At 34.6% G+C, this 51670-nt stretch overlaps 2 protein-coding genes and 1 long non-coding RNA gene across 4 annotated transcripts; 1 reads left to right on the forward strand and 2 right to left on the reverse strand.

Moving 5' to 3' along the window:
* Positions 1-24607: 24607 nt before the first annotated feature.
* Positions 24608-38740, reverse strand: LOC140859087 (uncharacterized). The gene is made up of 2 exons (XR_012142534.1): positions 36653-38740; positions 24608-27247 (listed from the first exon to the last, which is right to left on the reverse strand). It is a non-coding gene; the product is annotated as an uncharacterized lncRNA (long non-coding RNA).
* On the forward strand, positions 26018-27588 carry LOC105048057 (transcription repressor MYB5). The gene is given in 7 exon segments (XM_010927245.3): positions 26018-26080; positions 26082-26388; positions 26391-26562; positions 26778-26914; positions 26917-27063; positions 27066-27362; positions 27365-27588. Coding segments are annotated over 7 exon segments (1200 nt in total). The 3' UTR covers positions 27442-27588.
* A 156-nt stretch (positions 38741-38896) lies between the features above and the next one.
* On the reverse strand, positions 38897-47037 carry LOC105048056 (NADP-dependent malic enzyme). Of its 2 annotated transcripts, none has more exons than XM_010927244.4 (20): positions 46833-47037; positions 46341-46558; positions 45321-45441; positions 45155-45229; positions 44863-45014; positions 44670-44775; positions 44512-44577; positions 44248-44343; positions 44056-44127; positions 43855-43938; positions 43628-43726; positions 41617-41664; positions 41437-41490; positions 41221-41319; positions 40629-40718; positions 40448-40525; positions 40253-40327; positions 40066-40156; positions 39249-39377; positions 38897-39168 (listed from the first exon to the last, which is right to left on the reverse strand). In XM_010927244.4, the coding sequence occupies exons 1-20, from the start codon at positions 46860-46862 to the stop codon at positions 39080-39082; spliced, it is 1872 nt and encodes a 623-aa protein (XP_010925546.1). In that variant the 5' UTR covers positions 46863-47037; the 3' UTR covers positions 38897-39079. The 2 variants fall into 2 exon arrangements, with proteins under 2 accessions (XP_010925546.1, XP_010925545.1); XM_010927243.4 differs by having other exon boundaries at positions 46341-46597.
* Between the last annotated feature and the right edge of the window lie 4633 nt (positions 47038-51670).

Here is a 51670-nt window from a genome sequence, read left to right on the forward strand (position 1 = left end):
CTACAAACTTATGGATATTCTCAAAAAAGACTAGATCAGGAGGCCGGGAATGCTTAAGACAGACACATGCGAAATATGAAAACATGAGAATCATTTTTTCGAATATATTAGAAAATGATTCTAATGCTGGTCATATGCAAAATATCAATGCATGACAATCATATAGGCAGTGTATAAGCAGTTTGAGCTGGTCATTTCAACAGTTTCTAAACAAAAGAAGCACAACGCAGTAAAGATCTTCACACCTTGAGCCAGGCATATTTCCTATATCCTAATTAGTAATTTAAGATCTTCTATCACCCTAAAATATGTGAAGTGAGAAGATGAAACAAATTAGGCACAATCAGATCTCATACATATAGTTTTAAATCAAACCAAACTATAGGAAAAATATTGTTTCTTTTAAAGGAAAATCACTGTTGCAATGCAGAAAGAACCCCTGTTTCTACTCAATGATAACAAGTGAAACCCATTCTAACATAAACATAAGCTTAGATGGTGACAGTTAATTTTGATCCCAAAATCTAAAGCAAATAAGTTATGCTTCTTTAGGTGTGGTATTAGGACTATCAAGGACTGAAAGACTTTAAAGATGTTCTCACACTAATTTCACAATCAAATGGCCAGCTATATGTGTCATGACTTTTTCTCAATATTTTTAATGATTTGTGTTGGGGATTTGGTATTAATTATGGCGGCAAAAAGAAAGAAAAAAATAAAACCGACACAATCAAATACTTGGATTAGATCAAGGTCTACCTTCACGGGACATGCAAAGCTTCACTATAAAAGAAAATAATTACAAAAAGAGATCACACACTCAATTCTCATAAACCTTTCTCTTACAACAAGAAGCTCTCACCTCTCACCCCATACAAAAATTCTCACAAAAAATCCAAAGAGACTCAGATCTACCGAATCAGGATCCTCTGAAACTCCTGAACGCTTCTTGACGCTCTGGCCGCTACCTCTCTGCCTTTGGTTGCTGCCGCATCTCCAAGCCTTCGCCGTGTCATGGTTTTACCTTCTTGAGTTTTTCTTCAATGGGTCAAATTTGAGGCATCAAAATCCCAACAATCTCCACCTCGACTCGATATTCAGTCTTCACCTAACTCTGAGAGCTTTTGAATGACCTTGTCCCCATATTTTAGGGCAAACATCTGCTACTCATAGATGGACAAATATAGGAGTTGAGCCAGGCTGCTCGATCTCATCTCTATCATGTGCTATAATCTGTCTGACCTGAGACCTACTCGAGGTAGCCTCCTACGACAATAGAAACTTTACCTTGTGATATCGTCTGTCATCCTTTCGAGTCTCCCATCTCGTGCTCGATCCACCTGCTCCTAGAACTCCACCTCACATTGGACTCTCACTAGCTCCTGAAGGTCCATCTTGCACTGAGCTTCCTGCCAAGAGGTAGTATCCTCCATACTTTTTTTTCTTCATTACAATCCTACTGCTACGCATGACCTTCAGAATTCTATCATCAGCTCTCCACCTATAGCCACTTGAATCCAGTCTGCTCTGTGAAATCAGATTATTCCTGAAGTTGGGTATATATTAGACCTCACCCAATTTTTTCACTACTCCATCATGCATCTGTAAGCTGACCATCCTACTACCTTTGACTCATAGCTCAATCCATCCAGCAGGTGAACAGTTCCCTCACTCCTCTTTAAGGTGTTGAACAGCTTCTCCCTGAAACATACATGATGCGAACAAGCAGAATTCAAAATCCACTAGGAAAAAGAAGTAGATACCTCATCAGTTATCAGAAGAACATTAACACTATCTTCTGTATCGCTACTTGCCATTACCACAGTAGCCTTCGTCTGATCTCTGAGCTGTAGGTAATCTCTGACTTGATGTCCCAACTCAATCACACTGGTAGCATCTGATCTAACTCGAATCCTTCGGCTTGGACTTGAACCACCCATGTTGTGATCTTTTTTTGCCACTTCGTCTTCTGCCACCACCATCTCCAGTCACTATCAGGGCCGAGTCGCCACCTAACTCGAGGCTCGATTCTCCTGCTTGAGAATCTCGTTCTGGAGAAGTGCAGAAGTGATCTTCTCCATTTTGATAGTATTCTTTCTCACTAAAAGAGCAGTCATCAAAGACTCAAAAGAAGGAAGAAGTGATGAAAGCAAAACCAACGTCTTGATCTTCTCCTCAATCTTTTTGCCAACACTGAGAAAATCGATGAGGATCTTTTAGAAGTTGCTGAGATACTCCTGCACGCTCTATTCCTCGCTCATCCATAGCTGGTAGAATTGCTTTCAGAGAAAAAGCACATTGGTGAGTGACTTCATTATATACATCTCCTTGAACTTCGTCCACATCTCCGTCGGAGAAGTCTCGTCAAGTATATGGATCACCACATCATCCATCTAGTACCAGCGAATCATGCTCACTGTTTGCATCTGAAGCCGCCTTCAATCCTTCACCTCCATGGTAGTTAGCTTCTCTTCGCATAAGAGAGCATCGATCAACCCTATTAGATGAGCACATCCTTCACCCTCGCTTGCCATAGGGAGAAATTATTTTTTTCATCATATCGGTTGATCTCCATCTTGATTGAGCATGACTTTTCCATCTTCTTCAATCTTGATCAACATTTTCACAACCTGCACTCTGGTACCACCTGGCTGTTACCAATTATTGGAGATCTGGTATCGATTATTGTGGCAGAAAGAAAGAAGAAATAAGATTGACAAAATCAAATACATGGATTAGATCAAGATCTACCTCCACGTGGCATGCAAAGCTTCACTATAAAAGAAAATAATTACAAGAGGAGATCACATACTCAATTCTTATAAACCTCTTTCTTACAACAAGAATCTCTTACCTCTCACCTCTTACAAAAGCTCTTACAAAAAATTCAAGGAGACTCAAACCTGCCGAATCAGAGACCTCTGAAACTCTTGAACGCTTCTTGATGCTCTTGCCGCTGCCTCTCTGCCTTTGGCTGCTGCTGCATCTCCGGACCTTCGCCATATCATGATTTCTCCTTCTTCGATTTTTCTTCAATGGGTCGAATTTGAGACGATAAAATTCTTACAATTTGTCACCAATATGGCAGCCTTATCCCTCCCTTTAGTAGTTCAGTGTTAGTGCATGCTGTAGCAACCCATGTTAACCTTTGAAATTTCATGAAAATTTTAGCATCGAAATAAGAAAAGTGCTTCATGCTATTTCTCAAATTTCAAAAGATTTCCTAGCCCAGTCTTTGGGTCATTAGTTTTCTCAAAATTCAAGAGGCATGCAGTTTCGTGTCTGAAGATCGGGCCAGCTAACGAGGATAGTGATTCTAAATATAATATCCACTAACTGCACATTTAAGGAAGTAAAACCCTCATCTTGTATTACATTGGGGGCCAAAAAAAAAAGGCCTTCATTTGATGCTGGTTTGACTCAAAGTACTCCTGCATCCAATATCATTTGAGATCATTCTACCAATATAACATTGTAAATAAAACAATAAAGAGTATGATACTGCTAGAGTTGCATGTTCTCAAAAAAAAGCACCATTCAACTGTAGAATCTAGTATGTCCAATGTCTTCGCAAATAATTTGCATCAGAAAAGCAACAAGTAAATTAGCAAGAAATAGCATATGCATACATTTTCTGTTGTTCAATCATATAGTGATATAAACAAAGGAATGTATAGGTAATCAGTAACCACTTACTTTTAGCTATATTAGAATAAGAATCTTTTCTCTGCTTGGGGGCATGAACATCATCTGTGAAAAGCTCTTCTAGCTCACTTTTGATTTTGGTAAGCTAACCACTTCAAAGAATGTTTCATTGTTCCAGCTGTTTTCTTCTTTCCTTTGCAAAGTTGAGATTCTTCCCATGTTTTAACTGAAAGCACATCCTCTTTCTCATATGCACCCTTTTCAAAATTAGAACACTGAATTGCATATTTTGATCATATCAAAAGATTAGGAATTCATGTTCCTTCAGAGGGTGATCTTTCACAAAGCTTGGCCATCCAGTTGAGAGGGGTAGTCTTGCTCAATCCAGCATGCCAGCTGCTTCTGTTGGGACCATGAAGGATGGCCCTGTCAATGTTTCCATAAAGTTTGGTGAGATTTTCTGTAAATGGAAAATGGAAGGAAGATATTGAGCACGATTACTAACATCCCAATGAGTTTATAACCAAGTAATGCTTAATTCTTGAGAAACTGGTTTACTTTGTTGAGTGTACAACCATAAAGCAGACTGGATATGCAAACTAGGTCGATGCAGTACAGTGCAAAGACAAGAGATCCATAGATGACAAGTATACAAATGCACCTTACAATTTATATTCTCAGCCTTATAAAGATTTATTAGTTTGCTAAGTTGTATACAGGTGATCAGGTGTACCTTACTCTTTTGCCTTTTTTTTTAAGAATACTAGTCCTACACCCATGCATTGCATGGAAATTAGAATAAAAAAATTATAAATGATAATAAAAAAATAATATATTTATTAAATTACATAAAATAAAGATGAAATACAGTTAAAGATGAAAAAATTAATAACAAATAATAAAATAAACTCATATAATAAAAAAAATAAAGAAAAATCAAAGGATGAAAAAAGAAGATCCATGTATCCAACGTTTGAAAATATCAATATGTTTCTATATTTTGGAAAGTATTTCTTATTGTTTTAAGTCTCCAATAGCAAAGACAAATAGGCATTTTTAGGTTTAGTATCTACCATTTAATTCTCAATAAGCAACTAAGCAAAAAAAAAAAATCCAATGAAGAAAGAAAATAGTGTTTATGCCAGATATCTATTGTAAAGTAAAAATAAAAGATCCAATAAACATCATTGCAAAAGAGTAAGTAATTAACCAATCATCTGGAAAAAACAAAAGCAAAAGAAGGCAGATTCTTTCAACAGAAAGCATCATCATTTTATATTTCTCAAAAAAATAAAAATACTCTAATAACAAAATTCTTCATATTGTACCTTAATTTTTTTCTTGCTTAATGAACTTTTTCTGTTTGATGCAATTAGAGAATAATTTAGCAGCCAAATCTTTATTAAATACTTCACACTGAGCCTCTTGGTAGGAGTAAGTTCCTTAAGAAAGATCACACCACTCTCATTTTTATCTTGTTCAGAAAAAAAGATCTGAAATAATTTTAGAATTTCACATATTAATTAATCATCTCATCATATATAGGAAAGATTTCAGACATAATGACAATAAATCAATTTCATTTCTAATTCAATAAAGTAAGCACTATCAAATCTTATCAAGTCTATTTTTATTTTCAAAACCATCATCAAAACTCTGAGACTATTTCTGTTCAACACAATCTTATTGTAAAAAATAAAATAACTGAATATAAAAATTAATAATAATATAATAATTAAATAGATAAGCATGCAGAAATTATGAATATATAAGCAAGAAAAAGCAATATTGTACCGAGGAAGAATAAGGAGCAGCACTAGAGCGATATAGTTAAAGAAGAAAAAATTAATAACAAATAACAAAATTAAACTCATATAAGAAAAGAAAATGAAGAAAAAGCAAAGGATGAAAAAATGAAATTGATTTTAGTTAAAGGGATAAGTCATCAGGACCTAGTGTGTTCAAATCCTTTATATCAACTCATGCTTTTGATGTCGCATGCACTTTTATCCGTAATGAATATAGGTAATACATCATTCCAAAAATGAAATTATGTTCCAGACATATTATTTTTTTAGTGATTTAATTTTTTTACAATAATTATTTTCATTAACAAAGTCATAATTAAAATTTTCTAATTCCTTTATCTCTAAAATGCTTGATGTAATTTGGTAGGTGCTATTACTCAATTGTTGGAGGCTGGTAAGAGTGAAACCAGAAGTCGACAACATGAGAGGAGTGCTATTCCAATTGTAGCACCCTTCATGTGGCTTTCAAAGAGTTATAGTATAGTATTTTTTTTTATTGAAATTTACCATCTTATAGTGATTTTTTTCTTATCAGTTGCCATTCTATTACTGCCATTTGAGCTAAAAAATGAGAACTATTAATTTGATCTAGACGTGAAATGTTGGTTATGGAATATAATTGGCATTGTCTCCCTTGCTATTTTCTTTGACCAAATGTTAGACTTGTAGTAATGCCACAATGACAAAGCTTATAAAATTTTTTTCAGTATATTATCCATCCACTTCCATATTAAGATGAAAATTTTGGAGTAGGATAATATAAAATATAACCCCTGCCTTAATCTGTGAGAAAAATATATGAATGTTGGTCCATTGCTCGATCCCTATGTCAAAGGAAGGAGGATAACCCTAGAATATAATCCCTGTCTTAAAAGCCTAATGATTTTATGATCTTTATTCTTTTCTGCTGGTATCTAAGGATAATCTAATCAAGTACCTATGCAAGTACATAAATTTTTAGTATTCTTTTGATTACAAAAATTATTCATGAAATATAAGAACAAAGGCAATTTCATACTTGAATAGCGCATCTAATAAAAAGTAGTAACAAAACTTCATATAGGTCAGGATATTAGTAAATCAAGTCATACACTTTATCATTCTTGAAAAGATTTTGGTCTCCACCTTTCTCAGCTGCTAAGGCAAAGTAAAAATATTCCAAAGCTTAGATTTTATTAGACATACCATGAATCCCCACTCCGTGATTTGCAATGCTTGAGGAAAGCAGGCATATATACCAAAGCAACACCAGCCACAATAAACCTGATAGTTCTAGACAGAACACCTACTTGGTACTACTACTTCAAAGATCTCAAAAATATACTTTCTTTATATCATTAAAGTATGGGTGCTCCATAGCTTTTTTTGCAGAGATCCACTTTGAAGGATCATACTGCAACATCTTCTGCAAAAATATGGAAGTAAGTAGTCAAGTAGCAATATTATAAAGTAAATAGAATGGCATACACACACACACACACAACATTTATGCCAAATAGCTATTGTAAAGCAAAAATGAAAGATTCAATGAACATCACCGCAAAAGAGTAAGTAATTTAGCAATCATCTGAAAAAAATAACTATAGACCATTATAAAAATAAAACTCCTAAAAATTATAATATACAAATATATAATCTATTGCAGATGCGAACCTTATAAGAGTAAAGTTTATGTTGCATAGCATTGGTATTATAAATTATAAAAGCCAAAATTAATAGTGTCAATGGTTAACTGAAACAAATCTTTTGAGTTTGTATTCTGAAAAATTTCTTTGAAGACAATATTTCTTATAGATTTGACACTAACGTCTTCATCTTCGATAACCAAAATTTTCAATCCTCTCCTAGTTTTCACCCTTGATATTGTAACATAAAGTTGCCCATGACTGAAAATTGATTTTGAAAGATACAAACCAATATGGAAAAGAGTCTCATGATTGAAAATTAATTTTGAAAGTTACAAACCAATATGGAAAAGAGTCTGCCCTTGATTTTTATTTATAGTCATTACAAAGCATACAGCCAATGGATATTGTCTTCTTTAAAATTTTAAAAGAAAATCTAGAATCAGAAAGAATCAAATTCATTCGAGGTATGAATACCTTTTCACCCATATTGCTATTTAAAATTATTTTTTCCTTCAATTATATATTTTTTAATTGTATAATCACCAATCTAGTTCCATTGCATAATCATTTCCGTTGATCAATATTCCTAAGTAACATAACAGGAACTCTTTTCAGCATCAATTTGTGGTTAGGAATACCTAAACACCTAATGCTATTCAAATATTCAGATGCATGCACATCTTCATTTTCTTCATTTATATCTAATTTAGAACTAGAATCTAAGCTTAAATATATTTTTTCCTCAACAGATATCAAAGATAAAATATATTCATTGATCTATTCTACTACTTCAAGAGTAGGAGAAAGAATAGCTCTCTCTTAAAAAAATTTTGGATCAGTCATATTCTCCAATAAAGAAGGATACGTGCTGTTGACTATATCAGCAAATGATTAATAGAATTTTTTATTAAAATATCATCAAGAAGGGCAATAACAACCTCACCGTCATTTGGCTCTCCTTCTTTTCCATCTCCTACTCTCAATATCTACTCTAAAAAATTTTGAATTTTAGCCAAATCAAAAGTTGAAGATCCATTTGCAAGTCTCATATTTTTTATCAATTTGAGGATTTGACAATAATTCTATAAATAAGAAGAATTAATGACTGAATTTATAATATCTTACCTATTTTCTTTTGGAATTACAGAAAGAATTTGTCTAAAATCATCATCGAATACAACAACTTTTTCATCAAAAGGTTCTTGCAAACTATTTAGATTCGAGAACATCAGAATATCTTTTAAAGACCTATCCAAAGCTTCAAAATAATATTTATGCACCATAGGTGCTTCATCCCAAATAATTAATTTGGTAATAGTTAAAAGTTCAGCGATAGGACTATCTTACTTGATGTTATAAGTGGAGTCTTTATTAATTATCAAAGATATTCCAAATCTTGAATGTGCAGTTTTATCACCTAAAAAAAGTAAAGATGCTATTCCACTGAAAGTCATAGTTAGAACAATCTCTCCTTTTGATCATAAAGCAGCTGCTAAAGTTCGATAAATGAAGATTTTTTTGATTCCTCTATAACCGTAAATGAAGAAAACACCACCTTTATTACTTGACATAGCGGTCATGATTTTTTTATATACTAACCTTTGTTTGTCAGTTAGATTAGAGAAAAGATTGTTATGTGCTTCTGTTAGTTTGGATCTGTCATAACAAAGTTCATCATGAATCAACTTGTTTTGTCCTTCCAAAATATGCATATCATTTGGAAAGGACATAGAAGGATATTGCTTAAGACTTCTTCTATTATGTTGCAAAAGCTTCTCCATTTCAACCAAAGTATAATCTTGAAGCTCATCATTAGTTAATTGTAAATTTGAAAAGGAGTAAATATAAAAAATTAATGAAGAAACTGATAATAGATAAAAAGATGTATAAATATTGATATTTAAAAATAATATATATAGCCTATGAAGATTACCTTCATGTTGAAGCAAGATCCTTTGTTTGTAAAGAATGTCATCAGCTAAAAATTCTCATGTCTCTTTCCAAATATTTTTTGGTCGGGACATAGTATTGGATAATAACAAACATATAAATAAAATCTTAAGATAATTAACTAATTCCCAAATGCTTGCTTCTCATATTCCATCAATAAATTTTTTATCATCATCTAATAATTCTATTGAGAAACATGCATCTCGAAAAGATTTATATAACACCCCATCAAAAATTTAGATGTCTTCATAGCATTTGGCCCCTCTTACTATATTTAATAAAATCCTTATATAATATAGTTCACCACTTCCAGGAGGAACATAAAAGAGTCTTCCAATTGAAAAGCCTTATTGTCTTGGGAACCATTTTTTGGGATCTTATTTCCATACAAACTTATTCAAAAATTCTGCATAGGTCAGCTCTCTAGCTTTCACATATTTCTGATTTACTTCAAACCAAGCTAAGAATATTGATTGATTAATTGAAGGCCTATTCAAAACAAATCCAATATCTTCATGATCATTAAATACAATATACTGCTCATTTGAAAGGTGAAAAGATAACCTGCCAACTAGAAGATCTCTGAAATAAATATCAAATTTAAATATTCTTCAAGCAGCCTTACATGGTGAGATATATCTACAATCTAAATACTTTTTTATCTCATCAACCTTATTTTGCTGATCATCATTTTATTCCTTTGACAAAAACCTGCTGTAACACAATCATGCCTTTTATTGATGTATTTGAAAAGATATTTTATTTATCTTGACTGGTTGCACCATTCTGTATTGATATGAGATGAGTACTTCATGAAAAGCCTTGGATTATATGAAATCATGAATCTGTTGTCAACAAGAACTTCATTTTTCTCAACTATTCTCCCATCATCTCTTCTTCTGTACATAGAAAATTCATCTTCTCCAATAATTATTTATTGAATAATTTTTTTAGGAAAGTGCTGGAATACCTATTATCTTTCAAACATAGAGAATTCAAATTTGATGAACTACAAGGACCATGAATTATAAAATTACTAATAACTTCAAACAACTCAAGATTGATTTCTTTATCAGAAAGTTCAGCAAGAATGATCTTATCAATATCTTTAGCGGTGGAAAATTTGAATTCAGTATGCAAGAAAAGCAATATATGAGTATGGGATAAGTCGCACTTTTGAAATTTAATTATAGCTATCACTGCAGACAAAGTGAAATAAGTATCAAAACATGAAAAAAAAATTCATGTTATGTATTGCATTCTAAATCTATTGCATCTAAGGACATAATTTATCCTATAACTTGAACATGATAGTCTAATATGAAAGGATGAAAAATTTTTAAATTTTGTTTCTCACACCAACTACTTAATCAAATTGTCTAACTGCAATTAGAAATAACAATTATTTATAGAATTTTTTGAAAAATATGTAAAAGATGTAAGAGTCGTTAAAAAAATATCTTAAATGATATATCATTATATTAATAAATGTTATACTGATAAATAAAGATAGAAACAATAATAATTATAAGGAATTCAAAAAAGAACATTAATAAAAAGCATACCAGCTCTTGTTTTACCAAAAAATTCTCGTTGTCTCAAATCTCTAATTAGTTCATCCAGTTTTATTTTAAAAACTCTACAAACAATATTAGGTCTGTCTTTGAGCTTGAGAGCTTTCATTTGAAAAAATCTTATAATTTCTGGTCATTTGGATTGCAAGTAAAAGTTATAAACAAATCAGGATATCCAACCCTTTGACAAATGACCATGGCATCTTGATAATTCTAAATCATGTATCGAACCCCGCCAGTAAAAGAAGATAAAACTATTCTCTTTCCACATGAAGAAGGATTAGTTTCTCCCCTAACAATAGCTTTTGTAAGATACTTATAAATATTAGCTCTTAATTGCTTTTGATGAAGCCATATGTAAGATAGCCTTGTTGATTCTATTATTGAGTAGGCATCCACTATAAACAAAAGAGGACGGATTTCTTCAATAGAAAACATCATCATTTTATATTTCTCAAAATAAAAAAATAAAGATACTCTAATGATAAAATCTTTTACATTGCACCTTAATCTTTTTCTTGCTTAATGATTTTTTTCTGTTTGATGCAATTAGAGGATAATTTAACAGGCAAATCTTTATTAAATACTTCATCACCGAGCCTCTTGGCAGGAGTAAGTTCCTTAAGAGGGGCACACCACTCTCATCCTGTTTAGAAAAATAGGTCTGAAATGATTTTAAAATTTTACATATTAATTAATCATCTCGTCGTATACAGAAAAGATCTCTGATATAATGATAATAAATAAATTTTATTTCTAATTCAATAAAGTAAGCACTATCAAATCTTATCAGGACTATTTTTATTTTTGAAATCATCATCAAAACTCTAAGACTGTTTCTGTTCAATACAATCCTATTGCACCAAATAAATTAAATAAATATAAAAATCAATAATAATATGATGATTAAATAACTAAACATGTAGAAATTATGAATATATAAGCAGAAAAAAGTAATATTTTATCAAAAAAGAATAAGGAGCAGCACCAAAGGACTTAATAAGTTCTTCATCTGAATAGATCTTCATAACAGAATATGTATTGAACTCTCCAGTTAAGTTTTCTTGCTTGATTTAAACTTTGAACAGATATTATTTTTTCAATTAAGGTAAAAATTTCATCAGGACAAATACTAACATCTTTCCCATTTCGATAAATATAATCTATTAATAGTGCTAATTGAATGCAATGAATTATAAAATAGTTAATAAAATTTTTTAAATATCAAAATTAAAAGAAATCAATTATACAATAGTTAATAAAATATGGCTGAAGTATTTTAATTTATCCTAATTTGTTTCTTAGACAATTCATATGCAGAGATTTCTACTAAGTTGGAAGTCTTAAGGTCAAATATCACAAAAGAAGCATTTCTAGATTCATCAGCATGTAGTTGGATCTTGTATTTATATGTATTACAACACATTCATATTGGGACATAGACATATATTTTAAGTATAAAATATTCTTTAAATATTTTAGGTTTAAGAATACCTCGGCACAACATTCCTGACATGATCCGGACATTTCCAGCAAAAGAATCTTCCATCATCAGGCTTTACTCTGACGTTGTGCAATTTGCAAGTAGTGTATTTTCAATTAAGCTAATTCTCTATGCCTTCTATAGTTGCAAGAGTCATAAATTTTTTAGCTTGTATTAATAGTCAAATTACATTTTAGATTCAATACATAAGTAAATTAAAAGAGAATGAAGTAGGCAAAAGCTTATATGCTATTAAACAAAATTTTAACAATCAGTTTTAATTTTTTCAAAATCTAGGATCTCATCTATAGTCATCCGTTCAGTCTGATGCAAGAAGTCATTAATTATGGAATATGAGGTCTGATTTGAGATTTGATTTGGTCTCTGAGAATATGCTTGATCTCCACCAAACATACTATAAAATTAGAAATGAAGTGTATAAAATATGAGTATGAAGCAAATAACAAATTAACATATTATAAAAGTTCAAACTAACTGGTTTCAAACATTGAAAGGACTTGTTGCTATTAAAAAAAATTTTAACCATCAATTTTAATTTTTTCAGAATCTAGGATCTCATCTATAGTCATCCATTCAGTCTGATGCAAGATGTCACACCCCGAACCCAACATCCGAGTCGGATACGTGATGGCCGCACACTCCTTAGAGCAAGCCCTAAAGAATATGCAAGGCCAAAATAAATCATTATAACCTTAACATCCATAACAATTAATTTCAATAATAATTCATAAAATCTTGTATAGGTACAAATTAAATTTCTTCAATCCTCTGATCAGGTACTATGACACTCTATTTATCCATCTGCTCACCCATAAATCTAAGCCATAGCCAATCATGAACATCTTGTATCTCTGAAAAGAAAAGAAAGATGAAAGGATGTGAGCTTTACAGCCCAGTAAGAATTCCCATCTCACACTAATATAGTAATATAATCTGAAAATAAGAATAAATAATAAAATATAAAATCTCATGTTCAATATCCAGAATAATGCAAACATCCATAAATTTTCTGTCTTATTAAAATAGATGCATCATCATATGTTAACAGGTGAAATACTTTTGTTCAACAATTATTTCATGTCTTGTTTTTCATTTCTCTTTTCATAATCACATGATTTTTTTAATATTTTCTTTCTGGCTCTGGACTATCCAAGTCTATACCTCAGTCATCATCCGGATCGAATCCATTTAAAAAGTCTTTCAAGACTGTCCCAAGATGAGCTCCTAGCTGGCTATCCCACGTACGAAAGCCCGTGAGAGGCTGTCTCAGGCATAAGCTCCTGGCGGGCTGTTCCAAGCATGAGCTCCTGGCCGGCTGATCCACCTGTAAGCCAGTGGGGGCTGTCCCAGGCATAAGCTCCTGGCGGGCTGTTCCATATGACAAGGCTAGTCCATACCATATATCTCTTTCTTTTCATTTAATCATTTTGTGTTAATTTCATCAAATCAATTCCGACTTGCATTATGATCAATTCAGATATATATAATCATGCCATCAATCTCTGATACATATATATATTGACATAACATACTCATTCTCAAAATCAAATAATAATATCTCAGGTATAATAAATTCATCGATCTCAAATCCGACGATGCAAAATCAATAATGCAAGACCAACAGTAAAATAGCATATTTATAATGATGATCATGTACAGAAATTCTTACCTTTACCGGTAACTGATCCAAGCACAAAAATCAATATTCTTCTTTAATTTATGAATTTTTTTAACAAAATATTCCACTTGATATCATATGCAGACAATCATCTCTTCATAATCTTGATCAATATAAAAATCACATATAGAAAAATTATCGATAATTAATCATAATACACAAATCGAGGATCTCTCTTAGGATTAATCAAAATTAGGACTTGTCTATGTATCAGGATCCTCCACTGATCCATAAGACTTCTAGAGAGAGAAAATCCATGAAGAGAGAGAAAATTCTAGAGAGAGAAAGTAGAGAGAGAAAGTGGAGAGAGAAACTTTCGTATCCTTCCGATGAGGTACTCATGATCGAGATCATCAAAGGTCCTATCAGGATGACTCAAAATGAATCAAGTATTACAAATTTCAAATAGGATCGGATTGGGATCAGATCTACCGCACGAATTTCGGAGCAATCTCAAATCATCATATTTTTATTTTAAATTTATCCTAGGATCCGTGATGAAATCAAAGAGAGAAAGATACTAGAGAGATAAAATCCATAAAGAGAGAGAAAAAGGTCTAGAGAGAGAATCTAGAGAGAGAAACTAGAGAGAGAAGGTGGAGAGAGGAGAGAGAAAATTTTTCTTTCTTCTTCTTCTTATTTTATTTTATTTTTATTTTTCTCTTTCTCTTTTTTTTCCCTTTTTCTTTTCTTTTTCTTTTTCCTTTTTCTTTTCTTTTCTTCTTCTTCTTCTTCCTTTTTCTTTTCTTTTCTTCCCGCGGCCTCCCTTGGCTGAAACAGGGGAAGACCGTGAGGTCCCCCCTCTCGGTGGCTCGGGCTCCGGTGGCTTGGCCGGAGATCCGGTAGCAGGTGAAGGCGGTGGTGGAGCAAGGGACGGCCAGCGGCAAGGTTCGGCCGGCAAAATCAAGGAAAAACTCAGAAAACAGGGGATTTCTTTTGCGATTGATTTTCGGCAAAGTCGGGGGCCGGCGGTGAGGCCTTGGGCCAGGAGAGAAAGGGAAGAGGGAGAGGAAGAAGGGGAGGGGCTTACCTCGAGCTCTGACAGTGTCTCCATTTTCAATTTTCGGTGAGCACGAATCTAAGAAAATCGATAAAATGAGAAAGAAAGAGGGAGGAAGAAGAGAGGAGGCCGGGCTTTGAGATCCTTTGGAGAGAGGGGAGAAGGGGATTTATAGATGGGATCTAGGGCTCCTAGAGTTTCAATCCCATTTTGATTCAAAGAGGGAAGACGGACTCTATCAGGAGTCCTCTTCCATTCTCTTCTTTTTTTTTTTAATCTGGGTTATTACATTCTCCCCTCCTTAAAATAATTTCATCCTCGAAATTTAAGTTATGTCGTTCGAGATACATATTTCAAAATATACATTCTTCATGTCATTCTTAAGCTTACGATAATGTCATATATATTATTTATTTCTCATGATTTTGTTATAACAAAAATTATTTGAAATTTCAAACTCATCCCTTCTTATTGATTTCTCAACTTTTTCGAAGAACCGTAATATTTTAGACTTGTATTAATATACCACCGTTATTTGTCTAATACATTTCACTCGAAATTCATAATTATCTCAGACTACCCTTGATAGAAAAATAAATAAAGATCAAACATCGATCACTCTTCACAATCATCAATTTCTTTCTTCTCTTGACCTTCCAACAAATTTTATATATAGACTCTCATCTTAAGAAAAACCTCAATCTTCTATATCAGTCCCAGTAATAATATTAAATTTTTTTTAAAAAAAATATGAGATCTATGTCAGGATATTTTAAGTTTGAACTAATATCAAAACTATCAAGCTGTTAATAAACTTGAGATATCTAAAATTTCTTGGCATTATCTACAATGAAGCAATCTACTGACAAGATTATCCGGCTATGATCGGATTAGATCAAAATCTGTAGCATCCTTTCATTATCAATAAAATCATTCCTTATTTGCAACTAATGTATTTCATCTAATATCTTTTGATTTAAAAGATTAATATTTCTAATCAATTTAATCCACCATGCTTTGTTGCACACTCTGATATTAATTTATCAAATTATATAATTATATCAAAGATAAAAATATCCTTATATGTTAGATCAATCCAAGATAGATCTAACCTTCAAATTTCATATAAGACTTAGGGCAAAATTTTAAGTTTCTTTATCTTTACTACCTTTGGGTATAGCATATAAAAATTAAATCTTGATCCACTTCCTATGTTTGAAATCATTGCATAAGTTTCATCACTCTTCAAGAATCCAACATATCTAGAATCAATTGGAGTTAACCTTAGATTTACCTTACAATCATTTAGATAATTTCTAAATCAATCTTCTTTTTTTTTAAAAGAATTAAGTCTAACTTGACAAACTAGAAGAACTCAAGCCAACATCCTTAAGTAGAATTAACTTGATTATTTCTTATAAAGCTCTCTTCATCACAACTCTTAATATTAATAGATAAATCTACACAAAATCTTGTTCCTTGTATAAGTCATTCAAAATTTAACACTAACAAGATGTCTTAGTTCAATTTAAAAATCCAAACTTTGACTTGAATAATTAATACACTTCACCATCTTCAACAATCACAAGAAAAAATTAAAAAAATCTAATCCAAAGATAGTAATATGAATTATTAAAGGTTTCATCATAACCTGTATATCATACTCTGACAAAATAAATTTTTTTCTTTAATTTAACAACAATATCAAAATATTTTTGATCCACTTAGAAAAGTAAACTTTTGACTTGAAATTCAATGTAACTTGAAAGATCAAGGAATCATATTCAAAATATGATATTTTGAGTAACCAAAGATTTCACCAAGATGTGTATCTCATATTCTCATAATAAAATTCAAGTATATTTTTCATCTAAGATTGAGTTTCATATATGACCTCTTATAGGTTCAGTGTTCAAAAATATTTCTCTCTCATATGATGTAATTTCTTCTTAGACCATACCCTAATTAACTTTCTTTGATAAATCTAAAATTTATAATGCTCAGACAATTATCATCGAAATTGAAAAAAGTATCATGATCTTCAATCATATAAGTTTAACATTCCAAAATCATCTAGTATACTCAACATAACTTATCAATACCTCTCACTTCATTCCAAGATCAACTCTTTCATACTTAGGTCAACCTTACTAATTGAAATCTAAGATATAACTCGTCAATTTTATTATAGACATCATATACCACTTATACATAAAGTTTATCATAGTATTTATTGATTCAAATTTCAAATATTGATTCATTTCTTTTATGTCAATCATGTTCCTTATGATCATAACCTAGGTTTAAATATCACTAAAATTATAATTCTGAATAATTATAACCTTAAACTCTGATATTATCTATCATACTCTATTGATTATAATCTCAAAATTTTGATATCACTTATATGACAATCCCTAGTGACCTTAAATTGGGCTCTAGTATTATTCTGTCATATCCTAATCACTTGTATCATTGTCTCCAAATAAACGTAACCTAAGCTCTAAGCTCAGATGCCACTCTGTCACATCCTACTGATCTTACATAAAGTTTTAATATCTCTTCATAATCTCTAGTGATCTTAAACCTAAGCTTAGATATTATTCTATCACATCCTAATCATTTATATCGTAATCTCCAATGATCATAACCTAAGCTCTGATACCATTCTGTCACATCCTAATCATTTATATCATAATCTCCAATGATCATAACCTAAGCTCTGATACCATTCTGTCACATCCTAATCATTTATATCATAATCTCCAATGATCATAATCTAAGCTCTGATACCATCCTGTCACGCTCCGAACCCAACACCCGGGTCGGATACGTGATGGCCGCACACTCCTTAAAGCAAGCCCTAAAGAATATGCAAGGCCAAAATAAATCATTACAACCTTAACATCCATAACAATTAATTTCAATAATAATTCATAAAATCTTGTATAGGTACAAATTAAATTTCTTCAATCCTCTGATCAAGTACTATGACACTCTATCTATCCATCTGCTCACCCATAAATCTAAGCCATAGCCAATCATGAACATCCTGTATCTCTGAAAAGAAAAGAAAGATGAAAGAATGTGAGCTTTACAGCCCAGTAAGAATTCCCATATCACACTGATATAGTAATATAATCTGAAAATAAGAATAAGCAATAAAATATAAAATCTCATATTCAATGTCTAGAATAATGCAAACATCCATAAATTTTCTGTCTTATTAAAATAGATGCATCATCATATGTTAACAGGTGAAATACTTTTGTTCAACAATTATTTCATGCCTTGTCTTTTATTTCTCTTTTCATAATCACATGATTTTTTTAACATTTTCTTTCTGGCTCTGGACTATCCAAGTCTATACCTCAGTCATCATCCGGATCGAATCCATTTAAAAAGTCTTTCAAGTCTGTCCTAGGATGAGCTCCTGACCGGCTGTCCCACGTACGAAAGCCCGTGAGAGGCTGTCCCAGGCATAAGCTCCTGACGGACTGTCCCAGGTATGAGCTCCTGGCCGGCTGATCCACCTGTAAGCCAGTGGGGGCTGTCTCAGGCATAAGCTCCTGACGGGCTGTTTCATATGACAAGACTAGTTCATACCATATATCTCTTTCTTTTCATTTAATCATTTTATGTTGATTTCATCAAATCAATTCTGACTTGCATTATGATCAATTCAGATATATATAATCATGCCACCAATCTCTGATACATATATATATTGACATAACATACTCATGCTCAAAATCAAATAACAGTATCTCAGGTATAATAAATTCATCGATCTCAAATCTGACGATGCAAAATCAATAATGTAAGACCAACAGTAAAATAGCATATTTATAATAGTGATCATGTACAGGGATTCTTATCTTTACCGGTGACTGATCCAAGCACAGAAATCAATATTCTTCTTTAATTTATAAATTTCTTTAACAAAATATTCCACTTGATATCATATGCAGACAATCATCTCTTCATAATCCTGATCAATATAAAAATCACATAGAGAGAAATTATCGATAATTGATCATAATACACAAATCGAGGATCTCTCTTAGGATTAATCAAAATTAGGACTTGTCTATGTATCAGGATCCTCCACTGATCCATAAGACTTCTAGAGAGAGAAAATTCATGAAGAGAGAGAAAATTCTAGAGAGAGAAAGTAGAGAGAGAAAGTGGAGAGAGAAACTTTCATATCCTTCTGATGAGGTACTCATGATCGAGATCATCAAAGGTCCTATCAGGATGACTCAAAATGAATCAAGTGTTACAAATTTCGAATAGGATCGGACTGGGATCAGATCTACCGCACAAATTTCGGAGCAATCTCAAATCATCATATTTTTATTTCAAATTTATCTTAGGGTCCGTGATGAAATCAAAGAGAGAAAGACACTAGAGAGATAAAATCCATAAAGAGAGAGAGAAAAAGGTTTAGAGAGAGAATCTAGAGAGAGAAACTAAAGAGAGAATATGGAGAGAGGAGAGAGAAAATTTTTCTCTCTTCTTCTTCTTTTTATTTTATTTTATTTTATTTTTCTCTTTCTCTTTTTTTTTTCTTTTTCCTTTTTCTTTTTCCATTTTCTTTTCTTTTCTTCTTCTTCTTCCTTCTTTTCTTTTCTTCCCGCGGCCTCTCTTGGCTGAAACAGGGGAAGACAGTGAGGTCCCCCCCTCGGTGGCTCGGGCTCCGGTGGCTTGGCTGGAGATCCGGCAGCAGGTGGAGGCGGCGGTGGAGCAAGGGACGGCCGGCGGCAAGGTTCGGCCGGCAAAATCAAGGGAAAGCTCAGAAAACAGGGGATTTCTTTTACGACTGATTTTCGGCAAAGTCGGGGGCTGGCGGCGAGGCCTTGGGCCAGGAGAGAAAGGGAAGAGAGAGAGGAAGAAGGGGAGGGGCTTACCTCGAGCTCCGGCAGTATCTCCGTTTCTAATTTTCGGTGAGCACGAATCTAAAAAAATCGATAAAACGAGAAAGAAAGAGGGAGGAAGAAGAGAGGAGGTCGGGCTCTGGGATCCTTTGGAGAGAGGGGAGAAGGGGATTTATAGATGGGATCTAGGGCTCCTAGAGTTCCAATCCCATTTTGATTCAAAGAGGAAGACGGACTCTATCAGGAGTCCTCTTCCGTTCTCTTCTTTTTTTTTTTTTTAATCTGGGTTATTACACAAGAAGTCATTAACTATGGAGTATGAGGTCTGATTTGAAATTTGATTTGGTCTCTGAGAATATGCTTGATCTCCACCAAACATACTATAAAATTAGAAATGAAGTGTATAAAATATGAGTATGAAGCAAATAACAAATTAACATATTATAAAAGTTCAAACTAACTGGTTTCAAACATTGAAAGGACTTGTTTTTGAAATCAATAAACTCAAGGCCATCACCATTTATGATTAATTAAGATTCATAAACTGTATTTATAACTTGAACAGTATCTGCATATTAAATATAAAAAAATATTAAAATAAAAATATTTTAGATAGAAAATCAAATCAATATTATAATAATATGCAGTTAAATAAACTAAATCTTTGTATAACTTTATCCGAGCATAGGTAATGAGTATGACTATAGGACCGTCGAAATTTTTTTCAATGAAGGAAACGGCATCCACAATTAGTTTATCCCACAGGCACCATTTCATTTTAATTTTTCTGTTTGGAAGCAATACTCATTCATAATTCAAAAAATATATTTCTAGATAGAGAATAAATTTTCATTTTGAAACACTTACCCCAAGCCTTCAATCTCAAAATTTATTTTCTTCTTTGATTTTCTATCCTTCGTTTATCTTCTATGTCTGCCACCCCAGTAAGAACTAATAGCATCTGAAACTATATATAATTATATAAATTTTAAATACCATTATCATATTAGACAAACACAATTAGCATAACAACAATAAATACATAAAGCTCATTGTATCTACCAATTAAATAAAGATATTCTTTTTCACTTGCATTTGAAATAATATCTTCAAAAGACATGAATGAGTAGCAAGTAAGGAGAATCTTGGGACCTTCACATGGATGAACAATGGTTTTGTATTAGAAGTTAATTTTATAATAATTTATCATGGTTCTAAAATTTTCAGATAGGACTCTAACTAAATAATGATCCATCACATATACATTGCCTTCAGTTAGCAAGGGCTTAAACTTATAAACCAATATGCTCTTCACACTTGCATGAATCTTCTCACCCTAATGAAGTAGTTAGAATGATTAACATAACAAAAGTTAAGCAATGTATATACAATGATTGAAATACATCAGATCGAACAAAAAAAATAAGAGAAAGAGAAAGAGAGAGACCAAAGGTGTTAACCTAGTCAACATTGCTGATGTTCATTAAAATCATTGATATTAAAATCATTGATTTAACAATACTAAAATCTTAAAAGTTACATACCAATTCATTCAAAAGTACCATTTCAAGGCTGCATTCTTCCTTTTTCAGATTGGAACGGAATAGAACCTCCCACAATCTTATTATTTTAGCCTTAATCTTCTGTGGTTTATCAGTAGTAGAAATATTCTTGATATGATGAATTCATCGAGCTACCATCGAAATTATAATTTTGCCAAAGGATCATCGACATTAGTAGTGAAATGTTTGTGTGGTTCCCGAGTATTGCTTCATTCCAAGGGTTAGCTATTCTAAAAAAAAAAAAAATCATGGGACCAATTTCAAAACCAATTTTAGCAATAAAAAAAGAGATCAACAAATTTCAAATTTTCATGAGAAATTTCATCCTAACTCAAATCTATTTCAGTTTTATCACATATAATCAGAAAAATAAAAAAAAAAATAAAGAGCTCTCAAAAATGGATCAATCACAATGTGAATCAATTGAAGCACCTATATCCCCAAAACTCATATCAACATCCCAGCCTAGGAAACCATTAAAAAAAAGAAAGAAACCAAGAAAATAATAAAGTATTTTTTTATCTAAGGGAACCGGCCTACCTAAGACCAGCTTCTTGGTCCCGGGGTTGGAGGTGTTGATAGTGAAGTATGTAGGAAAAGAAGGCATGGCGGAGGAGTACTCCAAAGCTGGCAGCATTCTAGTTGCGCTCTAGTGGTGATCGTTAAGAAGGGAGGAGAACATAAAGAAGGAGAAGAAGGCCAAGAATAGAGAGAGTCAACAATAAAAAAAGAGATCTACAAATTTCAAATCTTCATTAGAAATTTTATCCTAACTCAAATCTATTTCAGTTTTATCACAGACAATCAGAAAAACAAAAAAAAAATTTAAAAAAAAAAAAAAGAGTTCTCAAAAATGGATCAATCATAATGTGAATCAATGGAAGCAGTACATCCCCAAAATTCATATCAACATTGCAGCCCAGGAAACCATTAAAAAGAAAAAGAAAGAAACTAAGAAAATAATAAAGCTTTTTGAAATCTAAGGGAACCGGTCTACCTAAGACCCACTTCTTGGTCCCGAGTTCGGAGGTGTTGATAGTAAAGTATGTAGGAAAAGAAGGCAGTGCGGAAAAGTACTCCGAGGACGGCAGCGTTCTAGTTGTGCTCTGGTGGTGATCGTTGAGAAGGAAGGAGTACTTCTGATTTTTTTAAATTTTTAGTATTTTTTTCATCTATTTTTTAGGGAGGAATAGTGCGTCATTCATAGCTCTATTCTCAGCGTGAGAGCAGAGTTCTGTTCGTACATTGAGAACAGTTTTTTGTTCTCAGCGGATGAATAAAAATTCTGTTTCGTTAAGATTTTTTTATTTTAAATTTCAAATTCAAACCTGACGCACCTCTAAAATAATCAGCGTGAACAAAAATTGGTTCACGTTTTAAATCTTTATTTTCAATATGAACATATTTCTGTTCGCACAAACAGAATTTTTATTAGCGTGAATAGAAAATTCTGTTCACTGAATTTTTTCCAATTCCTTATTTTTTTTATTTGAATTTAAATTTTTGAATTTCAAATTCAAACATGACGTGCCCCCAAAATAATCAGTGCGAAAAAAAATTGGTTCACATTGTAAATCTTTATTTTCAACGTGAACATGTTTCTATTCGTGCGAATAGTTTTTGTTAGTGTGAACATAAAATTCTATCCGATGAATTTTTTCGGTTCTTTTTTTTATTTGAATTTAAATTTTTAAATTTCAAATTCAAACCTAACACACCTCCAAAATAATCAGCACGAATAAAAACTGGTTCACACTGTAAATCTTTATTTCCAATGTGAATATGTTTCTGTTCGTCCGAACAGAGTTTTTGTTAGCGCGAATAAAAAATTCTATTCGCTGAATTTTTTTCGATTCTTTCTTTTTCTTATTTGAATTCGAATTTTTAATTTAAATTCAAATCTGACGTACCTCCAAAATAATCAGCACGAACAAAAATTGGTTCATGTTGTAAACGTTTATTTCCAATGTGAACATATTTCTGTTCGTAGGAACAGAGTTTTTGTTAATACAAATAGAAAATTTTGTTTGCTGAATTTTTTTCGATTTCCCTTTTTTTATTTAAATTCGAATTTTTGAATTTCAAATTCAAACCTGACGCACCCCTAAAATAATTAGCACAAACAAAAATCGATTTATGATGTAAATCTTTATTTTTGTTAGCGCAAACAGAAAATTCTGTTCGCTGAATTTTTTTCGATTTTTTTTTATTTAAATTTAAATTTTAAAAAATCAAATTTACGTACTTCGAAAATAAAAAAAAATAGCGATCTTCCGAAATGTAATTATACCTAAAAATATCAGCAAACTTCAGAAAATGACAAATGACAGATTTTCAGCCATCATACCTCAAAACTCAGCAACCCCCAAAAAATGGCAGATGGTAGATTCTCAACCATCGTACCTCTGCTTTTATAACTAACATTCCAATGAGTTTATAACAAAGTAATGCTTAATTCTTGAGAAACTGGTTTACCTTGTTGAGTGTACAACCATAAAGCAGACTGGATATGCAAACTAGGTCGACGCAGTACAGTGCAAAGACGAGATCAATACATGACAAGTATACAAATGCACCTTACAATTTATATTCTCAGCCTTATAAAGATTTATTGGTAAGCTAAGTTGTGTACAGGTGATCATGTGTACCTTACTCTTTTGCCTTTTTTTTGAGAATATTGGTGGGGCCATCGCCAATGATTTCAATGAAATAATGTGAGAACCACCCCAGTCAATCACTTGGAGAAACACTGAAGAGATGTCCCTGAGTAAATAACTCATGAAAATTTTGCAATTTCTTTTTGCGATGAGTTTTCTTCCCCAAACAAACTAATACATGTTATGGGGATGGGCAAGTCGCGTGTGTGAAAGACTGCATGTACGGTTGTGATCACATGAACCATTTGCAGCTGTAATCCTTTCTGAAAACTTTTAGTGGGCTCATATCTCATGGTTCTCTCCCTTGAGCAAGAGCTAAACTCATTGAAATGTATTTTTTTTAAAAGAATGGAGTGGAGGCCTAGGGACCGCAAATGAAATCTCAGAGTATTTTGCATTATCATAGAAGTGAATATTAATGGTCAGTGTTGCTCCCATAATTTTGGCCAATATCTAGAATTTTTGGTGCTTGCCTCATCTTCTACAAAATAATTTGGGAAATATGGTCCCTTGATTATGAGAATTTTATTGATTGATTTCCTAATAAACGAGGCAAAAATAGACCAAGATTGGTTATGAAGATTAAGCACTAGCTGTATATAACTTACATTTAAACAATGGTAAAAGCATCCTTTATATGAATTATATATCTTACGATAGGATATAGTAGTTAAATAAGTACACTATGAGATATTTAATTTATTTTAACAGTATCAAATCAAAATTTATAGAACACGTCATTATTTTCCCTACTTCTTCTTTTTTCATTCATTTCTTCACTGACTACAGACCAGCGTAGCCCTGTTTCAAGGAATGAAGAAAAAAATAAAAGGCATTCCCCAAACCTCGGTCTTCCTTTCCCTTCCACATCTCGACAAAACCATCCAAAAATTAGCGAAAGAAAAGGAAAAAGAGGAGAGGAGAAGAGATAAGTTGCCAGCTGCTGAGCGAAGTCTCCCAAGAGGACTTTGAAGGTGCAAGGCTTCCTCACCGAGAACACGTTCTGAAGTCTCTTTACCGCCATCCTCCGAAGACCACTGTAAAGCCGCTCCCGGGATATCGTTTCTAATGGAAATAAATGTCGCTGCCGGACCTCATTCGTAACAAGAGGAGAAGAGATTAAATTGATGGGTAGCAAAGAGACGCCAAGGCTCCTCCGCATTGCTCTTCCACTGCCGCCGCCGCTCGCGCGCTCGTTTCTTCCCGCGAAAAGGGATGAGCCTCAAGGCGCGGGCCAACGGCTTCGCGAGAAGAAAAGGCCGTGGCCCATGGACCCGGTACCGCTACGGCAGTTGGTGATTGTCGTGGGGTGAGGGAGAGAGAGAAAACTTTTTTTTTTCTTCCCATTTTTTTTACTTATAAATTACCTCCCAATTTGTATTTTACTTGCTTCGAGATAAAATAATCTCTCAAAATTTTGGTAAAAATGATTACAAAAAACAATATGTATAGAAATTTAATTACTTCCAAAACAAAATTCTTTCTGAGATAATTTTTTAAGAAAATAGGTATTTGTGTTCCAACAAAAAGAAAAAGAAAAAAAAAAAAAAAAAAAGAAGGCTTATACAATGACAAACCCTAACGATACTTCAATTTATAAGAAATATTCAAAATATAACAATATAAATACCTACAACATATATTTCATAATTTAGATAAAAACTAACTTAGAACTAATTTATTTTTCCTTCCCTACACTTATATCAGTATTTTTGTAACATTTTTTATATGTAATTTATTGTTTAAAAAGTGATTTTCATGATTTTTTTTTTTTTTTTGGGGTGCCGTTGCTTAAAATGCATATGGTGTAAGCCCTTCGTGATAGCTGTGATTTTTTGCTCATAGGAAAACAAAACAGCACGTCCACGTAGATTACGAATTCAGTAATTTAAATATTCATTTTTTGGTGTTTCAACGTGCACCCAGTCACAGATAACCCATGCTTAAACCATTTGTCAGATAATTTTCATCCAAGGGACCGCAGAAAATGCTTACGCGGGCCCCAATCTGCCGTCCACATTAATCTCCCACCACCCCATGATCTTATCCTAAACACAGTAACTCACGTGGCCGGATGAGATCAAGTTGCCTAGAACTTGGACGGCGATCTTCTGATCCCGCGTAGAATTTGTTTATGCAGACGAAGCGTTCGAATGTAGCTGCCTTCGTAACTGTCTGCGGGTCCCACTGTGGTCGGTTTGGAAATTCTAAACGGATCCGCCGTAACTTTGCCACAAAGGAAGCTGAAAGAGAGAAGGAAAAGACGACGACAAAAGAACAAGAATAGGGGAGAGAGAGGAGGGAGAGTGATCGCAGAGAGAGAAAGAGATGAGGAATCCGTCGTCGACGTCAGGTCCGGACCGTCGTCGTCTTTGTCGTCGCCGGCGACGGGGTCGAGGTCGGTGACGAAGCAGCGGCAAAAAGGAGCGCCGACGGCCAGCAAGATGGGGGTGAAAAGGGGGCCGTGGACGCGGGAGGAGGACGAGGTGCTGGCGAAGTTCGTCAGGAAGAAGGGGAGGGGCGGTGGCGGACGCTGCCGCACCGCGCGGGGCTCCTCCGCTGCGGGAAGAGCTGCCGTCTCCGGTGGATGAACTACCTCCGCCCCTCCATCAAGCGCGGCCCCATCGCCCCCGACGAGGAGGACCTCATCCTCCGCCTCCACCGCCTCCTCGGCAACCGGTCCAAACCCTCTCCTAACCCCTCATATCTTTCTTAGGGTCCGAGGGACCTTTCCTCGGCCTTTATATATATATTTTTTTTTCAGCTAAATCTAGGTGCAGTTTTTTCTAGCTAGGGTTCTATACAATTACAGCTTTCTAAGAATAGATCTCCGTACTTCATGATGTTTTCTGTCTAAAATTTTGGTGTTGGTTTCTCGATCGGAATGAGAGCAGGTGGTCTTTGATAGCTGGGAGGATCCCAGGGCGAACCGACAACGAAATCAAGAACTACTGGAACACCCACCTAAGCAAGAAGCTCATCAGCCAAGGCATCGATCCCCGCACCCACAAGCCATTGACCTCCTCATCCTCCCGAATCCAGATCCACCCCTCCCGGAGGGTCCCAAGATATTCCAGCCGCCAACAAGAATACCATACCGCAACCCTAACCCTAACCCTAATGCAAACCCTGGCTCCACCATACCTTCTGTTCACCAACAAATGAGTGGTGGTCACGGAGGCGTGGCACTCATCGCGGTCGTGATGTTTTCTCTGGCAGCGTGAGTCTGGAACAAGATGATGGATGGCAGAACATGGAGGGCTTTCCCGCCATGGATTTGCAGGGAAGCCAAGGGGAAGGTGACACTGGAGAAGATGATGTCCTCTCCTCGTTCCTCGACTCTCTCATCAATGATGACATTTTCCTGCAGAACCCGCAGCAGAATGTTAATTACAACGACGACGACAACTTCAACAACGGGCAGATTCAATCACACGATCCTCGCATGTCTTCAGCACCAGGGTTTGGCGTGGGAACATTAGGGAATCTACCCTCACGTCCCCAGTTATTCAGGATAAGGAGACTCATGGGAAATTTGTGGACCATGCAGGCAAGTAGTTCTGAGTGCCTGCCTTTCTGTTATGCGAAATATTTAAACATTAAGTTTTTGTGTGAAATTATATATATCATGGATGACATGTATTTTGTAAACGTCATGTATGATTATTTGCAGTAAGGAAGAAGAGTTCTGTCTGTATGAATACATTTGTTCGGTGGCCTTTGCAATGGTTTGATAGAATCTTTATTTCAATATTTTTCGTCGCTATCATTCAATGGCCAAAGAGTTCTGCTTGATATTTTCCATTACCATTCATTCGCAGCAGGCCAACAGCTACCTAGCTTGCTTCTCCTTGTTGCATGCTCATTTGTTGCCTTTTTAATATATATATTAATGATGATGTAGAGAAAAACAGGAAAACTTTGTCATGTTATGAACTTGTATGTTGTGAAGTAGTTGCTTGTTCCCTTTTCAGTTTACCCACTAAACAAAGTTGCCGAAAAAAGAGAATACCAAGGTTTTGCACCCCTCCATGAATCAATATTGCTATATGAAAGCACAGATACTTTCTTGCAGTAATGAGTCTAAATTGAACTGAATTTTTATAGCGGAACTTCAATAGTCTCATATCATATGGTGACCAGAATCGGACCATAGAAATGAGATAACAGTTATTTGTGCTGAAGAAACCTAGTTTGAAATATATAATTTGCAAGTAATCCTATAAGAGCAAACTCGGCTGCATGGTTTAATGTTCCTGTAGCTATTAGAAACATAGTCCTTCACGGAAGCAACAATCATTTAAATTCTATACACCAAAGCATTTTGATTCCTTGTCGGAGCTGTTATATATATAACTTGATCTTCGAGGACTCTGATTCATCTGATGGTTTGGGTAATGTTTGAAAGAGGACCAGCATGTTTATTCATCCGCCAACTATATCGTACAACTTATTCTAAATGGTTGTTATGATATAGGAGCAGATGATCTGACAAGGTGAATCTGGGGCATATAATGAAGATTATATACGATCTAAAAGGAGAAAATTCATGATCAGATATATGACTGTAGATAGAGGACAAAAAACGAACAGGAATAGATAAGACTGTTAGAAGGATTTTAGAATTAATACTTGTGTGATAGATTTGATGCAGAAACGTCTTGCGATCGAACAAAAAATAGATATGATGAAGGATAAATTGGTAGGACACTAAGCTCTACTCATCTTGAATTCATGTACTATATGATGATCCATACAGACGTATATTTAGTTTATTTATTAAAAAAATTAAATATTTATATAAAATTAAAAATTCAAATAATATCTTATAGGTTGTTTTTTGGATGAGGTTCTGAATTGTTATAAATGATATCAGAGCAAATCTGGTTCATGACTTTTCTAGATTAGGAAATACTATAGCACGCATTTATTGGGCTAACCATGAGCCGATCATATTATTTATTAGGAATGGCAATGGATCGGATATGAGTCAGATTGACTGATTCTTGTACCCACCTCGCTAGCAAAAAACTCATATCTATATCTGTCTCGTATCCGTCTCGGATCGAATCGAGTCATATATACCTGAAATCTCTATACAGTAAAAAAAAAATTGTGCAATGGAATAAAGCAATTTTGTAGCCAAAGAAGGATCTTTTTGATCAAAAATCTCCAATTCTACAAAATATCATGCTTCTACCAAGATTAAGCTCTCAAAACCTCAAGGAACCAACTCACACCACCACAACTCGGATAGAATCCCTTACACTTGGAGAAAAAAATCCCAGTCGGAACCTCAGAGACCCCTCTAATCTCTTTCAAGTGCTCTCCTTTCTCACAGATCTCTGAAAAAGATAATGAAAAAAAAAGAAAAAGAAGCAAAAAAAAATGACAGTCTGTGGAAAAGACTTATCTCTCAATTTTTCCAATTTTTCTTTGTTTTCCTTAATTTTTCCTTCATTTTCTCTTAGTTTTTCCTCTGTTTTTCATCCTCTAGAGTCTCAATTGGGTGGGAGGCTTGGAGTGGCTGAATAGAGAAAAAAATCTCACCAAGACTCAAGAAACTCATTCGATCTCTCCAATCTCTCATAGGTGCTCTCCTTTCTCAAGATCTCCGAAAAAAGAGAAAGAAATGAAAAGAAAAAAGAAGTGAAAAAAAAATGACAATCTATGTGGAAAAAGATCTTATCTCTCAATCTTTTACATTTTTCCTTTGTTTTCTTTGATGTTTCTTTTGTTTTCTCCCAGATTTTTCTATGTTTTTTTTCCTCCTCAGAAGTTCCAATCAGATGGGAGGCTTGGAGTTGTCGAATCGGGAAGTTAGGTGGAGTTTTTTTCCTCAATTTTTCTCTATTTTTTTCATCTTCAGGAGTCCTAATTGGGTGGGAGGCTTGGAGTGGTCGAATATGAAAGCTCAGAGGAGGCAGAGTGGCTAAATATGAGAAGCTTAGATGGCCAGGGTTTTGTGTTGGATATTTGAGTGTGTTTGTGTGTATATATTGAGTCGGATTTGAAACGGGACATATTATCCATATCCGATCAGTACTCGCTTCAGATTTTTTTTTCTAAAATCGATATTGGTTTGAATTTTAATTAGATCGGATAAAATCTGCCTCATTTGGATCAGATTGGATCGAATATTCGATGGATCAGATCAAATTACCATCTCTATTATTTATGAATAAATATATGAATTTGAATCTTTTGCTTGATGAAGACATCATGGCTTAATGGGGGGAGTATATGATAACCCGTGCAGATATATTTAGTCCCACATTAGTTATTCACTGAAAGATCTTGGGTACTTATATAGAATCAAAGAATCCAAATAATATCTTCTGACTAGTCTCTTTGGGTGAAGTATTATGTTGTTATATACTGATTGTGACTTTGTAAAACTTATAAAGCATTATGATGTTTTGTGGCAAAGTCTCTAAGCTGCTTTAATACCATGCAATGCTCAGTTGCTAAAGAAATATATGTGAGGTAATGATCACTATGTAAGCTGTAGGATATGAAGTAACTGCCAATTACCTAGATCAAGGTTCTTATCGTACCTATTAATTAAACTAATACCTTTGTATCGACAAGTAACTATAATTATTACTTCTTTTGGTTTTTGCATGCGATAACCATTAGACTTTTTATTTTTGATAAACATAACCATTAGATTTTGGATCTACAAGGCATTAATTACTTGTGTTAAAGTAAACTGCATACTGCATGATCATATTTGAATATTAATTACCTTACCATTAGAATAAGAATTCACAGAAAATGGCATCCAAGATTTTATGAAGTATAAATTCAGTATGGTCTTGGTTCACAAGTGGCAAGAGCTATAAGATACTTGAATGAATAACCATGATGTGCCCTTGTATGTTTAAATTGTATAATGTGCCCTTGTATTTATCACTTGCAAAAGTCACTAGACTAGCATTTATGACAGTGTCAAGAATTAATGACCTGTTGACATCCATTATGGAGATAGTAACTTTAAGATTGATATATTCTAAATCAATCTCTTTTCAATTCAACAATCGAGAGAATCATGAGTTATATCCTTTATAGCATGCAAAATATGAAGATTTCTGAGACTCTATTATTATCTTTTTAAGTTACATAGTCCTCTACTTTGTTTTTCTTAGTGTAAGAAATTAGTTTTTATGTTTTTTTTTTTAAAAAAAATTACTATAAGAATACTACTTATATTGGCTCATAAGCTAGGCATATTTTCTGTATAGTTTTCAATATCATTCACCTAAAATAATGAAATTAGTTATGACAAATAGGGATGGCACTGGGTATGGATTGAGTAAGCCATTATGCACACTCATCCCATATTTGTCTTAAGGCATAGCGGGATAGATAGCTCCGGAGTGGATGGACAGATAGAGTTAGACACAATAGGCTAGATGGATTAGATCAGGTAAAATCATAATTTTTTTTTTTTTTATATACAAATCATTTTTTTTCCTTGAAGATGAGATTTATGAGGAGTTATAAATATCCAAGTTGTGTCTGAGGTAGATTTTACTATTACCCTATTCACCATGGAACCACTATAAGTTAGTTAAAACTTGTTCGTTGGGTCAAGTCGACTCAAATGCCCGATGGGATAAATTAGCCATCTTTAGTAACAAAACTTATGAAATAATTTGTTGCATAGAGAAGTAAAACAATAAACTATACCATTTTTAGAAGATTTGATATCTTATTGATGATACTTAGACTAACTAGGCACATCACCTTGTTTTTTTTTTTTTTTTTTTTGAAAATTTTAGCTAAAGCAACATAAAAGCTTCCTTCCAACTCACCCTCCATAGAAACATATATTTTCCCCTAATTGATTAGCCGATTATCACATTGAGATGTCCAAGTAAATGTACTCAAAAGAAATACATGCCAACTCTAAATAGCTCACGTATTAACTAGGCTTAAACTTAGATAGTTGGCATCCCTCTCCTTTTGGGAGAGGTCCAAAGTTCAAGCCTTGGTGGTGGAATCCTCATCATGTTTCTCTAAAGAAAAAAGGGAGAAAGGAAGAGTCCAACAATTGAAACCCATTTCAATTTAGAAGACTACTGGGAGGAATCTCGATGAGGTATTCTAGCATCTTCAAGTAATTTTGGGTGTCATACTGTTGGAGTGGGTTTGTGAATAAAGAATTTAGTAGAAAATAGATGAATTTGGATTTCTAAGCTAGACGGAAATTTTTTTGTGTTAGATGTAAACATGATCTAATTAAGAATAACTTGCTTATTTGCCAAAAAAAAAAAAAAAAAAAAAAAAAAAGGGGAAAAACCGAGTCAACCATCTGTTGATTTATCTAGTAACACCTTATATGCATAGAAATTCTGTAAGGGGAGAAAATAATATACTAGAATTAGCATAGTACTATAATATACTAGAATTAGCATAGTACTATCAATATTATTTGCAGGATTTACATATGAAGAATCACTCATAAAATAATCCAACCACCTAGTTGCAAGAGAAATCACATTCCAGTGATAAGAAAAGAAAAAATTTGTATTTGTATTTTTCACTGTGGTTGACCATTCATGTTTTTCAGTCATGTGCATTGCATGTGCTATACACTAGTCTAAGTGTAAAAGAAGAGAAATCATCATACATGTATATAACACAAGGCAGATCCTAGTAATCACAGCATAAGGGCCATTTTGCCACTTAAAATTCCCTTGAAGTGTCATGAATCGCTTCATGCAAACCTGTGGACCAAAATCCATTGGCATAATCCAGGATGGTATTTAGAAAGGATCAATAAAGCCAGGTTTGGGTGGAATGAATGTGATGGCCAACTCATTCATTGGTCCTTTCCTCCTAGTGTGGACTGGTTTAATGACATGGAGACTGGTAGGTGAGACAAATTGTCGTTCATTTGTCCTTCGTTCATGGCAAGCCAGTATGTTATGTTGAGATAAACTGGAGGGTTCCAAAAAAAAGAAAAAAAAAAAGGCATGAATTTGGACATGCTTAATCAAATTATGGTACATTATGGAAAAGATCTCTCTCATTTTCCGGTGTCTAAGTCAAATAAGCGTTAATTGGGATGAATAAATTACATAAAAGAAAGAACGCTGTCAACTGGAGGAAAATCGAAGGGAAGAAAGGAGGTTGATGACTTGTTACATTTGGGAAGGTAGATCTTATCCAAATCTGAAGAATGTGGCAAGCGCCAATTACTCTTTGTTTCGGGGATAATCTTATTCTACAGTATTCGCACCCCAATTACTGGTAGATCAGACGGAGTTCGAGATTGATTGGTTTGGTCTGATTGGACCGTGGGGCGTGGTAGAAATCATTGATGTGATGAGGAGCAACTCTGAACCGTGAATAGACGCACCGTTACTTAAAACCTCAAAGAAAATAATCTCTATAAAATATTTTTTATCTTAAAATAGCAAATGATATTTTTAAGCATAGCCGTAGGCCACAAAAAATGTCATAAATATTTTTATTGATATTTTATTATGTATCGATGAAATTTTAATTCCATAAGTATCTTTAAAACTTTAATATTAATATTTTTTATATATCGATAAAAATTATTAATAGATAACTATATATCTTAAAATCGAATTTTTGTAGTATTTTTTATGTTCATTTTTAAAATTTTAATTTATTATATATAAGTACCTTTAAAATTTTAATGTCGATATTTTTTATATTGATAAAAATTATCAATAAATAAACTATATATCCTATAATTAGAACAAAGAGAAGATTTCAACTAATAATCTCTTATTTGAATAACAAACTTTTAAACCACCAAACTATAATTTATATTATTAGCATATAAAAATAATTTATTTAACTTATTAATATTGTTCATATCAATAAATAAGTAATACTAAGAATACATATGCATAATTTTATGAGATTGGTATGACAAACCAACTCTTTGTAAAAATTAATAATTTAAAATTTAACAATAATTTTTTTAAATTTTATAAATTATGATATTATTTATCGATATATTAGTTAAATATCATAATAGCAGTTTTGATTTTTGATGCTTCAAGTTATAAGATTAAAAATTATAGCAGTATTTATAATAAATACACTATAAAAAATATTTATTGAAAGATGTAACATTTTTATCAAAATATAGTAAAAAAATTAGTAATATACAATAAAAAATATCATAAATAATTTATGTCAAAAATTATTTTTGTTGTAGACAAAAAAATAGTAGACCTAACCAAACCGGATCGATGATTGTTCAAGAATGTGGTAGCGAGAATCATATGGCAAGAGGTAGTTCTGGCCATTTGATTGATCTCATAATAAAATGATACATGATCGTATGCTCGTAAGGAGGAAAGATCTATGCGGCCCAAGCTAGCCAATGGTGCTCGACAAACGGCCATTGAAATGTCATCACAATGGATGGGCTACTTATGGAGATCCATGCACATATATATATTTTGTCTCGTATCAACATATATGAGGAAATCATCTTTAGTACGGGATAAGGCTAAAATTTAAATGATATCTCATTGGCTGGCTTTTTAATGGAATCTTAAGTTATTATAAATAATATCAAAATAAATTTGGTCTATAATTTATATAGTACAGAAAATATTCCAACACAGATCCATTTGGAATGCCTTAAGCTACTTATAATATTGATGATTAGATTTAGATCTTTAGCCCCTATGCGGAGACTCATATAACTATGCTCTTTAGGTAGATCTTTGGTATCTATATCTAGGATTTAGCCCGTCTCTAATATGGTACACTTAGCACATGATTACATGATTAAGCATAAAGACAGACATCAAGAGGCGCCACTCCATTGCACGGCAATTGACTGTATTGTCCTAAATCATTTATCCACCTATCAATTTTAGCTGGAAATCACATATCTATATACTTGGTCAGGTGGCGACCGGCAGGTTTGAAAGGTAGTTGATTTTGACCAAGAGTGCAACAAAGTAACTTGCTGATGAGATTGGGCTATTTCAAAAATCAAAAGTGCCGTTGGCTTTTCTTTTATTTTTTAGTTTTTCGGTGGACAAAGTGATGTTGAGATGGAGATGTGGCTCGGTTAGTCAGCTGTCCAGCTAAACTGACAGAATTTGCTGATTTGTCTGTCCTTTAGATCACAAGTGATGCAGGGTACCGTAGCTATATATAACGGACTTACTAGCCAAAAGTAGCTTGCTGATCATCAAACAGTGCTATACATGCAAACCATGCAAGACATTTCTAGGTTCCTCGATCCTTGCTCAAAGGCACCTTCTTTTGCTAGTTGACATGGAGACTAATTAATCACTAAAAACCATTTGAAGTTCCAAATAATCATTTTATTCTATAATTTATATTTTTACTGACCACTTGCCATCGGATATAAAAAAACCTACGGACAGGGCGGTTTATTTTTGTGCTTCATCACATGACTTCGGCCCCACATTATTTGACAGCCGAGGTCTGACAACTGAACGAAAAAGGTTGGTTGTTGCTTGGACAAAACGGTGGTGCAGTGCTCGGCTACGTAATTGACTGATTGGTGTACGCGCGCGCATGGTCATTGGAGTTAAAAATCATGAACAACCTTTTTTTGTTTTTTACAAGAAAATTTCAACATGGAAGCGCCTTGCCAATGCTAGCGGACATGGATACATTTTACACCAAAAAAAAAAAAAAGATACCATTTTTCATTGGTTGTGGATGCGAGCCATCCATCCACGATGCACAATCAACGGCATTGCTTAATATGCATTTATGGTTAGGTTAGATAAAAATTATAGCTTTGAGAGTCCAGTTATCTTCCTTCGGATAAAATATACAAACTATGCTTGCATTGGAGTTAGGGCAAACAAAACGGACCACATCTTGTATTATTATTATTATTATTTTTTAATGTCATTCACATGCTAATTAATCTAATTTGCTCGATCCCCTTCATATTATCTCATGAAATACTTCACGTCAAGTTAGAAATTTCCTATGTTAGGATGAACAAATGCTATGCGGCTTGCAATGAAACTAATATCTTATGTTACATTATCTAAAGGGAAAAAAAAAAGAGAGAGCGAACAAAACTTGCTTACATTGTGCTCGTTATTATATAAACTTTAATGTTAACTTAATTTCAGACCATGTTAAGATTTTTCTTATAGGGACATTTGTGAACATTGGCAAGGACGGTGTTTTGGTTGTTGGCCTGTTATTGATTGGATCGATTTCCCTCTCTTATTATCATCGGGAAAAAACTGTACTATCGTATGTTTTATATTTTGCAATAGAATATATAACTATATGTTCTTGACGACAAAATACCTGGCTCAGAAGTCTCTTCCCAACCCATCTACTACGCAAGGTTTGGCATACTCAGAACATTCAACAATACACTTGAATTAATGTGGACTATAAAGTATTGTTGAGAAGAAGGTTTGGAGACTCCGAGCATACCATTCTTACATAGCTGATTGCATCATGCAAATACCTCCTTTACATTCACAACCATGGCGTCGAAAAGCATACATAGGATCTCTGAATGCATATGAGAAGGTAACATCTATACACACATATATATATATATATGCATGTATATCCTCGTCGCCTAATTCAAACATGATTTACGAACAACATGACCACTGATAGAACTGTTTGCGCATCATCAATCAAGCAGAAAATAAAGCTAACGAATCCAAGCTTGCAAATGGCATTTCAAGAACATATAGAGTTCACACAAACATGCACGGTATCGTTAATAACAGTTGCAGCCAATACGACTCACCTGATAACGCCACCAATTGCAACTCGACGCTGGAATGATCACTATGATTTGAAGCGAGAGGACGTGAGCTCCTATGGGCTCGGTGGGGGGAAACGACTAAAAGAAAAGAGGAGCACTGCATAGATTTATATCATGTGATGAGCACGATAATTGGCATCATGCACGTGAGAGGAAATATCTCGGTGTGTTCAACTGAACGGGAGGTAAGAATTTAATTGGTGAGGAAAGATGTGTGGCGTGCAAGGTTGGTTGGCTGTGAGTTTGGACTGGCCGGCAGCAAAAGGAAATTATTTCATGCGTTGACTTGTGGAAAGGGAGGTCCAAACTGCAAACCAAACGTTCCAAACCAAGGTTCCAAGTAAACCAACCTTTCTTCGACCATCCGCGTGGAGGCACTCGTGGGTCGTGGCCTAGCTACCTTGTCGATGGAGACCGTTTGCAAATGAGCTTGCTTGGGTCCAAGTCCGGTACAGCCATAACTTGACTTCGGCTGACCCAATAGACAATTGGGTTGATTTTTTTTTTTTTTTTTAATACAATGGGTTGAGTTTTTTTGTTTCTTTTTTAAAAAAAATTGCTCGTTATTATTCACGCAAGATTTTGACTTGCAGGTATCTTTAAAAAGCCTAAGCCCAAGCCCTACCTATTTAATTACCAAACATGCAACAATAAGGCCCATGCTTCGGCATGACTTTGCGCATGTGGGTGTGTATGTGTGCGTGCGTACGTGTGTGAGAGAGAGAGAGGGAGAGCACGGTGGGGGGATCAAATTAAGGAAATGTTGACTCACTTTTTGATCCATTTAATAGTTGGGCCAAATCATTGCCCAACAAATTTAAGATCCATTTAATCTATTTAACTCTTTTTAAGTCATTCAAAACCTATATAGCTCGATTCTATTCCTTTATTAGAAGGTTCAGATGGATTGGATTACTTGTTTGATGAAGGGCCGGCTTTGTATTTCGATTTTTGACATTTTTTTTTTTTAATGAGAGATTTTTGACATGTTTAACTAATGGACTCGATTTAGATTGATAATTATGTGACCCAACCCGCATCTAACATGACTCATGTTGGACCCGACCTGACCCCATGAACACCTTGAGAGGTGAAACAGTGAGCAATGGTGATATAAATCCTAGTGTGATTGTGGCTCTACTCCAGCAGACATTGTGTCGGAGACTTCAAAGCAGAGGGATATGAGAAACAATTGAAATACGTGCAAGTGATTACTTTTAGAAGCTGTTGACATTATGGGCATATTGAGACAAATATTTTTGATCATCTCTCTTTTATATCGTTTATCTTGCTTTGATCAGGCATTACCTTAAGCACTTTTACCAGTATAAAGAATTTGTCTTCTCTAGTAAGTTATTAATAATTAAGGATACGACTAGGATCTTGTCATCACTAATTAGCTATGAATAATTAAGGAGGCGAGCAGGAACCTGTCCTTGATGGTTAAACATTAATAACTAGAGATGGAGGAGGAAACTTGTACTCACTAATTAGCTAGAAATAATTGTAGGTATGGGGGGAATATTGTGGCCAATGTGCACCCGAACAGTTAGGGCTTAATCCAGATTTTGTCTTGAGTTCTACCACGAAAGAAGAAAAAAAAACCCAATTTTAGATAAAGTCCAGTGGAATTAAGTAAAATAAGGACCATAGACTGCCTCAATTTTGATCTTAGTTATAAAAACTTACTCCAACTTAAATTTTTGTTGTCTCAGCCTCGCCACTTCCGAACGCATGTCCGTCCTAAATTCCCGGACGCATGTAATAGCATGCCAGGGGAGATGAAAGGAGAGAAATGGGAAGAACCGGCAATCCCCATTTAGATCAAGCTAATCCAACGCTTATTTACCACATGTATGAAAGCTATGCTTGGGATTCCCTAGGTGAAGCCCTGACAAAAGTTCTATTATATTCATGATCTTTATTCGAGTCTCTGCATCTTACTACTTGGAAAGTATATTACATCAAGCGAGTTCCTGTGAATCTAATATCATGTCCGTTAAAATCCATAGAGCTGCTATATCTTCTGTAGTAATTGTCGACATATAATATTTCTTATAGTCAAAGTAATGAGATGTTGTTTCCTTAAAAAAAAAAAAAAATAATAATAATAATAATAATAATAATAATAATAATAATAATAATAATAATAATAATAATAATTAAATTTTTAAAAATGTAATGAGATGTTGGCTTTATGGAAACTAAGAATAAACGCCATAGATGTGATGGCAAGAAGCACTTTCTATGCATCCAAAACCAGCACTACTACAAAAAATTATTAGCTTGGTTATGTATGAGGCTAAAACATTGGAAACAGCAAATGCTACAATGACATCCAGTTGTAGAATTAAATATTTTTATACCTAAGTATGACTATTACAAAATTGGCGAATGCTAACCTCTGCCTCATCGGTAACTGCGATAGAGAGGAGTGTACATGCAGCTTTCAGCATATTTCATCAGATTTTCTGGACGAGGGAGACGACTGGCCAAACCTACAAATAAGAGATATTATATATTAGAAAAATAAGCTAGCATGACTTTCTTGAAACACCAGCTAGAGTCAAGAACTCACCAAGTTCATAGGCCTTGGAAGCTACATTAGCGGAAATTTTGGCAGATATCTTTCTTATATTTGTGAAGGGAGGATAGATCAATCCTCTATCAAAATGTTCCTGTGTTACCTGTTGGGCTAATGCTTCCGCTGCTCCAAAACAAATCAGAAGTCACAGGACAGGAAATTAAACTGATTTCTTACATTAATTTGGTACAAGTTGCTGAATTCTAGTCCTACATCCGCCATGGTGTTTGAATATTTCCTGAGATCTACCAGATTTGCAATTTCCTGACACTAAGAAAATTAATTTGCATATGGTGGGGGACTAAAATATGTAGTAGTGAGCCCAACTCATCTATCTTTTGGTACCCTCTAAGAGATCCCGGTTAAAAGAAATGGAGGCATTGAGACATACTGTTAAATCTCAGGAGTAGTTTGATGTTGGAAATCAATTATCCAGAGATGAGAGATCCAGAATGAAAATTTTAGTGCGAAAAGAGGTGAGAGAGGAGTCGTCCAAGGGGTTGGGAGAACCTTTGATATCCAGATGGTCCAACCCTCCCGCTTCTCTCCTCCTTTGTTTAACTACAACTCTCCTTCAGCTTACTTCATGGCCCACACAGGAGATCTTATCAGACCGGTCAGATTTTCCAGCATCCAAAAAGGCCTTTGGTCTCCTAATACTGTTCTTAACTAGCGGATAGCATAACCAGGCCCATTGATGAAATCAGCCTCGATTCAGATTGCTACTTGTTCAATACTTTCAAGCTAAGCTAATAGACAGCTATGAAGACTCAGGGGGGTGTACAGGAGCTACAATTTCTTTGTTACTTACAGGCTGCAAGAAGCATGTCATCATGCACACGAATGGCTCCAGAGATCACCAAACCAAGGCCAAATCCTGGGAATATGTATGCATTGTTTGCCTGGAAGATGTAAAACATATATATCAGTTCAAAAGTTCACTTCTGTGTCAATTCAGGACCTACAAGTCACCTCAAAAGAAAAGACTGAGTTCAAACCTGGCCGGGCACAAAAATTTTTCCCTCATACTCAACAGGATCAAATGGACTTCCGCTAGCAAAAATTGCACGACCCTGCCAATGTAGGAAAACTTTTGAGAAGGAAGGCCCTTTCTTTTCTGATTGATGTTATACTCAAATGCTGGACACAGTGGCAACTTGATGGATAAAGTGAACAAAGAATATGACTTTTACCTTACTCCAAGTGTATGCTTCCTCCGCAGTGCATTCAGATTGTGATGTAGGATTTGACAGAGCAAGAATAATGGGTTTCTACATTTCATATGGAGATATGATCAGTCTCATCCTTTGAATCTAATGATTAGGATAAAATGAATGTGAAAGTTCATTATGCATTACAACTAGTGCAACACACCTGATTAAAGGAAGCCATAGCTTCAACTACATCTTTTGTGAAAGTTCTCCCCACTCCAGATGTTCCTATCAGGATGGTTGGCTTGATGGCCTAAAAGAACCAAAAAACAAATCAAGGAACTCATTTCGTTGTAAAACATTACATTGCAACAAGAACACTGATATCATAAAAATAAAAGATGTTCATTAGGATTTTGGAAATATTGATGCAAACAAATAAATTTCTCTATGGGTAAAAGATTTGATGTTAATGGCAACCACATAGCATACATAGGTTAGAACCTGGGAGTTATCACATATTTATTTGGATAAAGTAGAGGAAGACACTAAAAAGTTGCTCACTTGTAAAATTACGTAATCATTATGGAAATTCACACAATTATGGCTTGTTCACCATTATTGGAAATTGTAACATTATGACTATTAAAGATAAGGTTGAACGAAGAACTTTAATGTGCATACAGCAGCAGAACTAGGGATCCAAATAGGTTGGAACGAAGTTGACATTTTTTTTTTTTGAAAATTTTAAATATAAACAATTTTACAAAACAGCAAAAAGAAGAGTGGTAGCTCATGTTTGGAAGACTCCACACCTGAACAGCACTTAAGAGGTTGTTAACAGGTTCATGCTCATGTGCCCAAGGTTTCTTGAAGTGTTGAAGAGACTCCTTCCGGGAGCTAACTATCAATCCCTGCAAAACATAAAATAGAATTATAGGGTCATTTATTGTAGAATGAAATCAATAGAAAAAGCAACAAACAGGCCAGAGAACTTTAAGAGACACAGTCATCTTTGTTTGGTTCTTCACCTTAGAATCCACAAGCCAGATCTTCTTACGGCACTCTTCAATTGGAGCATTGGTCTGAAATAGTGATAGAAGATATAATCATTTTACAATAGAAGAAGAGTAATCTAAGTGAATCAAACAAGAAAAATTGAAACAATCCATAAAGATCAATTGGCAGTCTGTCATATTTAAGTCGAGTACCTGTCTTGACATCTCAAGAGCGATTAGCTCCGCAATACCAGTACCAGCCTGCAAAAAATAGAATTAACATCCTTTTGAAAAGAAGATCACTAATGGAGGAAAAACAAGCAGAATCTTCCTGATGTCAACTGAAAATCCATAAAATAGACTATTACTCGATAACAGCCATTTAAGATTTTGTTGGTCTTGACTGCCATGATTGGTCTATATATAGCATTCAAAGTAATTTGTTCTCATCTTTATATATCAGATATTGGGATATGATACATTATAACCAAAATTTGAATTTCTGTATCACTCATGCTTGAAAGCTAAACAATGCAGTCTATCTTTTTGACTATGCAAGTATAGGTTTCCATGTGCATGCACACACCTATACTCATTTTATACTACGCCTTGAAAATGGTCTTTTCCTAACTTATCAAGCATGGATACATAACCTACAAAAAAGAGGTACAATCTTTCACCACATGCACCATAATTCATGCAGTAAAGCAGCATATAACAAGTCAAAACTTTAACAGTTGTAGGCATTTATTAGTTATAGGAATAATTTTAAGCTATCAATAAAAGTATAGGATAAAGAAAGAAAATGAAAGAACAAATCGTAATCAAAATCAATCAGAATGTACCAGCATATCTTAAAACATATCATCACCATTAAGCATCATTGGCGCATGTAAGAGCACTAGATCATCAAAACGAGTTATAAAATAATAAATAAGCCAAAGGCATATCTAGACAATCATTTCATCTTTCCTTAGTTCCAATCTAAAGTAGATATACATGTATCAGATAGTGGCAGAGGAGTTGACATTGAATGATGATGTAGATGCACGACACTCAGACAATACGTTTTATCTAGCTATGGTACTGGCTGATTTTTTTTATCATAATAGGATTAAATTCATGAAGGAAAAAAGGATAGCATGGTTTTTTAGCATTCTGGAACAAACCAAGTATTCTAGGTAAGAAATTATTAGGATCACTGATCAGGTCAATATGGCAAGCCATAAGCAGCTAAAACTTGATTGCCAGGCATAAGCACAGAGTTGGACTAACAGATTGTATGTGCATGCAAGCAAACACATTTACATGAGAGTGAGAAAAGAGGAGAGAGGTCAGTCAGCAATACCATTTTCGCTAAATTGTTGCCCTAAAATGCATGCAATAAACAAGTGCTAACTACACACTGGTGCCTAAGAATTATCAAGAATAACATGTCAGCTTTAACTTATCAGCATTTACTTGTTAGATTTATCAGTTAAAGTATTAATTCTTCCACATGTTATTGATTTATGAGCATCTAGGAATAAGGAAATGGAGTAATGGAAATTACTGACATAATGTCTAGCATTGCATCTGCGGTCATATATAGTTTAAAAAAATTGTTGGGAGACAGACAAAAAAGAAGACAATGCAGCTGCAAGGCAGAGTATCAACTAATTGGCCTTTTTCTAAGACAAAAAATAAAAAACCTATCTTCCTCTGAGATCTCCATTGAACCTTTCAAACTCTGGAGGATATTTTAATTTCTCTACAAAGTATTATTGTACATGTACTTAATATTCATAAAGAAGATATCACTAGATTTAAGGGGGTTTTTAAACTACCTAGAGGCACTGAGACTTTATGAGCAGTTCCTGTTCACCACATCATGTCAAGCATGATGATTTGTCACCTGTTTTCCTCATACTTTCCTTTTATCAACTATATACAGAAATAATACAAAAGTTAGCCTGAATCAAGTGTTTAAGGTTAAACACTAGCATCCATACAGGTTCAAAGAGTCATCGTTCAAGCTTCTTTATGCCACTGTAAAAGCTCTTGCTAACATTATACTCAAAATCGCACATATTTGGTTTTAACCAAATATGGTGCCTGCCCTTAGAAGAAATCCAATCAAAATTGTGCAAACTTTATTTATTATCCACTAAAAGTCAGTATTCAGTACTAGTAGTGAAACAAAAGGAGATATACAGGCCACTAAAACAAAGAATGGGTAATTCACCTCCCCAGCACCAAGGAACAAATAAGTATGCTCTGCTAAGGTTCCACCAACCAACTTCAGTGCTGCAACAATTCCAGCAAGGACTACCGAAGCTGTTCCCTGCGGTGATCATAAAGTGTTTTTTCAGATAAATACCAATCTGCTGCAACCTGATGCTAATAAATAATGGATTCCACAAAGGACAATAACAAACCATCTAATATGCTGTAAAGCCCCTATCTCGTTACCTGGATGTCATCATTAAAGACAAGATGGGTCTTGGTGTACTTAGCAAGCAAGTCAAATGCATTATGATTCGCAAAGTCTTCAAACTGCCAAAAGAAAAAAAAAATAATAAATTCCAAAATTAAGTGTAGAATATAACAAGTAGGCCTCGCTCATATCTAACAGCAGCAGGGATTCACTATCACCTCTGCTCTATAATTTACCTGAATGAGGACTTTCTCCCCATAGTTCTGCTTAACAGCACACATGAATTCATGTAGAAGGTCGGCATATTCCTAGTCAGCACATACATCCCACAGTTCAGCATTATAAACGGGAGATATTCCTTTTTATGTCAGCAAGCATATTCTTGCCGGGGGCCGGGTGCGGGGGCGGGGGGAGGGGGAGGGAATTACCTGTCCAGTAGCTCGCCTTTGCCTTAGACCAATGTAGAATTCATCATTCAGCAACTGCTCATTGTTCGTCCCCACATCAATTGTGATTGGTAAGCACTGTAAATTGAATGGAAATCATTGCACATCCAACTCTTCTTAACAAAAGAAAGTGGCAGCATATAAACCACAATCCGCAACTTATATCATCTTCTAAGAGATAACAGCAGTTAAAATAAGACAGTGGAATTTGTGTATGGAAAATGGCATGTGTGATGAAATGTTTACAGCAGACGGACGTAGTCCTCCAAGTGCAGTATATAAAGAAAGCTTGCCTACAGGGATTCCCATGCCCTACAAAAATTTCGACGGATAATTATCTATTAAATCAGTAAAGAATCAACAAACAAAAGCATCAAAATCACAAGGCACGGTAAACATTTCACCTGACAGCCAAGATCTCCAAGCCCCAAAATGCGCTCGCCATCAGTGACCACAATTACTTGAATGCTTCTCTCAGGCCAGTTCCTCAGCACCTCCAGAATTTTTCCCCTGCAAGACCCTATAATTCCTCAGTCCAAACAACAAAAGATTTTTTTTTTTTTTTCTGTGTACTATGCTACAAATTACCGAACATACCTTTCTTTCAAGCTGATAAATAGACCCTGCGGATGCCTGAAAATGCACCCATACTTCTGGCAAGCCTCACCAACTGTCGGCGTGTAGACAACAGGAAGCAACTCCTCAACATTGTCGATCAGAAGCTTGTAGAAAAGCCTTTCATTGCTCTCCTGAAGAACAAATAAATCAAGACGCAAACAGTAACATGGTAATTGCTACCTCTATAATTATTGCTCATTAAACAGATCAAATAAAATAAATCCTCACATTGAAGGAAAGGGCATTGAAAGAAGGTAGCAGAACCAATTACCTGAAGATCCATCATTGCCATGTAACGTTGCAGAGGTACCTTGTACTGACGAAGAATGTGCATCAGCTTCTTTTCCTGGGGAAGAGAGACAGGCAACGTAGATAAATAAACACAACTCAGCACAAAAATGATGTAGAACAAACATCAAGAAGAGGATGAAACAAACCTGAAGATCTTGACACGCAACCGCTGGGGGCAAGAGGCCTCGAAGATAGTGGGCATCTCTCTCCTTTTCCGTGAAAGCAAGCTCTTTGTTATGGCGTGGATCCCTCAGCAACGAATAACCACTAAGAAACAAGGGGAAAAAAATCGAATCAATCGGACAGGAAGAAAATGCGAAGTATAAGAACAGAATCCACTACTGATTTTGAAAATTCTATCAAAATTGTGCAGTGATCCTTGTTGAGGCATATGGTAATGAAGGGGGGGATCCCCTATAAATCAACTCCTTGCTGGAAGAAATTTCAACCAAGAATCAATTTTTGGGTAGTAATCCTACAATAATTTACAGAACAATTATAAAAGAATTTGTCAAACTGTAAAGAGATAAAATAAAAAACATAACAGAAGGGAAGGAGTTGAACGAGCGAGAAAGTCAAGGAGTTTTTTTTTTTTTCGAAAACAAAAAAAGAAAAGGAAGTAGACGGGAAATTAAAGAAAATTAAAATTGCTTTCACGTTTTCCATAACAGCCAACAGTATTGAACGTTATGAATGAGAACCCACCAAAAAAAAAAAAAAGGCAACACGAAAAAAATGGGAAGTTAGATTAAAATTAAAAATAGAAAAGAATGCAGATCGACCGTCAATTCCACTTTAATAGATAAAATAAAACAGACACAACAAATGAAACAGGAGGGGGCAGATCAACGATATTTTAAAAAAGAACGAGCTGGAAACGCCTACCCATCAAACCCATTCTGGATCACCATACGTCCACGTATATTATATCATTAAAAGAAATTAAAAAGACAGTACAGCCACATAAATTGGGAGCAAAAAAGAATTTTTTTAAAACGAAAAAAAGGCAATAGAAAGAAAAGGAAAGGATGAGCTAAGAAATGATCAAAAACCAAAAACAAATCCAGCAAATTAAATTCAAGAAAATAACCATAAATGCGCGAAATCAGTAGAGACAGATAATCAAGAAGAAAAAAAAAAAAAAAAGAGAATAATGGAATCAAGACCTGGCGACGGAGACGGTCCAGGGCGTGACGAGCTGGTCCTCGGTGGCTCGATCTTCGCCGTAGGTGTCCTCGACCCCGCCGCCGACGGTGTTCTTGGGGTCCATCAGCGCCTCCACCTCCTCGTGCGTGCTCTCCATCACCACTCGTCTCCCCTTCCCTTCTCCTCTCCTCCCGCTACCACACCGCACCACCACTAGCCTCGTCGCCGCTCCTCTCAACTGCGAACCAAATAACCTGGTGTCGTTCTCTCGGCACTTCTGCTCCCCAAAGAGAGGAAAGAACGAACGAAGAGAAACCAGAAAGAAAACTCAACACAAACCCACCCCACCAGAGACTCATATATTTATACAATCATGAATCCTACGCTAATTTTGCAGGAGTTTTCTTTTTTTGGATGGAAGTAGGAGTTAATTACATGGATACGCTGAAATTTTGATTTAGATAGATTTTGATGTAGTAATTACTTATCAATTTAGGTGCGTTATTTATTACCACAAAGCTGCTTCTGTTGAGCGACAGCATCGCGGGGAGAAGGACGCTAGGAATTTAGAACGTGAGGAGAGAGAGAAGGGAGGAAGAGAGAGTCTTCCGGGAGAGGGTTTTTTTTTTTTCTGATAGAGAGCGTGTTGGCGGGGCGAGGGGTGGGGTGTGTGGCGAGTTGAGCGGCAGAGAAAAACAGAGGGAGACGGGGATCGGGATCGGGGGATGGATGCCGTGTGGGATCCAGTGGAAATACATAATACTCATCGAACCCATTTTTTCCAACATCCCAAATCGTACCCGTTCGCTGCGCTGGGGCCCCAACGTTGGTCTCTACTTAAGATCTTTTGTGTTATTATTTACTGGCGGAGTACGTTAGATATTAGATCCGATCACGAACGTCGGATTTAACGGCCGGCTCCGTGTCGCCTTCTTGACCTCTTCATCTAGCCATAGTTTTTTCCCCGTGAGAACGCTGCATCGACGGCCTGGATTTTGGAAAACGCGGGCGCGGGCCAACCATAGCACCTCAATTTAACGGTAAACTTGTAGGGCTGCATCTGCCCTCCAGAGTACGGAAACCGCAGTGGGTGAAAAATTATTAGTTGAAGGAAATCCACCATATTATTTTTAGACTAATTCAATCAATAATTAATATAGATAAAAATATTGATCGAAGAAAATAAATTATAAATAAAAATTTGGTGCGATCGTCGATGACAACGTAGTGTTTAAAAGTTATAATTGTAAAGGGCAATAAAAAATTGAAGCTTTTTTCTAGCATCACATGATCTAAAGCATTTTTCTCTGACCGTAAGAAAATCATTCCGGCAACAAATTTAGTTCCCGAAGTTTTTTTTTTTTTTAAGTCATCACTAATCTTTGGCGCCACCTCTGCTTGGTTCTTGACCAGTTAAAAATAAAATAATATATCCAAAAAATACTTGATTACGAAGAGTGAGAGTCCGAAATCTAAATGAAGATGAATGACTCCAATTCAATTATTTAATTAGAAGGAGTCTTATTTCAATTTTGATTTTGAAATTGAATGAAAACTCAATTCCGACTCTTTTCTATAAATTTAAATTTTTATTTTAATTTCAATTTTGATTTCTATCACGAATCAATCGCTTTGAAAAATTTGATCATTTGATTCAGATTTTAATTCTAATTTCGATCGCAAATCAAGCATTGTTCAAAGATAGATGAGCATTGCACCACATTGAACAATTTTTAAAGATAAAGCAGTGGTGTGAGCTAAATTTAGGATGCATGATAGAAGATCAAAACTAAATTTTTCTATCATTACATGGCCAGCAATTCACATTAGCGGTCCGAAGAAACAATGCATGTGGCCATCTAGTGCCACAGAAAATTTTTCTGGCAAATGAGTTTGATTCCTGCAACAGTTTTCTTTTTAAAAACAGTGTTCTTAAATCTCTGTGCTTCCGTTCGAGTCATAAAGTGACCGACTCATGAAGGTCAGAAACCACCTCGAACCACCAAATACTAACAGCTCATGTAGGTTTGTGCGACCTTGGGTCTAGTCCCAGGAATAATTCTACCCAAGAATTGCCGGTAGTTCCAGCTACCGCCACAAGCACCGAAAAGGAAACGTTGAAGGTGGATCATAGCTGGACAGTTGGACGCCGGCACATTGAATTAGGGGCGACAGGCTGGAGGAGGTCATCTTACCATGGGCTGCTTTTGGGTTCATTTTTTCCTCCTCAAAACAATGCCACCTTTGAAACTGGAAGAAGGGAATACCATCTGGTGTCCCTCGTGTGGATTCAAGTCTCATGCATACCATCCTGTCAAACCAACCCACAAAAAACTAAATCAAACCGCTGCTAGAAGAAAGCCTTCTAGTTAAGCCCAGCCGTGGAAGTATTTCAGCATCGTTCTTTTGGGTTAATCTTTGGGCGCTGCTAAGATTATCATGCTATATTTACCCAATAATCTCTCTACAGTGGCTGTAAATTCAATTTATCAGGGGCCAAGATATCAAATTTTCCGTCGATGATTCAAAAAAAGAAATCTTTCTTTCTTTTCTTCTTTTTCTTTTTTCTTTTTTTTTTTTTTTGAGGTAAACGGAGGGTAGCATGAAGCATTTTCCTTTCATCATGATATACTATTTTTTTGTGAGATATTTTTTTTTAGTAGATTATTAGAGGATATCATGGTTTGGAATTGGAATTGTGCAAAACTTCCGGTTTGTTGAATATTGATGAATTTGTTGATATTGGCTGCTCACTGATTCAAAGTTTCATGTATAATATGTAAGATGCAGAAATGAAGCTCTATCACTTCATATTCGATGTAGAGTCAAATATATTTCCATCTTACTTTCATTAATAATGCTCCAGGCTGGTTTAAATACATGACTAAGGCCGAGCACAGTTTGAATTTGATCAGATTAGAAAAAAAATTTATCCGATCGAATCCAATCAAATTAAAGAAAATTTAACCCACTGCCGACCATTATCATGTATAAACCATTTGAAAGCAAAGTGAACGGTTTGTAGCGGATTCGAGTGAGTTGTATCGATGTGGGCTTTAATGTTGATCTAATATTGATTTTAAGTCTAATATTGGTCCACTGAAATTTATTTTTTAATTAATTTAATATAAAAAAGATCTAAAATTTATAAATTATAAATTATAGATTTATTTTTGAACATGTACGAAACAAAACAGAAATATAAAAGATTTACTCATCTGAAAGTAACTACATCTGAAAGTTTTCACTTTAGAATTGTGTCAAATTAATATACTTTCATCAATAATTCAATATTGATATTTTCATAAATTCAAATAGGTGATGAAATATTTTTTATAATGAAGTATTAAAGTTTAAACAACACCGTCTCAAAAATGAAAGTGAGTTTGTAAATTACTACATGGGTTAAGTTCGGTTTCATACGGATTAAAAGTGTAGGAATCGAATCCGATGGTAAAGAATCGATTTTTTATAAACTCCAATCTGATTTTATCCGATTCATGTTTTTCAACCGATCGAAATTAATGTTTATTAAGTCAGATTGGATGGGTTTTTTTGGATTTCGATTATTTGCTCAGCCCTATGCACAGCAACATGTGATGAAATATGTAATAGGTTTATTAGGATATAATGAGCCGTGCATTGTCGTTAACAGTTGAGATGTTGGTTTCTTGAAAAAAAAATAGTCGAGATGTTGGTGTTTTACTAGAAGGACCTAGGTTCTCTTCCACCGAACAATGCAGTTTCGTATTTTGTTAGTAAATAAAATTCTCTTTCACATCTCTATCGTGCAATGCAATCGATCGCTTGAAACATCGTTACGTGCACCAGTGCTTATATATTAACTCTACTATTTTTATCAAAAAAAAATCTATTATTTATAAATACACAAATATATGTATATGCATGTGTATCTATTGGCAAAATCAATTTAGTTTGGACTATAGTCATGCCCCTAAAATTGAATGAACTCAAACATCTTATCTCGTGCACACATATTTGCTACATATGGTCATATGTGTTGCTGCGAGGCTCAAAATCTAAGACAGAGAGATCGAATAAAGCTGAGTTAGAAGTCGGTCGCAGTCCGATTCGCAGTATCTTCAAGAAAACCTGCAAAATAAGTTAAAAATCGATGAAGATCCTTCGATTCTTAACCCTCTGATACTTAAGTCAGTTTGGACCTAAAAAATAAGAGGTAGAAAAAATAGAATAGAACAGGAGAGTTTGCCTAGAGAGATTGGACTATATAGGAACTAAAGCTCTTTTTAAGAACTGGCAGAGTTCTTATTAATGGAGTATCAATCTAGTTTTTCTAGGCTCAAAACTTATCTCCAGAGGATCTCTGGCCTTCTATTTATAGAGGAACTGGTAATACCATTACAGAGTTTGTTAGACCGTTAGAAAAATTTTTTAGATCGTTAGTTTGTTATAACAGAATGTTCAGCTATATGGAGATCATGGAGCGACTGCCCATATGGCGATGAGCTGTATCATGGTTGTAGCAAGCTGGAAGATAGCTGTAAAATAACCATCTATATTTTGGAATCATATCGATTCAAGATCGATGTCCCATATGATAGGTCAGTGAATGGTCAAACTGATCATAATGTTTCATCAGGAGTCAATTCAGGTTAGCTCAGATCGGTACTAAACTGAGCTAAGTTGAACCAGATCGATATTCAACCGATCTGATCCAGAAGTAGATATTGATCAATATAATTCTCAGATGATTCTTTCTGATATTGTCACATGCTAGAGATGGCTTTCTAAGAGATCGGCCTTCAGCCTTCCGATAAGATTGGCTTTCTGATGATCTCCTGTATACTGCATCCTTCCACTTGAGCTTAGAGTGGACAGGTCGAATCTCCTGTATATCTGATAGGATTTTAATTTTTGGTGCCTCATTTTCTTCTCTTTCAAGGATATGTTGTTTAAGAATTTAAGCTGAAATTTATCCGGTTGATATTTGGTGAGGTTTAACATTTTTTGATGAGATCTAATTTGGAGATCGAATATCTCACTTTTGATTTTGGTCCAATCAAATCTTTGGATCTTTGTGAGGTCCAATCTGGAGATTGGATATCTCACTTTTGATCTTGGTCCTATTGAGACTTTGGTTCAATCAAAACTTCAGATTCTTGTGAGGTCTAATCCAGAGACTGGATATCTCACTTTTGATCTTGGTCCTTTCAGGATTTTGGTCCAATTGGGACTGTGGATTTTTGTGAAGTCCAATCCAAAGATTGGATATCTCACTTTTGATCTTGGTTCTTTCGGAACTCCAGATTTTTGTGAGGTCTAATCCAGAGATTGGATATCTCACTTTTGATCTTGGTCCTTTCAAGAC

The sequence above is a fragment of the Elaeis guineensis genome, chromosome 7, assembly GCF_000442705.2.
Source record: "Elaeis guineensis isolate ETL-2024a chromosome 7, EG11, whole genome shotgun sequence".
In the NCBI taxonomy this organism is placed as follows: Eukaryota; Viridiplantae; Streptophyta; class Magnoliopsida; order Arecales; family Arecaceae; genus Elaeis; species Elaeis guineensis.

Excerpts from the sequence above, each read along its gene's own strand:
- LOC105048056 (XM_010927243.4), bottom strand. The coding sequence starts at position 46,862 with ATGCTGTCGCTCAACAGAAGCAGCTTTGTG. Across the intron at positions 40,157-40,252 it reads AAATTTTTGTGCCCGGCCAG|GCAAACAATGCATACATATT; the intron begins GTTTGAACTCAG and ends TACATCTTCCAG. Across the intron at positions 39,378-40,065 it reads TGACATGCTTCTTGCAGCCT|CGGAAGCATTAGCCCAACAG; the intron begins GTAAGTAACAAA and ends GTTTTGGAGCAG.